The following is a 72,089-nucleotide window of genomic DNA, read 5'->3' as shown; positions in this document are numbered from 1 at the left end:
CCTGTATACGCACTCGTCACCTCACGTACATGGTGCTCATATATCAAACAATATCAAATCTTAAGGGAGTTCCCCCCCACAAGGTTAGACAAGCCACTTACCTCAAAATAAGCTCAAATCAATTTGAAACCACGCTCTTGCCACGATTATCCAACTCCGAGTGCAACAAATCCACTGATTTCCTTTGAAAAACTCTCAAAAAATCGCCTTCCACCGAGCTCCAAATCAAATTTTGTGTTATGAATTTCAAACCCTTAAAAATGCCCTTTTCTGCCCATCGATTTCCCAAGGACTGCATCTGCGGTCCCTCACCTATGGAATTTCCATCACAGATGCAGCTTTTCACTTAATGTATCTCATGCGATCATGAGGTTGCAATTGCGTGTACACACCTGCGAATCCTCATCCGCTTCTGCGGTCCTAGACCGCTCCTTCATTTCCTTCACTCGCAGTTGCGTGCGTCATAGATGTGGAACTTCCCTCGCACCTGCGACCCCAGGCCTTTTTCCTAAAATCTATTTCTATGCTTGGTCTTCTGCATATGCGTCCATGCACCTGCGATTCCCTACCTCAGGTGCGAAAACAACAGAACCAGCACACCAGAAAATCCTCTAACTCCAAGCTTTCACCCGTTGAGCATCCGAAACATACCCGAGGCCCTCGGGACCTCAATTAAACATACCAACCCATCATAAACACCGTACAAACTTATTCGAGCACTCAAATCACATCAAACAATGCTAAAAACACAATTCATCCTTCAATCCAGACCTAATTAACTTGAAACTTCAATATTCTTCAACTAACGTCAAACCAACCAAACCACGTCCGATTGACCCCAAATTTTGCAAACAAGTCATATTCAACACTACGGACCTACTCCATCTTTCAGAATAAGATTCCGACCCCGATACCAAAAATTCCACTACCGGCCCAAAACTTAAAAAGTTTGACTTTCGCCATTTCAAGCCTAAATATGATATGGACCTCCAAAACGTAATCCGGACACACCCCTAAGCCAAAAATATCCAACGGAGCTAATGAAATTGATGGAACTCTATTCTGAATCCGTCTTCACACTAATCAAACTACGGTCCCAATTCTAATACTTAAGCTCTCATTTAGGGGTTAATTGTCCCAACACACTCTAAAACTCAAAACGAATCATCTCGGCAAATCACAATAGCAGAAATAGATAATGGGGAAGTAGTTAATAGGGGATTGGGGCGTTAGTTCTCAAAACGACCGCCCAGGTCATTACATGCATAATCTCTTTTCTTTAAAATTAATTTAACAAAACTATTAACACATCAACCATTTTTCTACAATTTTCATTTTCTCTATTATTTTCTGTTTTCCCATACTAGAGAATCCATCCACCATCTCCCACCATCTTGATTACATAAAACACAAACCATTTGAATAAACAAGATCTTCAAGGAATTTTACTTATTTGCAGCAAGGATACAACTACTTGAACAGAGAACCTCCATGGAAATGATAACCCATTTAACTACTCCTCCTTCCCGTCATTTTTATTTTTGATTTCTTCTCATCATTGTGATAAATCGGATGTGGGTTTGAAATGTTTTCCTTCTTCTCATGTTTCTTTTAATTAATTTTAGGTTAATTTAATTTCTTATAATTTTTTCTTCTTTAGTTTTGATGTAACGACCCAACCGGTCATTTTAAGCATTTGCAATTTGCTTGGTAGTTGAAGGCATGAGTAGCTCTGTATGATGTATTATGACATATGTGAATCATCGGTTTTGGTTTTCAGGTTATTCGGAATCGATTTGGTAGAATGAATTTCATGATTTAAGCTTTAAGTAATAAGAGTTGACCAAGTTTGACTTTTTCGCATTTGACCTCGGATTAGAATTTTGATGGTTTCGTTAGGTCCATAAGGTGATTTTGGACTCGGGCATATGCTTTGATTTGCAATTGGATTTCTAGAAGGATTCAGTGCTAATTGGCCAAAGTTGGAAATTTGAAGGTCTGAAAAATTCATAAATTTTACCAAGAGTTGACTTTGAGGATAAATGATTCGCACTGTGGTTCCGGGGATTAGAATAGCTTTGTTTCGTCATTTGAGACTTGTGTGCAAAATTGGAGTTTATTCCGGGCTGATTTGATATATTTCGGCACGAGTTTTGGAAGTTGAAAAGTTTAAAGTTTATTAAGTTCGATTGGAGGTGCGATTCGTCATTTTGACATTGTTTTATTTGATTTGAGACCCCGAGTAGGCCCGTTTTGTAACAGGACTTATTGGTACATTCGGACGAGGTCCCGAGTGGATCAGATGAGTTTTAGATGGGGTTTCGATCATTTGGAACATTGTTGAAGTTGATGAAATTTTTAGTTATTGATGCCTTCGCACCTGCGCATAAGGGACGGCAGCTGCGTGCTCGCGGAAGCGTGAAACTGGTCATAGAAGCAACGTAGGTAAGACTGGCTGAGGAGGCTTTGCTGAAGCGGTTCTACTTGTGCAGAAGCGCGATCGCAGAAGCGAGCCTGTATATTGCAAAAGTGGGTGGCCAGGGCTGTCTTGCAGGTGCGTGACTTTGTTCGGCATAAGCGAAGGTTGCAGGTGCAACCTACTATCCGCAAATGTGGAAAAAGCTGGGCAAAATGCTTTAAGTTCGAGGGTTGGACATTTTTATCACATATTGAGCTAGAGACTTCAGAATTGAGCAATTTTGGTGGCAAATTTCATCATAAGGATTGGTGTAAGTGTTCTACACTCAGTTTTGATTATATTTTATGAATCGATCCTCATTTTTGGCATGTGGTTGATGATTTTAAAAGAGAAATTAGGAGTTTTTGACTAATATTTCATGGAGAAAATTCTTGAGTTTTGACACAAATTTGGAGTCAGACTTTAATGAAACTAGTATGGTTGGGATTGTAATTGAATGAGTTGTCAGATTTTATGAGTTTTGTCGGGTTCTGAGGTGCAGGCTCGGGTTTGACTTTTGGGTTGATTTTGGTCTTTTGATTAATTCAACCTTTGTCGATTGTGCTTGTTCCCTTTGGTACTATTTGTTGTATTTGAGTTGCTTTTGGGTGGTTTCGAGCCATTCTGGAGTTGGTACGCGCGAGGTGGTATTTTAGAGCATTATTTGGCTTAGTCGGTATTGGATTTGGTTTGTTTGAGGTAAGTAACACTTCTAAACTTGATGCTGAGGGCATGATGTCATGACCCTAGTTCGCCCTCTGTGAACTATGTTGACGAAACCTAGTCTCTACAACTAGGTAAGCCTAACAAATTGTGAAAAAGAATAATTGCGGAAAGAAAATAATTAAAAACCGAGATGACAAAATGAAACGGGTGTTTAAGATGCCGCCTGGCATATAACAGTACAAGAATCTCAACCTACACTCCCAAAATCCGGAACACCATGAATCACAAGCTAAGAGATACATAAAAAAGGCTCTAACTCCAGGAATGTCAATCAAAAGGAAAATACTTTAGGGCTATACTAGTACAGAAAATAGAAAGGGACTCCTCGGTCTGTGGACGTGGCAGATATACCTCGAAGTCTCTACAAAAGCGCCTCGCCTCAAAGATGATAAGACTGAGTGGAAGTACCTGGATCTGCACATGAAAAATATGTGTAGAAAGGGCATGAGTACACCACGGCAGTACTCAGTAAGTGCCAAGCCTAACCTCGGTCGGGTAGTGACGAGGAAGGTCAGGTCCCTACTGAGGTTGAATGAAATACAAGGTATAACAGTGTAGAATAAGATGGCATAATTAAGTACAATAGTAAGAAGCAAGACAAGAGAGAAAGAACAACACTAGCTACCACAGAGACAAAATAATCACAGAAGGTATACAACTCCACATAGAGATAACAATAGGGGATCTCCCAGGATACCGTCCTGTAGTCCCAAATATAAATATCCAGTGGATCTCCCGGAATACCGCCTCATAGTCCAACTCATAAAATGCGGGGATCTTCGTAATACCGATCCGTAGTCCAAAATTAAATACTCAGTACATGGGGAATCTACCGGGTGAAGTCTCATAGTTCCAACATAAAAGTGCAGGGGGATCTCCCGGAATACCGATCCATAGTCCCAAAGTAAACATGCAGGGGTATCTCCCGGGATAATGTCCTGTAGTCCCAAAGTAAACACACAACAACAACACGAAGAATATACAATTCAATTGAAATTCCATACCAAGGTAAAACAGGTATTTCTAGCCTAGCATGCTGCACATAATCCAAATAAGATAGTTTGAGCAAGTAAAACAATTATGTCAATTAGACATGCTTCCCTAAGATAACAACAGGCTTAAATTTGCAAGAAGTATAAACAGGAAAAGAAACACAATTAAAATTACTTAAAGAAAACCGGATTTTTCAACAATTAACACAAGTACGCACTTGTCATTTCACGTACAAGGCATTTCAAATATCAATAATACCAAATGCTAAGGGGGAGTTTCCCCCACACAAGGTTAGGCAAGCCACATACCTCGAACCAGCTCAAAATAAACCCGAGACCACGTTCTTGCCATGACTGCTCGACTCCAAATGGCCCAAATCTATTCAATTTAATTGCATAATGTAAATATAACTTCAAGTAACTGATTCCACAAATAAATTCTAAGCTAATACGCGAAATTTGGTAAAATGACCAAAATGCCTCCCCGGGCCGACGTCTTTAAATCGTGTAAAAGTTACGGATTATGAACCCTCATTCACTTACGAGTCAAACCATACCAAAATTATCCAAATCCAATGTCAAAACCCCAATCACAACTCGAAAATTAGGTCTATGAACTTTTCCAAAATTTTCCCAAATTTCTCACCCCAAATCCGAAATTAGATGATGAATTCATGTTTAGATTAATGGGTTATAGGAAAAAAGGAGTTAAGAATCATTACCCGCAAACTCCCTCCGTAAATCTCTCAAAACTTTGTCTCCTACCGAGCTCCCAATTCAATTTTGTGATATGAACTCAAAACACTTGATTTTGAAATTTATGTTCTGCCTAGACGCGTTCTTCTTCGCGAACGATAGACACCAGTCGTGAACGCGATGCACAAAAATCCACTGGCCAGTCTTCCTCTTTGGCGAACGCGATGTCCAAGCCCTGAACGAGATGACCATCTTCCCTCCTCCTAGGCGAATGCGGGACCATCTTCGCGAACGCGTAGGTACAAGACCCTATAGTCGAACACGAAAATACCTTCTCGAATGCGAAGCATTAAACCTTCACCAGCCCCAGCTCCTCTTCGCGAACGCGAGACCCCACTCGTGAACGAAAAGAAGGAAACCAGAACTGATTACTGCAATTTTTTCTACAATTCTCTAAGTTCTAAAAATGACCCGTTGAGAATCCGAAACACCCGAGACCTCAACAAAACATGCCAACCAATCCTAAAACATCATTCAAACTTGTTCCAATCTTTGGAACGATCAAAACTGTATCAAAACACCAATTAAACAGCAGATTCAAGCTTAAGAACTCCAAAAACCCTCAAATTATGGTTCGATCAAAAAGTCTATCAAACCTCGCCCGAATGACCTGAAATTTTGTAAGCACGTCACATTCAACACTACAGAGCTACTCCAACTTTCGAAATTGCATTCCGACCCTGATATCAAAATCTCACTATCGAACCGGAAACTTCAAAAAGTCAACTTTCGGCATTTAAAGCCTAAATAAGCTACGGACCTCCAAACACAATACGAACATGCCTCTAAGCCCGAAATCACCCAACTGAGCTAACAGAACCGACAAAATTCCATTTTGAGGCCGTCTTCACACTTCTCTGATTACGGTCCAAATTCTTAAGCTTAAGCTCTATTTCAGGGACTAAGTGCCGCAAAACACTCCGAAACTTAAAACCAAACATCTCGGCAAAACAAAATACCAGAAACAAATACGTGGAAAGCAATTAATAGGGGATCAGGGCATAAATTCTTAAAAGGATTGGCTGGATCATTACATAGTCCTACTCTTAAACATGCGTTCGTCCTCGAACGAGCATAAAGACATACCTGAAGTAGTGAAAAGATGAGGGTAACGACTGCACATATCCTGCTCGGTCTCCCAGGTTGTCTCCTCGACCGCCTGACCCCGCTACTGAACCTTTACTGATGCAATGTTCTTTGACCTCAACTTTCGAATCTGCCTGTCCAATATTGCCACTGGCTCCTCAACGTAAGATATATCCTTGTCCAACTGAACTAAAATGAAATCCAACATGTGTGACGGATCACCGTGATACCTCTAGAACATCGAAACATGAAATACTGGATAAACTCCTGCCAAGCTGGGAGGTAAGGCAATATTATAAGCAACCCCCCAACACACTGCAATATCTCAAAAGGACCAACAAACCTTAGACTCAACTTCCCTTTCTTCCCAAATAACATAATGCCCTTCATAGGCAAAACCCAAAGCAGAACTCCGCTCTCTAACTATATAGGAAACATCACGAACCTTACAGTCCGCGTAAATCTTCTGTCTGGACTGGGCTGTACGGAGTCTATCCTGGATCACCTTAACCTTCTCAAAAGAATCCTAAACTAAGTATGTACCCAGTAGACTAGCCTCACCCAGCTCAAACCAACCCACTGGGAATCCACACCGCCAACAATATAAAGCCTCGTACAGTGCCATCTGAATGCTGGACTGATTGCTGTTGTTGTAGGCCAACTCTGCCAATGGCAAGAACTGATCCCAAGATCCTCCAAACTCAATCACACACGCATGAAGCATAACCTCAAGAATCTGAATAGTACACTCAGATCCGTCCATCTAAGGGTGAAATGTTGTACTCAACTCCACCCGAGTACGCAACTCATGTTGTACGGCCCTCTAGAAACGTGATGTGAACTGAGTACCTCTATCTGAAATGATGGAAACTAGAATACCATGCAGACGAACAATCTCCTAGATATAAATCTCCGTCAGACGCTCCGAAAAATAGGTAGTACATACATGAATGAAATGCACGGACTTGGTCAGCCGATCCACAATCACCCAAATGGCATCGAACTTCCTCGAAGTCCGTGGGAGACCAACTACAAAGTCCATGGTAATCCACTCCCACTTCCACTCCGGAATCTCTATCTACTGAAGCAACCCACTCGGTCTCTAGTGCTCATACTTCACCTGCTGACAATTGAGGCACCGAGCGACAAACCTATCTATATCTTTCTTCATCCGCCTCCACCAATAGTGCTGACTCAAATACTAGTACATCTTCGTGGCACCCAGATGAATGGAATACCGCAAACTGTGGGCCTCCTGTAAAATCAACTCCTGAAACCAATCAACATTAGGTACACATATCCAACCATGCATCCTCAATACCCCGTTATCACCAATAGTCATATCTCTAGCATCACTGTGCGAAACCTTGTCCTTGAGGACAAGCAAATAAGGGTCATCAAATTGACGCTCCCTGATATGATCAAATAAGGAAGACCGAGAAACTACGCAGCTAGAACCCGACTAGGTTTCGAAAGATTCAATCTCATAAACTAGCTGGCTAAGGCTAGAACATCCATTGCCATGGGCCTCTCCGCTGTTGGTAAATAAGCCAAACTCCCCAAACTCTCTACCTGGCGACTCAAAGCATCGACCACCACATTGGCCTTGCTCGGGTGACACAAAATAGTGATGTCATAGTCCTCCAGCAGCTCTAACCACCTCCTCTAGTGCAAATTAAGACCCTTCTGCTTGAACAGATGCTGCAAACTCTAGTGATCAGTAAGAATCTCACAAGGCACACCGTACAAATAATGACGCCAGATCATCAAGGCGTTAACAATAGCAGCTAAAGTAATAACTACTTCCATGAGCCGCAGATCGCAAGATAGCTTAATCCTACATAAAGGTTGATCAAAGGGAAAAGGAAACAAAAGAGTTACACCAACTAAGTAAATAAGGAATCTGATTGTTGGACCTAGAAAATTATAGACCTCATGATTGAGAACATTGCAGGATCACTCTTAAATATCAGAGGTACAAGAGAGATAGTACAATAGCCATATACTATAAGGGCATCAGAAGTATATCAGCCTCATAAAAAGTCAATATGAAACTCCTACCGATTGTCTATGCAGTAGAGGTGCAAGCATTGCAATAGAGCTTTAAGTCGTGGATGTGAATTATACATGTGTGGAAGAAGGGTCATGCAAGAGATAGGAGATGTGATGCGAGACTTTAAGGTAAGTAAGGTAAAAGTGGACAATGTATGAGATACTCAAATGCAAAATGTTGTGAATAGTTCATACTTCATATAGAAAGCTATAAGAGTTGGGTTCAATATTTAGGAGTGATAGCGACGTCATCAGTTACATATTTCAAGCCCATGGTTTCTAGGTACTGAGAGGTCTAGTTAAGAAAGTAAAGAAGAGTTAAAGACGATGTGATGTCTCGCGTGGCGTTCCAAAATAACACAAGGAAATCTATGGTGCAAGCAAGCTGAAGGAAGGTTGTTAGTAATATAACTAGATATGTGTAGGCCGCAAGCTAAAGTATGGTAAAGCGACAAGGTTTTAGGAAGACAAAGTGAGGATAAGAAAGGGCGAGTAAGAAGGTGATGAGAATGGATAAGTACTTGGGATTAATCCTACAAAAACGAGAGAGATGATGGTTTCTCTAAATTACAGAAAGCACAGTATAGCCTGAATGAACTCAAATGAGTGTAATACTAGTAACATTTAGAAGAGATGGAATGTTGTCCTGGTAATAGAATAAAGGGCTAATTGTGATAGATGAGGGATGACGTTTTGGCTTGTGATTGAGCAATGATTTCATGAATTTACAGGAATAAGATACCCATGTAAGGTAAATCACAACCTAATTCTATGAAATACGATTATGGAAGTATAGTATCTCCCCAGGTGGATCTATCTAATCATTTTAGATGTTCCTCGATGAGATGTGAGCCCTAGCAGTAGTGTTACATAAGAGGTCAAGTTATCGATATTAAGATGAATCAACAATGGATGGACAAAAGACACAAAGTATGAGATGAGATTAGGCCGTCATTATTAAGATGAACAGTAATGAGGGAAATTAAATGACTTAGCTTTATGCATATAGGCAACGAGAGTAACCTGGAGTTTGGTAGCAGACCTCGACTTGACGTAATTTTGTGTATGTTCACAAAGTGAAACCTAGAGATTGGCTAAAACTGGAGGAAAAGAAGAAAAGAGTCGTATAGGTGCACATACAAAGTTAGAGTCGTACATGCTGCATGATACAAGGTAGTAACAGTTACGAGATTAGAAGGATTCTGACCACAAGTCGCGGTGTGAGAAAGAAGCTTAAAGGGGGGGATGCCATGACCCTTAGAATTATTCACAAAACAGTTGCCTAGATGGCAAGGAAAGTACTAAAGTATTCAGAGGACATAAGTTATGAAAATAATAAGTACATCAGTCAACATTTGAGGACGAACATTCCACAGGGGGGAATGACGTTACATCCCGCATTTTCTTACGATAAAGTTTCGTCCTAAGTTAATCGACGTAAGTTCAGGAACAAGATTACTGAGAGATTATAATTATTATACTATTTCAAATAAGTGATAAGTAAATTCGTGAAGGTGAGAGGATGAGCGAATCAAAGAAAATGAATTTCGTCAGAATTTTACATTGTGCGGTAAAATACAGTCTAAGCTATAATACCCCGTATTTATGGACTTGTGCTATATAAGGTACCACATAGACATAATAGTAAGGTGTACAAAGTGTATTAAAAGTAAGTAGTATTTTAAGTAATTTGAGATAAATCCAAATTATGTGGATAATTAAGTAATTATTGGTTAATAGGAGATTAATAAATTAATTAAGGAATTAAGTGGGTAAATTTGGATAAGACTAACCATTCTCAACGTGGCAGAAAACCCACCCCTAATAAATGACTCATAATGTCATTTGGTAAATTGACAAAGTTTGAGAATTCTTTGGTTAAAGTATTAGAAATCATCTATATAATGTACTATAACTTAAAAGATATGTTTGATCTTAAAAATGGATAACTCTTTTACAAATTATAATCTTGATTCATAGACTTGGTTAAGCTCACGAGTGAAGCTCAAGAATTTTAAGAATCACCTTATTCACTACAAGACTTCTAATTCACAAAGGAACGTGAATTAGCATTTAGCAAAGTAGCGGATTTTGAGCAAAAAATTTCATACAAAGTTACACTGTAAAATAGCAACGGGATTTGAAATTCTAAGAGAGCACTGTACAATCTTTCTCACAAGCATCATTCGGATTTTCTCCTACTTCAATCTGTCGTTGCGTGTTATCGCAATTGACGTATGTTGGAAGGATTATCAAGAGAATCGGCTCAGATATGTTAAAGCTAAGTCCTTATTTCATTTTTTGCATGATCTTGTAATTACTCGAGTATGATAACGAGGAATAAAGAGAAATTCATATTCCTTAATTTATATACATTTCCTAGTCTTATAATTTACAGTATTTTCCCATATCATGACTTCATATTCAATTGAGTATTGTCTTATTCCAGTCAAGAGAGGAGAGATACTATATATACAGTATTATAGTTTTTTCATTACCATCGATCTATAATCGACGGGTAGGCCCCTATTGGGAAACCTCTGATTAGATGGTAAGTTATATACCGAGCCTACTGTTGCCGAGCATCTATGCACGAGCCCAGTTGGCTGAGATACAGAGCCTAGTATGGCCGAGCGCCTATGAGTGAGCCTACTACGGCAAAGCAACTATATATATATCGAGCCTTATAAGGCCAGACAACTATTTTACTTACTATATTGAGAGAGTTGAGTCATTACATGCAAGCATATCTTCAGATTATCATTGACTTCCAGTTTCTTTCAGTTATTATATTATCAGTTCAGTTTCAACTTTTAGTATATTGCCTTACATACTGGGTATAATATTTCGTATTGACATCCCTTTTCTGGGGGCGCTGCATTTCATGTGTGCATGTTCAGACAGACAGACGGGTAGACCTCCTTATTAGGTATTGCCCAAGTCCAGCTTGATCTGTAAGCTCCATACCATTCGGAGTTGCCGGGTCTAGAGCTTTACATACATCTTTGTATATATGTATATATGTTATGAGTAGGTCGGAGACTTGTTCCGATAATAGTATATCCATCAGTAGAGGCTTGTAGATATATCCTGTCAGTTAATGCAGTATTTGGGCTTGTAGGCCTTTTATGTACATTTTGTTGGTTTGTCAGCTGTAGCAGTTATGACGGCCTTGTCGGCCCATCTTTATCTTGATATTTAGTCAGTATTTGGAATTTTCTTGCAAAGTGGCCCATGGCCAGAGTATGACATTATATGTTCAGAGTCCCTTAGTTGCAAGTTATTGTGCGAGAATAGGTGAGGCACCGAGTGTCGGTCTCGCCCCTAGGTTTGGGGCGTGATAGGTTACCCTTATATCAAATCTAAATCATGCAATAGAACTAAGTTATAGACATGACGGTGACTAGGAACACTGCAGCTAGTCAAAGGAGAGATACAAAAGTGGGTAAGGGGACCAACAGGGTACCTAAAATAGATGGGGGCCAGTCTGAGGCCTAGGATGAGACCCCTGCTTAGCCATTACCGACTCCTTAACCACCTGAGGAGATTCTTATGGTTACCACTCATATAGTTCCCCTAAACTTCCATCAGATCAGGGCTTGAGGAATACAATGCATTTGTTGACACAGTTGGTAGCTACCCCACAACAAGTTAGGGCATCAGCTAGTACAGGGTCTTCTAAGGGATCTGAGAGTTTATTGCCTTGAGTCCCCCAGAGTTTATGGGGACAGATCAGAGAGAGGACCCACATTATTTCATAGATGAACTTTTCTGGATCTTTCAGGTTATGCATGCCATGGAGAAAAAAGTAGTTGTGCTGGCAGCTTTTCAGATCCGAAATATACCCCTCCTTTGGTACGAGGGATGGGAGAGGTCCGGGTGACGTGATGCACCTCCAGCTATTTGATAGAATTTTTCAGATGCCTTCCTTGAACAGTAGTTACTGCGGGAGATCCGACAGGCTCAAGTCGATCAGTGTCTAGCCATGAATCAGGGAAATATTAGCATTCAAGAGTATAGTCTCTATTTTGACTCATTGGCCAGATATACTCCATCCATAATTTTTACTATGTGGGACACCTCAACAAGTTTATAGTAAGGTTAGTCCCAAAGTTGACTAAGGCATATGCCACCACTGCAATGCAGTATAGTATGGATATCTCCCAGATTCAAGCATTCGCATAGAATATTGAAAAGAGCAGGCGTCGACAGCACGATACAAAGAAGAGTGAGCAAGGGCAGCGTAAAAGGATGAGATTTTATAGTTATTAGGAGCAGTCTCAGGGTAGTTATAGGCCCTAGTACTTCGGATTGCCACCTAGGCCTCCACCATCTCAATTACAGGGTTACAGGTTTGACTGATATGCTCATCCAGGACATGATGAGAGCGTACAGGCGTCGGGTTTACAGCGACAATGAGATTTAGGGCAGACATGGTCATTTTCACCACGGTGTAACATATGTAGTGTAGGACATCTGGGCTAGTGCCGAGTAGGTTTCGAAGCTGTTATACATCTAGGCATCCTGGAATATGATGCAAGATTTCCCAAGTAGATATTCTAGGGGTATGGCACAACCAGTGAGTTCAACAACAGGTTCATCTATGTTCGTGCATACTTCAGGGCGCGAGTCTCAGTCTTCGGCAGATAGAAGTCGATATAGAGGTAGAGGTTCCAGTTCAGGCAGTAATTAGAATTGTATCTATGCTTTAACGAGTTGATGAGACCAAGAGTCTTCACCATATGTTGTGATAGGTATATTGACCATTTTCTATTATGATAGATATATACCTCGTTTGTCGTAGGGAAGTTTGGTATAGTGCCTGAAATACTACGTGATCCTTTTGCGGTATCTACACCTATCAGAGAACCGATTATTGCTAGACGGGTTTACCGAGGTTGAACGGTGATAGTTTGTAGTCATTAGACCTCAGCCAATCTAGTTGAGAAATGCAACCCTCCAGATTTATGGACTTGATGAATATCGTATTCCGGCTAATTTTAGATCTGTTCGTGATAGTATTTATTTATAATATTCTGGTTTATTCACGTTCAGAAAAGGAGCTTCCGGACCACCTGTGAGCAATGCTCCAAACCCACAGTGATCGTAAGTTGTATGCTAAGTTTTCTAAATGTGAGTTCTCCTTGACGTCCTCCTGCCCAATACACCACGTGAACATTACACATTGATCGCGAACACAATTAGCAAAATCTCACATACCAGCCTCTCTTCTCTATGATCATGAAACTTAGGTCCGCTACGCGAAGTGCTTCTTCACACCATAAAACTAGCAGTGGACAAGCAAAGGGAAATGGTCTGAAACCACCCTAAAACACACCTAACCTCTCCGGAACCCATCCAAACATACAAACAAGTCTATATAACTAATCCAAGCTTATCCAAATTCTCAAAATACCACAACTAACATCAAAACCAAGAAACGACTTTAAAAAATCCAACCCTTAACTTCCAAACTTTCTAACTTCGCCAAACTCGACCGAATCATGCCTAAACATTTTGGATTCTAACAAAATTTGCACACGAGTTCTAAATAACAAAAGGAACCTATTTTAAGTTCTGGAAAAACAATCTAAATCCATATCGTCAATGATAACTATCCGTCAAACTTAGGAATTCTCCAAACCTTCAAATTACCTTCTTTTGGCAAATAGAGTCAAAACATCCTAAGAACCTCCAAATCCACATCCCAGCATAAATCTAAGTCCAAAATCACTATACGAACATATTGGAACTAACAAATCATCGTTTCGAGGTCGTTTACATAAAAACAGACTTTGGCCAATTCTTACAACTTAAGCTTTCAAAATAAAATTAAATGTCGCAATTCACTCACAAACCTTCCTGAACTCAAACCAACCCCCCCTTCAAGTCACAAAACAATCGGCTAATTACCGAAAATATCAAATAGGAGAACGGGGCTCAAATATACAAAACGAGTAAATACACATAACAGACAAAAGTATGAAATAAGTAAAGACATAAATAGACTAGTACCACCCTCATGCTTTAACCCATGAAAATGCATATGTGCTTCACTTTGCATATACATGGCCCCCAACATATAAAACTGTCACGACCCGGATTTCCCACCATCAGGTGTCGTGATAGCGCCTACTATCGGAGCTAGACAAGCCAAATATATAAAATATTTTTCCTGTTTTCTTCCAAACAATATAATAAACGAGACAAAATTTAAGCGGAAGACTTTAAATCTAAAGCAACTGAGAGCCAAAAATGCGGAAGTTTGAACCAAAATGCTACCCAGAGTCTTGTGTCACTAGCTCACGGACTACTACAGAATACTACAATCAATGTCTGAAAGGAAAATACATCATGTTTGTCTGATACAAGATAAACAAACGAAGAACATGGAAAGGGACTTCGGCCTGCGAACGCCAGCTAGGCTACCTCGAGAGTCCCTGGACTGAAGATAGTTCCCTGAAGTCCTTATACTGCGGTCCATAAGATGCTCCCTGATCTGTGCACAAAAATGCACAGAGTGTAGCATCAGCACAACCGACCCCATGTGTTGGTAAGTGCCCGACCTAACCCCGACGAAGTAGTGACAAGGCTAGACAATACCTACCATAATTAACCTGTACAGATATATACAACAAGTGCAAGAAAAAAAACAATAACAAGATAATACAAAGTAAAGCTAGGAGGGGACATGCTATCGGGGAGTAACAGGTAAAAAAGAAAAAAAAAAGAAAAAAATGAAATATCGGAAATAAACAGAAGAAACTCCGGTTTCCATGATATATATATATATATATATATATAGTGGACGGCATTCCACACGATCCCACAATATCATATATAAGTGGACGACGTGCCACACGATCCCATAATATAGTATATAATTGGACGGTGTGCCACACGATCCCTTTTTAACAATATATAGGTGGACGACGTGCCACACGATCCCATATTATCATATATAAGTGGACGGTGTACCACACGATCCCTTTTTAACAATATATAGGTGGACGACGTGACACACGATCCCTTTTAACAATATATAGGTGGACGGCGTGCCACACGATCCCATATTATCATATATAAGTGGACGGCATGCCACACGATCCCTCTTTAACAATATATAGGTGGATGGCGTGCCACACGATCCCTTTTAACAATATATAGGTGGACGGCGTGCCACACGATCCCATATTATCATATATAAGTGGACGGCGTGCCACACGATCCCTTTTTAACAATATATAGGTAGACGACGTGCCACACGATCCCTTTTAACAAAATATAGGTGGACGGCGTGCCACATGATCCCTTTTAACAATATATAGGTGGACGGCATGCCACACGATCCCATATTATCATATATAAGTGGACGGCGTGCCACACGATCCCTTTTTAACAATATATAGGTGGACGACGTGCCACACGAACCCTTTTAACAATATATAGGTGGACGGCGTGCCACACGATCCCATATTATCATATATAATATCTGACTTCATATAGTAGACCCATTCAGGGGAGAATAACAACTCAATACCTTTAACATGACAAGGGTACAACTAACAACCCAAAATATCCCGACAAGGGAGAATATATATATCAGTTTACACATCCCGGCAAGGGAGTATTCACAACATAGTCTCCTTTTAAATCATTCTTCCTCAACCGTTCCCATTATATGAAACTTATCAAATAAACAAGGAGATTGTGTCACATTATTCGAATTAAAAGCAGTCAAGACTCACGGTCATGCTAGACTCCGGTGCATAGATAACCGTCACCATGCCTATACACCGTACTCCACATTAGCAAGTAGCAAATATCATTCTAATCCTATTCCCTCAAGCCAAAGTTAGAACAAACCCTTACCTCGAATGCTCCAAACTCAACTCACGCTTCTAGTATAGCTTTACCTCTTGATTCTACCACCAATACGCTCGAATCTAGTCATAAGTTACTTAATCACATTAATAATTACTAAATGAATCATCCCCAATGCATGAAAATAGATTTTTCAAGGTCTTTCCCAAAAAGGTCAAAAATACCCCCGGACCCACGTGGTCGAAACTCGAGGTTCGGACCAAAACCCGGTTACCCATTCCCCCATGAATCCAAATATATGAGTTTTTTTTAAATCGGACCCCAAATTGAGGTCCAACTTCTCAATTTGTAGAAAACCTAGGTTCTACCAAAACACCCAATTTCCCCCATGAAAATCTTTGTTTTGAAGTTGAAATTATGTTAAAAGATGTTAAGGAATAAAGAAATTAAGTTAGAAATCACTTACCAATCGTTTTGGAGAAGAGACATTGTTTGGAAAATCGCCTCTTAGGTTTTGGGTTTTTGAAAAGTGAAAAATGACTGAGATTTTCCGAACTTGTATACCTTTCTGAGGACCTGGCGCTGACCGCACAAAAATGTGTTGCGGCCGCGCCGAGTGGGAGAAACATTGGGGCTTCTCTGAACCCTTCCAGCGCAAACCGCACTGTTTTGGCGCGCGGCCACGCGGGAAAACCTGAAACCCTAGCCCTCAGACTCAGCCATGCAGACCGCACAGAAAGGCATCGCGGCCGCGCGGCTCCAGCGCGGACCGCGGGGAAATGACCGCGGCCGCGCTGGTGTCTGCAACACCTGAACCTGCATTTTCTTAAGTCCAAGACCTTCCGGGACCCATTCAAAACTCACCCGAGCCCTCGGGGCTCCAAACCAAACATTCATATGATCTCGAAAACACCTTACGGACTTACTCGTGCGATCAAATCGCCAAAATAACATCATATACATAGGATCAAGCCTCATAATACATGATTTTCTTTCAACTTTCATAAAAACTCAAATTCCCCATTTTAAGTCCGAAACACGTCATATGACGTCCGTTTTTAGCAAAACTTTACAGATAGTGCTTAAAACATATTTAAAACTCGTACCGGGCGTCGGAACCAAAATACGAGCCCGATACCACAGTTTTCTGATCAATTTTCTTCTTTATTTTCCTTAATTAATTTCAGAAAACAATTTCACACAAAAATTCATTTCTCGGGCTTGGGACCTCGGAATTTAATTCCGGGCAAACGCCCAAGTCCCATATTTTTCTATGGACCCTCCGGGATCGTCGAATCACAGGTTCGGGTCCGTTTACCCAAAATGTTGACCGAAGTCAATATTATGCATATTAATATCAAAATCCATCAAATGTTTCACATAATTCACATATTCTAACATAAAAACTTTCCGGCTACACCCCCGAACTGCACACGCCAATCGAGGCAACTAAAAGCGAGGTTTTCAAGGCCTCAGGAGCACATAACAAGGAAGAATTACAGTGATGACCCCTTGAATCGTCACATTCTCCACCTCTAAAACAACCGTTTGTCCTCGAACGGACAAAAGAAAGAAGTACCTGAGTCGGGAAATAAATGAGGATAACGGCTCCGCATATCGGACTCGGACTCCCAGGTCGATGCCTCAGGGGGCTGACCTCTCCACTGAACACGCACCGAAGGAAAACTCTTCGACCTCAACTGTCTAACCTGCCGGTCTAGAATAGCCACCGGCTCCTCCTCATATGACAGATCCTTGTCCAATTGGACAGTGCTGAAATCTAACACGTGCGATGGATCTTCGAGATACTTCTGGAGATAGATACATGAAACACAGGATGCACAGCTGACAAACTAGGTGGCAAGGCAAGTCTATAAGCCACATCTCCCACACGATCAAGAATCTCAAATAGACCGATGAACCTAGGGCTGAGCTTGCCCTTCTTCCCAAATCTCATCACGCCCTTCATAGGCGATACACGGAGTAATAACCGCTCCCAAACCATGAAAGCAACATCTCTGACCTTGCGGTCTGCATAACTCTTTTGTCTGGACTGAGCTGTCCGAAGTCTATCCTGAATAATCCTGACCTTGTCCAAGGCCTCCTGAACAAGATCTGTACCCAATAATCGAGCCTCTCCCGGCTCAAACCATCCAACTAGAGACCGACATTGCCTACCATTCAACGCCTCATACGGAGCCATCTGAATGCTTGACTAGTAGCTGTTGTTGTAGGCGAACTCTGCTAAAGGCATAAACTAGTCCCACGAGCCTCCAAAATCAATGACACAGGCTCGGAGCATGTCCTCAAGAATCTGAATAGTCCTCTCGGACTGACCGTCTGTCTGGGGATGAAATGTTGTACTCAACTCAACCTGGGTTCCCAACTCTCACTGAACCGCTCTCCAGAAATGCGAGGTAAACTGCGTACCCTGATCCGAAATGATAGATAGCGGCACCCCATGAAGGCGAACAATCTCCTTGATATAAATCTCGGCTAACCTTTCGGACGAATAGGTGGCTGCAACAGGAACAAAATGCGCTGACTTGGTCAGCCTATCAATAATGACCCAAACTGCATCAAACTTTTTCCGAGTCATCGGAAGTCCAGTAACGAAATCCATCGTAATCCTCTCCCACTTCCACTCGGGAAGTGCAATCCTCTGAAATAGACCTCCAGGTCATTGATGCTCGTACTTAACCTGCTGACAATTCAAACACCGAGCCACATGCACAACAATGTCTTTCTTCATCTTACACCACCAATAGTGCTGCCTCAGATCCTGATACATCTTTACGGCACCCGGGTGAATAGAATACTGAGAACTGTGGGCCTTCGCTAAGATCAACTCTCGAATCCCATCAACATTGGGCACACAAACTTGCCCCTGCAATCTCAATACACCATCATCATCTAAGGTTACTTTCTTGGCACCTCCACGCTGCACCGTGTCTCTCAAGACACACAAATGGGGATCCTCAAACTGCCGCTCGCGGATACGCTCTAATAGTGAGGAACGAGCAACCGTGCAAGCTAACACTCTGCTAGGCTCAGAAATATCCAACCTCACAAGACGATTGGCCAAGGCCTGAACATCCAAAGCAAGCGATCTCTGGCTGACTGGAATATAAGCAAGACTACCCATGCTGGCGGACTTCCTGCTCAATGCATCGGCCACCACATTGGCCTTCCCCGGGTGGTATAAGATAGTAACATCATAATCCTTTAGCAACTCTAACCACCTCCTCTGCCTCAAATTCAACTCTTTCTGCTTGAACAGATACTGAAGACTCTTGTGATCAGTGTAAACCTCACACGTCACGCCATATAAGTATTGCCTCCAGATCTTCAAGGCATAAACAATGGCTTCCAACTCGAGATCATGAACCGGATAATTCTTCTCGTGGATCTTCAACTGCTTTGAAGCATAGGCAATGACTTTGCCTTCCTGCATCAACACTGCACCAAGCCCAATACGAGACGCATCACAATAGACCGTATATGGCCCTGAATCTGTGGGCAAAACCAATACCGGTGCCATAGTTAGAGCCGTCTTGAGCTTCTAAAAGCTCACCTCACACTCGTCCGATCACCTGAATTAGGCACCCTTCTGGGTCAATCTGGTCATAGGGGCTGCAATGGATGAAAACCCCTCCACGAACCGACGATAGTAACCTGCTAACCCCAGGAAACTCCGAATATCCGTAGCTGAAGCTGGTCGAGGCCAGTTCTTGACTGCCTCTATTTTCTTCGGGTCTACCTAAATACCTGCTGCTGATACGACATGACCCAGGAATGCGACCGAACTCAACCAAAACTCGCACTTTGAGAACTTAGCATACAACTGACTATCCTTTAGGGTCTGAAGGACCACTCTGAGGTGTTGCTCATGCTCCTCCTGACTGCGGGAGTATATAAGAATATCGTCAATGAAGACTATCACGAACAAGTCCAAATAGGGCCTGAACACTCGGTTCATCAATCCCATAAATGCTGCTGGGGCATTGGTCAACCCAAATGACATGACCAAAAACTCATAATGCCCATACCGAGTACGAAATGCTGTCTTAGGGACATCAGACGCCCTAATCCTCAGCTGATGATAACCAGATCTCAAATCTATCTTCGAGAACACCCTCGCACCCTGAAGCTGGTCGAATAAATCATCAATCCTCGGCAGTGGATACTTATTCTTAATTGTAACCTTGTTCAATTGCCGGTAATCGATGCACATTCTCATCGAACCATCCTTTTTCTTAACAAACAACACTGGCGCACCCCAAGGCGAAACCCTGGGTCGGATGAAACCTTTCTCAAGCAAATCCTGCAGCTGTTCCTTTAACTCTTTCAACTCCGGCGGGGCCATACGATATGGCGGGATAGAAATGGGCTGAGTGCCCGGGGCCAGATCAATACAAAAGTCGATATCCCTGTTGGGCGGCATACCCGGCAAGTCTGAAGGGAAAACCTTAGGAAACTCCCGAACAACTGACACATAATCAATAGAAGGGGCCTCCGCGCTAGAATCATGAACATACGCCAAGTAGGCCAAACATCCCTTCTCGACCATATGCCGAGCTTTCACATACGAGATAACACTGCGGGTATAATGACCAGAAGTCCCCCTCCACTCTAAACGGGGTAAATCCGGTAAGGCTAAGGTCACAATCTTGGCATGGCAATCCAAGATAGCATGGTACGGGGATAACCAATCCATCCCCAATATAACATCGAAGTCGACCATGTCCAATAGCAACAAATCAACACGGGTCTCAAGACCCCCAAACACTACGATACAAGAACGATGAACTTGGTCGACCATAATAGAATCGCCCACCGGTGTTGACACATAAGCAGGAATACTCAACAAGTCACTAGGCATAACCAAATAGGGTGCAAAATAGGACGACACATATGAATACGTAGATCCGGGATCAAATAGCACAGAAGCATCCCTATCACAGACCGAAATAGTACCTGTAATCACAACATCTGATGACTCAGCCTCTGGCCTGGCTGGCAAAGCATAACAACGGGGCTGGGCCCCACCTCCCTGAATCATATCCCTGGGACGATCTGCTACTGGCTGACCCCTACCTCTAGCGGTCTGAGCTCCACCTCTAAGACCTCTACCTCCACCTCTATGTCCTCTACCCCCACCTCTAGCTGGCTGGGCAGGCTGTGGGGCAACTGGTGCCTGGATCATCGGGCGAGGACCCTGCTGCTGCGAGCTGCTAGAAGCTCGAGGGAAATATCTGGCAATGTGACTCACATCGCCGCAAGTATAAAAAGCCCTCGGCTGCTGAGAATAACGAAGTGGTGATGCACTGATAGGTGCTGACGGTGAACTGAAGAGCTGCTGGTCAGAATACTGCGGCTGAGAACCACGACCATCTGGTGTACCATGAGAAGCCTGGAGAGCTGACTGAAAGGGCCTCGAAGGATGGCCTCTACCATAAGAATCCCTACCTCCAGACGAGGTACCACCAAATCTACCAAAATGACGGGGCCTCTTATCAGACCCATGACCACCTCCCTGAGCAAGTGCCATCTCTATCCGGCAGGCACCATCTGCCGCCTCCTAAAATGAAATCTCACTACCGGCACTCATGGCCATCTGAACACAGATCGGCTGGGCCAGCCCATCAATAAACCTTCGCACCCTCTCTCTATCGGTGGGGAGTATCACAATGGCATGACGAGCAAGATCAATGAACCGGGTCTCATACTGGGTGACCGTCATAGGACCCTGCTGGAGACGCTCAAACTGCCTACGAAGAGATTCTTGCTGAGTATCTGGAAGAAACTTCCCCAGAAATAACTCTGAAAACTGATCCCAGGTCAACGATGGCGACCCTACTGGCCTGGCTAAATAGAAATCCCTCCACCAAGTCTTGGCGGATCCTGCCAGGCGAAAAGTGGCAAAGTCAACCCCATTGGTCTCTACAATTCCCATAGTCCGTAGAACCTCATGACAGCTGAATATGAAATCTTGAGCATCCTCTGATGGAGTGCCATTATATGTAGTAGTGAAAGCCTCCACAAAGCATCCGCGAACATAGCCGCACCATCTTTGGACTGAGCCGCAATACCTGGCTAGGCTTCCACAGCTGGCTGAACTGCCACGGTTGGCTGAACTACTGGAATCTGAGCCTGAGGAGCTACCGGCTCTGGAGTACGAGTATCGAGAGTCTGAAGTCCTCCCCCAGCCTGAGATGTGGCTGGAGCTACGGGAAGCAAACCCGCTCTAGAAATTCCCTCCATAAAGCATACCAGTCGGACCAAAGCGTCCTGAAGCACTGGAGTGGCTATGAAACCCTCTAGGAGCAGAGCTGGGCCCACTGGAACAGCTGGGGACGGAACCTCCTCCTCAAAATCAACCTGAGGCTCTGTCGCTGGAAATGTTGCTCGGGGCTGAGCTCTGCCCCGGCCTCGGCCTCGCTCTCTACCCCTAATAGGGGCTGCTGCTGGGGGCTCAGGATGTTGCGCGGTAGAAGAGGAAGCACGTGTCCTCGCCATCTGCGAAAAAATAGAGTGGAAAGACAATCAGTATTTGAGAAACAGCATCACACGACAAGAATGAGCAAGGTGAAGTTTTCCTAACTCAGTAACCTCTGCAGGATAAATACAGACGTCTCCGTACCGATCCCTCAGACTCTACTAAGCTTGTCCGTGAGTTGTGAGACCTAAGTAACCTAGTGCTCTGATACCAACTTGTCACGACCCGGATTTCCCACCATTGGGTGTCGTGATGGCGCCTACTATCGGAGCTAGGCAAGCCAAATATATAAAACATTTTTCCTGCTTTCTTCTAAAAAATATAATAAACGAGACAAAATTTAAGCGGAAGACTTTAAATCTAAAGCAACTGAGAGCCAAAAATGCGGAAGTTTGAATCAAAATGCTACCCAGAGTCTGGTGTCACTAGCTCACAGACTACTACAGAATACTACAATCAATGTCTGAAAGGAAAATACATCATGTTTGTCTGATACAAGATAAACAAACGAAGAACATGGAAAGGGACTTCGTCCTGCGAACGTCAACTAGGCTACCTCGAGAGTGCCTAACCCCGGCGAAGTAGTGACGAGGCTAGACAGTACCTACCATAATTAACCTGTACAGATATATACAATAAGTGCAAGAAAACAAACAATAACAAGATAATACAAAGTAAAGCTAGGAGGGGAAATGCTATCGGGGAGTAACAGGTAAAAAAGAAAAAAAATGAAAAAAAAATGAAAAATCGTAAATAAACAGAAGAAACTCCGGTTTCCATGATATATATATATATATAGTGGACGGCGTGCCACACGATCCCATAATATCATATATAAGTGGACGGCGTGCCACACGATCCCATAATATAGTATATAAGTGGACGGCGTGCCACACGATCCCTTTTTAACAATATATAGGTGGACGACGTGCCACACGATCCCATATTATCATATATAAGTGGACGGCGTGCCACACGATCCCTTTTAACCATATATTGTTGGACGACGTGCCACACGATCCCTTTTTAACAATATATAGGTGGATGGCATGCCACACGATCCCTTTTAACAATATATAGGTGGGCGACGTGCCACACGATCCCTTTTAACAATATATAGGTGGACGGCGTGCCACACGATCACATATTATCATATATAAGTGGACGGCGTGCCACACGATCACTTTTTAACAATATATAGGTGGACATCATGCCACACGATCCCTTTTAACAATATATAGGTGGATGACGTGCCACACGATCCCATATTATCATATATAAGTGGACGGCGTGCCACACGATCCCTTTTAACAATATATAGGTGGATAGCGTGCCACACGATCCCTTTTAACAATGTATAGGTGGACGGCGTGCCACACGATCCCATATTATCATATATAATATCTGACTTCATATAGTAGACTCTTCAGGGGAGAATAACAACTCAATACCTTTAACCCGACAAGGGTACATCTAACAGCGCAAAATATCCCGATAAGGGAGAATAAATATATCAGTCTACACATCCCGGCAAGGGAGTATTCACAACACAGTCTCCTTTTAAATCATTCTTCCTCAACCGTTCCCATTAGATGAAACTTATCAAATAAACAAGGAGCTTGTGTCACATTATTCGAATTAAAAGCAATCAAGACTCACGGTCATGCTAGACTCCGGTGCATAGATAACCGTCACCATGCCTATACACCGTACTCCACATTAGCAAGTAGCAAATATCATCCTAATCCTATTCCCTCAAGCCAAAGTTAGAACAAACACTTACCTCGAATGCTCCAAACTCAACTCACGCTTCTAGTATAGCTTTACCTCTTGATTCCACCACCAATCCGCTCGAATCTAGTCATAAGTTACTTAATCACATTAATAATTACTAAATGAATCATCCCCAATGCATGAAAATAGATTTTTCAAGGTTTTTCCCAAAAAGGTCAAAAATACCCCCGGACCCACGTGGTCGAAACTCGAGGTTCGGACCAAAACCCGGTTACCCATTCCCCCATGAATCCAAATATATGATTTGTTTTTAAATCGGACCCCAAATTGAGGTCCAACTTCTCAATTTGTAGAAAACCTAGGTTCTACCCAAAACACCCAATTTTCCCCATGAAAATCTTTGATTTGAAGTTGAAATTATGTTAAAAGATGTTAAGGAATAAAGAAATTAAGTTAGAAATCACTTACCAATCGTTTTGGAGAAGAAACGTTGTTTGGAAAATCGCCTCTTAGGTTTTGGGTTTTTGAAAAGTGAAAAATGACTGAGATTTTCCGAACTTGTATACCTTTCTGAGGACCTGGCGCGGACCGCACAAAAATGTGTTGCGGCCGCGCCGAGTGGGAGAAAAATTGGGGCTTCTCTGAACCCTTCCAGCGCGGACCACACTGTTTTGGTACGCGGCCGCGCGGGTTAACCTAAAACCCTAGCCCTCAGACTCAGCCACGCAGACCACGCGGAAATGACCACGGCCGCGCTAGTGTCTCCAACACTTGAACCTGCATTTTCTTAAGTCTAAGACCTCCCGGGCCCCATTCAAAACTCACCCGAGCCCTCGGGGCTCCAAACCAAACATTCATATGATCTCGGAAATACCTTACGGACTTACTCGTGCGAACAAATCACCGAAATAACATCATATACTTAGGATCAAGCCTCATAATACATGATTTTCTTTCAACTTTCATAAAACTCAAATTCCCCATTTTAAGTCCGAAACACATCATATGACGTCCGTTTTTAGCCAAACTTTACAGATAGTGCTTAAAACATATTTAAGACTCGTACCGAGCGTCGGAACCAAAATACGAGCACGATACCACAGTTTTCTAATCAATTTTCTTCTTCATTTTCCTTAATTAATTTCAGAAAACAATTTCACGCAAAAATTCATTTCTAGGGCTTGGGACCTCGGAATTTAATTCCGGGCACACGCCCAAGTCCCATATTTTTCTACGGACCCTCCGAAACCATCGAATCATAGGTCCGGGTCCGTTTACCCAAACTATTGACCGAAGTCAATATTATGCATATTAATATCAAAATCCATCAAAATTTTCACATAATTCACATATTCTAACATAAAAACTTTCTGGCTACGCGCCCGAACTGTGCACGCCAATCGAGGCAACTAAAAGCGAGGTTTTCAAGGCCTCGGGAGCACGGAACAAGGAAGAATTACGGTGATGACCCCTTGAGTCGTCACAAAAACACGTGTCAAAAAGACCAATCATTTATAATTTCCTCAAAACCAAGATTAACCACAATACTTACCTCTTTCTAGTACAATGCCAACAATCCAACATTGGTTTCTCATTAGAACAAGCCTCCAAATAACTCGAATCTAGTTAATCGAATCTAGTCAACTAATGCCTAAATAAGTTAAAGTAACCTTCAAAAACTATCCTAGTATCAAAAAGGTTCGATCTTTACATAATTATCCCTTGCAGGTCTCTCATTTTACTAGTTGCACCCTTATACTTTATGGGGAGGGAGGGGGTCCTATGACTCCCTCTTGTATTTGTTTGAACTATAATAAATATCATCGTTTGTAACTAGCATATGTCTCAACTAAGGTAATATATGATACGCACCAACCATATTTTGACGCGTGTATTTTTTATTTTACACAATATAATTTCTCTTTCATTCATTATTTATTTTATTTTTCTTTCTTTCCATTCTCTTTCTCTTTCTGTTTTTATTTTTCTTTTTCCTTTATCTTCTCCCCAACCTCCCTGCTTTTGTTTCATTTTTTTCCAACTCGAACCCATCCCCCTGTCTAATCCCTCTAGCTTTTTCTTCTTCGTGAGGTTAAAACATATGCAACAAATATTCCAACCTCAAATTTATCAAAACTAAACAAGAAAAAATTCTAAGAAATTAAATTCACCTTAAATTAACATAAAAATATATATGTACCCCTCAGAGTTGTCTCGCTTTATCTGTTGCACCCTTTTACTTTGTGAGGATGATATGACCCCTTTGTCTTTCTTTAATCTATAACAAATAACACCCACTTTGCCTATGTGGCATAAAGAGTGTATCTCACTCTCCTCCAAGGCGTAAGAGGCGGAAAAAAAAGTAATATTTTACCTTTGAAATATTCTTTTGGTTAACTATATTTTCCTTATCTCTTTTTCTTATCGTTATTTTTTTTCTTTTCTTTATTCAACCTTTTGCCAAGGAAGCCATTAACGAAGAAAAGAAGCTCGACAAGAGAGATTTGAATTGCTTTTGTAAAAATACTTTAGAGGATTGTCACGACCCAAGTTTTCCCTTCGTGAACCGTCGTGACGGCAACTAGTCTCTACAACTAGGTAAGCCTGACACTTTGTAGAAATGAGAGGAAAACGTAAAAAAATAACAATTTAACAAGTAAATTTATTTAAGAAATTTAGATGTCACTCGGCATATATAATAATCACTCTTGAACATAACATAATTGCTCCCAAAATCCAAAATATCATGAGTCACAAGCTATAGAAAGATAACAGTGCTTCTAAACTCCAGAATCTATCAACGAAGAAAAATAAAATAAAGTCTTTAACTTAAGGAAGAGTAGATAAGGACTCCTAGGTATGCGGACTCGACAGATACACCTCAAAGTCTCAACAGTCATCTCGCCTCACTAGTAATGTGGCTGGTAAGAAGTACCTGGATCTGCACACGAAAAACATATGCAGGAAAGGGCATGAGTACACCACAGCAGTATCTAGTATGTGCCAAGCCTAACCTCGATCGAGTAGTGACGAGATCAGGTTAGGGCGCAACTAGTATATATATAACACAAAATAATTCATAATGAAAATAGCAGTAAAGATTAATACTAAAACGCAATGAGAATGAAATCATAGAAAAACAAAAACTCAGTACACAAAGATAATAATAGGAGATCTCCCGGGATACCGTCCCGTAGTCACAAATGTAAATGTGCAGGGGATCTCCCGAGATACTGTCCCGTAGTCCCAAACATAAATAACCAGGGGGATCTCCCGGAATACCATTTCGTAGTCCCAAAGTAAATATACAGTACAAGGGGATCTTCGGGGATACCCTTCGGTAGTCCCAAACATAAACGTGCAGGGGGATCTCCCGGAATACCGTTCCATAGTCCCAAAGTAAATAGGCAACTCAATCAACATAAATAATAGTTTTGACAAGGAGTTCTATAGTTTAGACTAGGTTCATATCAAAGAAGACAGATAGTTTTCACTAAACATGTTGCAAAGAGTTCAGATAGGCAGTTAAGGAAGTTAAGATAGTTTAGGCACATAGGCATGCTTCCCTAAGCTAAATAGGATAGTTACGTATACTAGTGTTGCTCAATTAAAGAAAAACATATATTTGCTTAATGAAAACGGGGGTTTTCAACAAATAGCCTGTGTACGCACTCATTACCTCACGTACACCGCACTCATATATCAAACAATACCAAATCTTAAGGGGAGTTCACCCTCAAAAGGTTAGGCAAGCCACTTACGTCGAACCAAGCTCAAATCAATCCGAAACCACGCTCTTGCCACAAGTATCTAACTCCGAGTAGCCCAAATCCAATGATTTCCTCTGAAAAACATTTCGAAAAATTGCCTTCCACGGAGCTCCAAATCAAATTTTGTGTTATGAATTTCAAATCCTCGAAAATGCCTTTTTCTGCCCAGCGATTTCCGCTTCTGCGATCCGAGGACCACATCTGCGGTCCCGCACCTGCGGAATTTCCATTGCAGATGCGGCTTTTCATTTAATGCACCTCGTCCGCTTCTGCGATCATGAGGTCGCACTTGCGTGTGTGCACCTGTGGATGCTCATTCACAATTGCGGTCACAGACCGCTCCTGCATTTCCTTCACTCGCACCTGTGTGCTTCGTAGATACAGGACTCCTTTCTCACCTGCAACCCCAGACCTTTTCCCAAAATCCTCTTTTGCGCTTGATCGTCCGCATATGCGGCCTCACACCTGTGGTTCCCTACCGCAGGTGCGAAAACACCAGAATGAGCACACCAGAAAATTCTCTAAGTCCAAGTTTCACCCGTTGAGCATCCGAAACACACCCGAGGTCCTCGGGACCTCAACCAAACATACCAAACCATCCTAATAGACCATATGACCTTATTCGAGCCCTCAAATCACATCAAACAATGCTAAAAACACAATTCATCCTCCAATCGAAACCTAATGAACTAGAAAAATCAAAATTTTACAACCGATGCCAAAACCAACCAAACCACATCCGATTGATCCCAATTTTTGCACACAAGTCATATCCAACACTACTAACCTATTCCAACTTCTGGAATCGGACTCCGACCCCAATATCAAAAATTCCACTATTGGCCCAAAACTCCAAAAATTCAACTTTCGCCATTTCAAGCCTAAATAAGCTACGGACCTCTAAAACACAATTCGGACACGCCCCTAAGCCCAAAATCATTCAACGGAGCTAATTAAATTGACGGAACTCCATTTTGAAGTTATCTACATACTGAACTATCTATGGTCTCAATTATAAGACTTAAAATATCATTAGGGACTAATTGTCGCAAAATACTCTGAAACTCAAAACGAATAATATTGGAAAGTCATAATTGCAGAAATAGATAATGGGGAAGTTGTTAATAGGGGATTAGGGCGTTAATTCTCAAAACGATCGGCTGGGTCGTTACATCATCCCCTTTGTTACATTCTCACTGGTAATGTGGTGGTAAGAAGTACCTGGATCTGCACACGAAAAACATGTGCAGGAAAGGGCATGAGTACACCACAACGGTACCTAGTATGTGTAAGCCTAACCTCGATCGTGTAGTGACAAGATCAGGTCAGGGACCTACTAAAATGTATATAACAAAATAATTCACAATGAAATGTTACAGTAAAGATAAATACTAAAACTCAATGAAAATGAAATCAAAGAAAAACAACAGCTCAGTACACATAGATAACAATAGGGGAAATCCCGAAATACCGTCCCGTAGTCCCAAACGTAAATGTGTAGGGGATCTCCCGGGAACCGTCATGTAGTCCCAAACATAAATGTGCAGGGGGATATCCTAGAATACGTACGTAGTACCAAAGTAAATATACAGTACATGGGGATCTCCCGGGATACCGTCCCGTAGTCCCAAACATAAACGTGCAGGGGCATCTCCCGGAATATCGTTTTGAAGTCCCAAAGTAAATAGGCAACTCAGTCAGCATAAACAAACAATTTCAAAAAGGAATTCTATAGTTTAGACTAAGTTAATATCAAAGAAGACAGGTAATTCTCACTAAACATGCTGCACAGAGTTCAGATAGGTAGTTAAGGGTGTTAAGATAGTTAAGGCACATAGACATGCTTCCCTAAGCTAAACAGGATACTTGCATATACTTGTGTTGCTCAATAAAAGGTAAACAAATATCTGCTTAATGAAAATGGGGTTTTTCAACAAATAGCCTATATATGCACTCGTCACCTCATGTACACGACGCTCATATATCAAACGGTACCAAATCCAAAGGGGAGTTCCCCCCCCCCCCAAGGTTAGGCAAGCCACTTACCTCAAAATAAGCTCAAATCAATTTGAAACCACGTTCTTGCCACGAGTATCCAACTCCAAGTGGCCCAAATCCACTGATTTCCTTTGAAAAACTCTCAAAAAATTGCCTTCCACCGAGCTCCAAATCAAAATTTCTTTTATGAATTTCAAACCCTCGAAAATGCCCTTTTCTGCCCAGCGATTTCAGCTTCAGTGATCCAAGGACTGCATCTGAGGCCCCTCACCTACGAAATTTCCATCGCAAATGCGGCTTTTCACTTAATGTACCTCGTCCACTTATGCAATCATTAGGTTTCACCTGCGTGTGCGCACCTGCGGATCCTCATCCACTTCTGCGGTCCCAGACTGCTCCTTCATTTCCTTCACTCGCACTTGCGGGCATCATAGATGCGGAACTCCCCTCGCACCTGCGACCCCAGACCTTTCTCCCAAATTCCACTTCTATGCTTGGTCTTCCGCTTATGCGGCCCTGCGCCTGCGGTTCCCTACCTCAGGTGCGAAAATAATAGAACCAGCACACCAGAAAATCCTCTAACTCCAAGTTTTCACCCGTTGAGAATCCGAAACATACCCGAGGCCCTCGGGACCTCAAACAAACATGCCAACCCATCATAAAACACCATACAAACTTATTCGAGCACTCAAATCACATCAAACAATGCTAAAAACACAATTCATCCTTCAATCCAAACCTAATTAACTTGAAACTTCAAAATTCTTCAACCAACGTCAAACCAACCAAACCACGTCCAATTGACCAAATTTTGCAAACAAGTCATATTCAACAGTACGGACCAATTCCATTTTTTGGAATCAGATTCCGACCCCGATATAATAAATTCCAGTACAAGCCCAAAACTTTATAAATTCGACTTTCGCCATTTCAAGCCTAAATAAGCTATGGACCTCTGAAACGCAATCTGGACACGCCCCTAAGCCAAAAATCACCCAACGGAGCTAACGAAATTGATGGAACTCTATTCCGAAGCCGTCTTCACACTGATCCAACTACGGTCCCAATTTTAAGACTTAAGCTCTCATTTAGGGACTAAGTGTCCCAACACACTCTAAAACTCAAAACAAATCATCCCGGCAAGTCACACTAGCAGAAATAGATAATGGGGAAGTAGTTAATAGGGGATTAGGGCGTTAGTTCTCAAAACGACTGTCCGGGTCATTACAAGCATAATCTCTTTTCTTTAACATTAATTTAACAAAACTATTAACACATCAACCATTTTTCTACAATTTTTATTTTCTCTATTATTTTATTTTTTTCCATACCAGAGAATCCATCTTCCATCTCTCACCATCTTGATTATAGAAAATACAAACCATTTGATTAACCAAGATTTTCAAACAATTTTATTTACTTGTTGCAAGGATACAACTACTTGAACATAGAACCTCCTTGGAAATGATAACCCATTTAACTACTCCTCCTTCCCGTCATTTTTATTTTTGATTTCTTCTCATCATTGTGATAAATCGGATGTGGGTTTGAAATGTTTTCCTTCTTTTCATGTTTCTTTTGATTAATTTTATGTTAATTTAATTTCTTATAATTTTTTCTTCTTTAGTTTTAATGTAACGACCCAACCAGTCATTTTAAGTATTTGCACTTCGCTTGGTAGTTGAAGGCATGAGTAGCTCTGTATGATGTATTATGACATATGTGCATCGTCAGTTTTGGTTTTCAGGGTATTCAGAATTGATTTGGAAGAATGAATTTCATGATTTAAGCTTTAAGTAAGAAGAGTTGACCAAGTTTGACTTTTTCGCATTTGACCTCGGATTAGAATTTTAATGGTTCCATTAGGTCCGTAATGTGATTTTGGACTCGAGTGTATGCCTGGATTTGCAATTGGATTTCTAGAAGGATTCAGTCCTAATTGGCGAAAGTTGGAAATTTGAAGGTCTGAAAAGTTCATATATTTTACCGAGAGTTGACTTTGAGGATATATGATTTAGACCGCGTTTCCGGGGATTAGAATAGATTTGTTTCATCATTTGAGACTTGTGTGCAAAATTGGAGTTTATTCCGGGCTGATTTGATATATTTTGACACGAGTTTTGGAAGTTGAAAATTTTAAAGTTCATTAAGTTCGATTGCAGGTGCGATTCATTGTTTTGACATTGTTTTATTTGATTTGAGACCCCGAGTAGGCCCGTGTTGTGTTATGGACTAATTGGTATATTCGGACGAGGTCCCGAGTGGCTCAGATGAGTTTTAGATAGGGTTTCGATCATTTGGAACATTGTTGAAGTTGCTGAAATTTTTAGTTATTGAGCCTTTGCACCTGCGCATAAGAGACCGCAGTTGCGTGCTCGCGGAAGCGACATGGGGAAGGCTGGTTGGGGAGGCTTCGCAGAAGTGGTTCTACTTGTGCAGAAGCGCGATCGCAGAAGTGAGCATGTGCATCGCAGAAGTGGGTGGCCAAGGCTGTCTCGCAGGTGCGTGACTTTGTTCCGCATAAGAAAAGGTAGTAGGTGCGACCTACTATCCGCAAATGTTGAAAAACTGGGCAGAATGCTTTAAGTTAGAGGGTTGGCCATTTTTTATCACATATTGAGCTAGAGACTTTGGAATTGAGCTATTTTGGTGGCAAATTTCATCACAAGGATTGGTGTAAGTGTTCTACACTCAGTTTTGATTATATTTCATGAATCTATCTTCAATTTTGGCATGTGGTTGATGATTTTAAAAGAGAAATTAGGAGTTTTTGACTAATATTTCATGGAGCAAATTCTTGAGTTTTGACACCGATTTGTAGTCAGATTTTAATGAAACTAGTATGGTTGGACTTGTAATTGAAAGGGTTGTCGGATTTTGAGAGTTTTGTCGGGTTCCGAGGTGCAGGCTCGGGTTTGTATTTTGATTAAATATTTTACCTTTATCGATTGTGTTTGTTCCCTTTGGTGATATTTGTTGTATTTGAGTTGCTTTTGGGTGGTTTCGAGCCATTCTTGAGTCGGTACGCACGGGATGGAATTTTAGAGCATCATTTGGCTTAGTTGGTTTTTGATTTGGCTTTTTGAGGTAAGTAACACTTCTAAACTTGATGTTGAGGGTATGATGTCACGACCCCAGTTCACCCTCCGTGAACTATGGTGACGAAACCTAGTCTCTATGACTAGGTAAGCCTAACAAATGTGGAAAAAGAATAATTGCGGAAAGAAAATAATTAAAAACTGAGATAACAAAATGAAATAGTATTTAAGATGCCGCCTGGCATATAACAGTACAAGAATCTCAACCTACACTCCCAAAATTCAGAACCCCATGAATCACAAGCTAAGAGATACATAAAAAGGCTCTAACTCCAAGAATATCAATCAAAAGGAAAATACTTTTGGGTTATACTAGTAAAGAAAATAGAAAGGGACTCCTCGGTCTGTGGACGCGGCAGATATATCTCGAAGTCTCTACAAAAGCTCCTCGCCTCAAGGATGATAAGACTGAGTGGAAGTACCTGGATCTGCACTTGAAAAACATGCGCAGAAAGGGCATCAGTACACCACAGCGTTACTCAATAAGTGCCAAGCCTAGCCTCGGTCGGGTAGTGACGAGGAAGGTTAGGGCCCTACTGAGGTTTAATTAAATACAATGTATATTAGTGTAGAATAAGATGGCATAATTAAGTAGAATGTTAAGAAGTAACACAAGAGAGAAAGAACAACAACAGCTACCACTGAGACAAAATAATCACAGAAGGTATACAGCTCAACATAGATATAATAACTGGGGATCTCCCAAGATAACGTCCTATAGTCCCAAATATAAATATCCGGTGGATCTCCCGGAATACTGCCTCGTAGTCCAACTAATAATGCACGGGGATCTCCCTGAATATCGATCCGTAGTCCCAAATGTAAATACTTAGTATAAGGGGAATCTACCGGGTGTAGTCCCGTAGTTCCAATATAAATGTGCAGGGGGATCTTCCGGAATACCGATCCATAGTCCCAAATTAAACATCCATGGGGATCTCCCGGGATACCGTCCCGCAGTCCCAAACTAAACTCACAGCAACAACACGAAGAATATACAATTCAATTCAAATTTCATAACAAGGTAAAACAGGTATTTCTAGCCTAGCATGCTACACATAATCCAAATAAGGCAGTTTGAGCAAGTAAAGCAATTAAGTCAAGTATACATGCTTTCCTAAGCTAACAACATGCTTAAATTTACAAGTAGTATAAACAGGAAAAGAAACACAATTAAAATTACTTAAAGAAATCGGATTTTTAAACAATTAACACAAGTACGCACTCGTCACTTCACGTACAAGACATTTCAAATATCAATAACACCAAATGCTAAGGGGAATTTCCCCCACACAAGGTTAGGCAAGGCACTTACCTCGAACCGGCTCAAAATCAACCCGAGACCACGTTCTTGCCACGAGTACTCAACTCCAAATGGCCCAAATCTATTCAACTCAATTGCATAATATAAATATAACTTAAAGTAACTGATTCCACAAATAAATTCTAAGCTAATACGCGAAATTAGGTAAAATGACCAAAATGCCTCCTTGGGCCCACGTCTCGGAATCGGGTAAAAGTTACGGATTATGAAACCTCGTTTAGTCACGACTCCAACCATACCAAAACTATCCAAATCCAATGTCAAACCCCCAATCAAAACTCGAAAATTAGGTCTATGAACTTTTCAAAAAATTTCCCAAATTTCTCACCCCAAATCCGAAATTAGATGATGAATTCATGTTTAGGTTAATGGGTTATAGGAAAAAAGGAGCTAAGAATCATTACTCGCAAACTCCCACTGCAAATCTCTCCAAAATTCGTCTCCTACGGAGCTCCCAATTCAATTTTGTGATATGAATTCAAAACCCTTGATTTTGAAATTTATGTTCTTCCCAGACGCGTTCTTCTTCGCGAATGCGAGACACCAGTCGCGAACGCGATGCAAAAAAATTCACTGGCCAATCTTCCTCTTTTGCGAACGCGATGTCCAAGCCGTGAACGCGATGACCATCTTCCCTCCTCCTACGCGAATGCGTGACCATCTTCGCTAATGCGTAGGTACAAGACCCCACAGCCTCGCGAATGCGGGAATACCTTCTCGAACGTGAAGCATTAAACTTTCACCAGCCCCAGCACCTCTTCACGAACACAAGACCCCACTCGTGAATGCAAAGAAGGAAACTAGAATTGATTGATGCAATTTTTTCTACAATTCTCTATGTTCCAAAAATGACCCGTTGAGCATCCGAAACACACCTGAGACCCCCAGGACCTTAACCAAACATGCCAACCAATCCTAAAACATCATTCAAACTTGTTCCAATCTTTGGAACACTCAAAACAATATCAAAACATCAATTTAACATCGGATTCAAGCCTAAGAACTCCAAAAACTCTCAAATTACGCTTTGATCAAAAAGTCTATCAAACCTCGCCCGAATGACCTAAAATTTTGCAAGCACGTCACATTCAACACTATGGAGCTACTCCAACTTTCGGAATTCCATTCCGATCCCGATATCAAAATCTCACTATCAAAAAACTTCAAAAATTCAACTTTCAGCATTTCAAGCATAAATAAGAAACAGACCTCCAAAATACAATCCGAACACGCCCCTAAGCCCGAATCACCCAACGGAGCTAACGGTACTGACGAAATTCCATTCTGAGGCTGTCTTCCCACTGCTCCGACTACAGTCCAAATTCTAAAGCTTAAGCTCTCTTTTAGGGACTAAGTGTCGCAAAACGCTCTGAAACTTAAAACCAAATATCCTGGAAAAAAAATACGAGAAACAAATATGGGGAAAGTAGTTAATAGGGGATTGGGGCGTAAATTCTTAAAACGACCGGCCGAATCGTTACATCCTCCTACGCTTAGACATTCGTTCGTCCTCGAACGAGCATAGAGACATACCTGAAGTAGTGAAGAGATGAGGGTAACGACTGCACATATCCTGCTCGGTCTCCCAGGTCGCCTCCTCGACCACTTGACCCCGCCACTGAACCTTTACTAATGTAATGTTCTTTGACCTCAGCTTTTGAACCTTCCTGGCCAATATTGCCACTATCTCCTTAACATAAGATAGATCCTTGTCCAAATGAACTGAACTGAAATCCAACACGTGCGACGCATCACCGTGATACCTCCGGAGCGTCGAAACATGAAATAATGGATAAACTCATGCCAAGCTCGGAGGTAAGGCAAGCTCATAAGCAACCTCCCCAACACACCACAATATCTCAAAAGGACCAATAAACCTCGGACTCAACTTCCCTTTCTTCCCAAATCGCATAACACCCTCTATAGGAAAAACCTGAAGCAGAACCCACTCTCCAACCATATAGGAAACATCACGAACCTTACGGTCCATGTAACTCTTTTGTCTGGACTAGGCTGTTCGGAGCCTATCCTGGATCACCTTAACATTCTCCAAAGCATCCGGAACCAAGTTTGTACCCAGTAATCTAGCCTCACCCGGCTCAAACCAACCCACCGGGGATTTATACTGCCTACAATATAAAGCCTCATACGGTGCCATCTGAATGTTGAACTAATAGCTGTTGTTGTAGGTAAACTCCGCCAATGGCAAGAACTGATCCCAAGACCCTCCAAACTCAATCACACACGCACGGAGCATATCCTCAAGAATCTGAATAGTATGCCCGAACTGTCTGTCCGTCTGAGGGTGAAATTTTGTACTCAACTCCACCCGAGTACCTAACTCATGTTGTACGACCCTCTAGAACTTGGATGTGAACTGAGTACCTCTATCTGAAATGATGGAAACTGGAATACCAAGCAGACGAACAATCTCTCGGATATAAATCTCCGCCAAACGCTCCAAAGAATATGTAGTACACACAAGAATGAAATGCGCGAACTTGGTCTGCCTACAATCACCCAAATGGCATCAAACTTCCTCGAAGTCCGTGGGAGCCCAACTACAATGTCCATGGTGATACGCTCCCACTTCCACTCTGGAATCTCTATCTGCTGAAGCAACCCACCCGGTCTCTAGTGCTCTTACTTCACTTGCTGACAATTGAGGCACCGAGCGACAAACCCAACTATATCTTTCTTCATCCGCCTCCACCAATAGTACTGCCTCAAATCCTGGTACATCTTTGCGGCACCCGGATGAATGGAATACCACGAACTGTGGGCCTCCTCTAAAATCAACTCCCGAAGCCCATCAACATTGGGTACACATATCCGGCCATGCATCCTCAATACCCCGTCATCACAAATAGTCACATATCTGGCATCACTGTGCTGAACCTTGTCCTTGAGGACAAGCAAATGAGGGTCATCAAACAGACGCTCCCTGATACAATCAAATAAGGAAGACCGAGAAACCATGCAAGCTAGAACCCGAATGGGCTCCGAAAGATCCAATCTCATAAACTGGTTGGCTAAGGCCTGAACATCCATCGCCGTGGGCCTCTCCACTGCGGGTAAATAATCCAAACTCTCCAACCTCTCTGTCTGGCGACTCAAAGCATTAGCCACCACATTGGCCTTGCCCAGGTGACACAAAATACTGATGTCATAGTCCTTCAACAACTCTAACCACCTCATCTGGTGCAAATTAAGATCCTTCTGCTTGAACAGATGCTGCAAACTCTGGTGATCAGTAAAAATATCACAAGGCACACCATACAAATAGTGACGCCAAATCTTCAAGGCGTGAACAATAGTAGCTAACTCGAAATCATGGACATGATAATTATTCTCAAGTACGTTCAATTGTCTAGACGCATAGCCAATCACCCTACTATCCTGCATCAATACCGCTCCAAGGACAATCCTCGAGGCATCACAATAGACAGTGTAAGACCTCGAACCTGTAGGCTATATCAAAACTAGGGTTGTAGTCAAAGCTATCTTGAGCTTCTGAAAGCTCGCCTCACACTCTTCCGTCTACTTTGATAGAGCATCCTTCTGGGTCAGCCTAGTCATAGGGGCTACAATCTATGAAAACCCCTCAACAAAACAGCGGTAGTAACTCACAAAGCTAAGAAAACTGTGGATCTCTGTAGTTGAGAATTGTCTGGGCCAACTCCGCACTGCTTCCACTTTCTTCGAATCCACTTGAATACCCTCACTCGATACCACGTGGCCTAAGAATGCCATGGAATCCAAACAAAACTCACATTTTGAGAACTTTGCATATAACTTCTTTTCTCTCAAAGTCTGAAGCACTATCCTCAGGTGCTGTTCACGATCTTCCCGACTTCGGGAATACACCAGAATATCATTAATAAAGACAATGACGAATGAATTAAGATATGGACAGAACAAACTATACATCAAATGCATAAAGGCTGTTGGGGCATTGGTCAGCCCAAAGGACATAACAAGGAACTCGTAATGACCATATCGAGTTCTAAAAGCAGTCTTCGAGATATCTGGCTCTCGAATCTTCAACTGATGGTAACCTGAACACAAGTCAATCATAGAAAACACTCGAGCACCTGAAGATGGTCAAACAAGTCATTAATACGAGGGAAAGGATAACGATTCTTCACTGTAACTTTGTTCAACTGGCGATAATCAATGCACATACGCATAGAACAATCCTTTTTCTTTACACACAAGACAGAAGCACCCAAATGTGATACACTGGGCCGAATAAAACCCTTATCAAGAAAATCATGTAACTGATCCTTTAACTTAGGAGGACCCATACAATACGGAGGAATAGAAATAGGCTGAGTACCCGGTAATAGATCAATGCCAAAATCAATATCTCTATCGGGCGGCATGCCCGAAAGATCAGCGGGAAACACATCAGAAAAATCCTGTACTACTGGGCCTTAAGCTAGATACGCATCACACCCCTTCTCAATCATACGCTGAGCCTTAAAGAATGCAATAACTCTAATAGAAGTATGATCTATGGCACCTCTCCACTCTACTCGCGGTACACCTGGCATAGCCAGCGTCACAGTTTTGGCGTGGCAATCAAGAATAGCATACTGGGGTGACAACCAGTCCATGCACAAGATAACATCAATATCTACCATGCTGAGCAATAATAAATCAGCTCTGGTCTCAAAACCACTAAGAGCAACCACGTACAATTGATAAATGCGGTCCATAACAAGAGAATCTCCCACAGGAGTAAAATAATAAATAGGGGAACTCAAAGAATCCCGAGATATAACCAAATGCGGAGAAAAATAAGAAGACACATACGAATAGGTGGAGCTTGGATCGAATAAAACTGATGCATCTCTATGAAAAACTAGGAAAATACCTGTGATAACAGAATCGAAGGTGATAACCTCGGTACGGTTAGGAAATGCATAATATGTGGCCTGGTCTCCCCCTCTAGCGTGACCTCTACCTCAAGCTGGCTGAGCAGGTGGGGTAGTAACTGGAGCTATAACCGTAGCCTGAGAATTCTACGGGGTATGATGTGGCTGAGAAGTTTGTGGAGGTGCACCACTCCTAAGTCTGGGGTAATGTCTCACCACATGGCGTGTGTCGCCACACTCAAAAAAAATTTGCTATCGACGTAGCTGTGGGAACTGTGGGGTACGGTTCTTTGAGACCCTTGAACACCTGAAACACTGTGCGAAGCTTGGAACACAAACTGAACTGGCTGACCCACAAAACCTCTACCATACTGCACCCTTCTTCCAAAATAAGGACCAATGGATCTCTCTGGTGTACGAGGTCTCTTCGCCTCCCTGTCCTCTCTCTCTTGACCTCGGCTGTCCTCTCTCTCCTGAGCCCACCTATCCTATACCCGGCGAGCGACCCTTTCCACCTGCTGAAATGGGACCATAGGTTGTATCTCTATGACACCTGGAACCCGACCAATGCAAACTTACTACTCTGGAGTGGGGGCGGCGGGAGTCTGGGTCCCTCCTCCGATATGTAGGGTAGTTGGTACAACCTAAATCATCCTTGCCTGAACCAATGTACCAAACATGCTGAGGAACTGTGCTAATGTCTCCTAAAGTGCTGGAGTAGTAGTAGTAGGCGTATCAGGTTGCTGGGCTCCGGCTGGAGCTGTTGGTGGCTCCTCGATGGCAGTTTGTGCGGGTGCCTGGTCATCTCCAGCAGTAAGTGGCCTCACCATCTGTGAGCGAATGCAAGATAGAGGTTTAGATTTGGTGATGTCAAGAATCACACACGACAGGGAAGTCAAATAAAGTGGAATTTTCCTAACAGTCACATAGCCTCTCGTAGATAAGTACAGATGTCTTTGTACCGATCTGCGAGACTCTAATAAACCGGCTTGTGATTCATGACTCCTATGAACCTACAGCTTTGATACCAACTTTTCATGACCCCGGTTTGCCCTCCGTGAACTATCGTGATGGCACCTTGTCTCTACGACTAGGTAAGCCTAACAAATGTGGAAAAAGAACAATTGCAGAAAGAAAATAATTAAAAATCGAGATAAAAAAATGAAATAGTGTTTAAGATGCCGCCTGGTATATAACAGTACAAGATTCCCAACCTACACACCAAAAATCCAGAACCCCATGAATCACGAGCTAAAAGATACATAAAAAAAGCTCTAACTCCAGAAATGTCTTTCAAAAGGAAAATACACAAGGGCTATACTAGTATAGAAAATAGAAAGGGACTCATCGGTCTACGGACGCGACAGATATACCTCGAAGTGTCTAAAAAAGTGCCTCGCCTCAAGGATGATAAGACTGAGTGGAAGTACCTGGATCTGCACATGAAAAACCTGCGCAGAAATGGCATGAGTACACTACAGCGGTACTAAATAAGTGCCAAGCCTAACCTCGTCGGGTAGTGACGAGGAAGGTTAGGACCCTACTGAGGTTGAATGAAATACAAGGTATAATAGTATAGAATAAGATGACATAATTAATTACAATAGTAAGAAGTAACACAGGAGAGAAAAAACAACATCAACTACCATTAAGACAAAATAATCACAGAAGGTATGCATCTCAACATAGAGATAACAACCAGGGATGTCCTAGGATACCATCCTATAGTACCAAATATAAATATCTGGTGGATCTCCCATGATACCGTCCCGTAGTCCAACTTATAATGCGCGGGGATCTCCTAAAATACTGATCCGTAGTCCCAAATGTAAATACTCAGTACACGGGGAATCTACCGGGTGCAGTACCGTAGTTCCAATATAAAAGTGCATAGGGATCTCCCGGAGTACCGATTCGTAGTCCCAAAGTAAACATGCAGGGGGATCTCCCGGGATACCGTCTCATAGTCCTAAAGTAAACACACAGCAACAGCACAAAGAATATATAATTCAATTCAATTCCATACCAAGGTAAAACAGGTATTTTTAGCCTAGCATGCTGCACATAATCCAAATAAGATAGTTTGAGCAAGTAAATCAATCAAGTCAAGTAGACATGCTTCCCTAATCTAACAACAGGCTTAAATTTGCAAGTAGTATAAACAGGAAAAGAAACATAATTAAAATTACTTAAAGAAAAGCGAATTTTTCAACAATTAGCACAAGTACGCACTCGCCATTTCACGTACAAGGCATTTCAAATATCAATAATACCAAATCCTAAGGGGAGTGTAAGGAATAACGTTTTTCAGAAGAGCGCATTTCTGCGGTCCATTATGCGGTCACATAATAGCTATGCGGACCGCATAGTTGCCGCAGAGTGAAGTAGTTTGATAGTTAATCTTGAGGTCAACTATGCGGCCAGTTATGCGATAGCATAATCAATATGCAGGCTGCATAGTCTTCCCATAATCTCCTTGGAATTTTGCCAGGGGCAGTTATGCTGTGCATTATTCGACCGTAGAACAAGTATGTGGACCGCATTCTTATCGCATACCCGGGTAGTTTGTTCATGTTTTCGGGGCCATTTTGCGGTCCCTTTTGCAGGTCACATGTCAATTATGCGATCGCAGATTGTGTCAGAGCTCCTATTTTCTAACTTTTAAAATCCGACCCCATCCCATTAAAAACACCCCATTATACCCCTTTTATGCTATTTTACAGCAAATAGAGTGATTATCTTGCATGCATGAATGATAATAGGGTATGGGGAGATAGTGAGTTAAAAGAAAGCAATTGGGGTGTAAGATGATAAAAATCTCTCACAAAAGGGTCCTAAAATCACAATGCACACTTAGTGCTTGATAATATACTCAAATGAGCTAGAATCTTAATCATGTCTCTAATTTTTGGCTCAACTTGTAATTCTCATAAAATAGATTGAAGTTGCTAAGAGATCCGGAATTTTGTAAGAATTTAAGGAAAGCTCTATTGAGGCATGTATGGCTAAAAATCCCATTTTTTAAAAAATTGAGCTCCGTTGGTGTATATGTAAATGTTGTAAGACTGAAATTGGATTGATGAATTGATTGTTATTTCACATGAATTGGTTTTACAATTATATATATACATGAAAGGTGTGCCTCAATGTGTTCAATATATAATTCTTAATAATTTAATGATGTGCGAGGAATATGAACCATGTGTTGAAATGCCTAGACTTCAAGTCAAGATTAAAACTTAGATTGTCATGCCAACTATGTGAAATCTTATCTATGCTTACAACTTGAATTGCTCTTGTATGTGCCTATTATCCTATATCGCAAGGTTAACATTGAAAGTGGAAATGATGTGAAATGTGACCTAGTGCCAAGTATGATGTGATAATTGTGGCCCCAAGTTCCCACAAATTGATATATGTGTAATAAAGATTGAGGTGAGATGATTAATCAAAAAGGAACAACATATTGGGAAGACGGCCTAGCCGATCGGGCCGTGATTGGACGCTATGCCGCACATATGGTGGAATTGTGCTCATATTGAATCTGGAAAATGAGAATGAGATAGTGATTGAGATACATGTTTCAAATGAGGCAACCTAGGCAATCGGGTCGTGATCGGACTCCGCACAAGAAAGCGGTGGTATTATGAATGATGATGAATAGTATTAAACGCCCCAACCTAAAGATAAGAAAATTATGTGAAAGTTATATGATTCTTTTATTTGATGATGTGGTGATCGTTTAAAGCTTTTGATATATACTTGTGAATTCCTTGTTCTTGTATGATAGTTCTTTCTAATGAGATGGTGTTTAGTTATACATACTAGTACTATTCCATAGTTGTTGATACACAATTTTTCCCTATGTATTTTTATATACAAAATACTTTCAAAATAGCAGGTACATACATATATAAGCATGCCCAAAAGTTTTGGTATTTTGTTTTTCTAATTTTTATGATTTTAAAATCAATTTATTGTCTATTTTTAGCAGTACAAAATCCAATAATTATTCTCAAGATTATCATTTTGGTAAATAACTTATTTTATTCTCGTATTTATACCAAAATATAATTAAGTGATTTTTGTGTATTTTTTACAAATCTATTTGGTATTTTAAGCTAAATTGTATGTAATTGCAATTATAGCCTATTTCACGATTAGTAGCATTTTATAATTATAAAATTATTTCCAGTATTTTTAAATTAATATTTATATAGTATTTGTTGGCTCAATGTTTTAATTTACTTTTAAAATTGTTATTACTATTTTTATAAAATAAAAAGGGAAGATATGCTATTTAACACTTAGCCCATTTCTATTTCAATTACAGCCCTTTCACCTTTCAATTTTGGCCCTCAATTTGACCCAATTCCGCTCTCAAATTAAACCAGCCCAATCCCCAAATTACCCGACCCCTGACCCGATTTAAAAACCCACCCGGCTCCCTTTTGATCCAGACCGTTGATCATTTTCATCAACGGCCATAAACTCCCCTTTCCTTTTTTAATTCCCAAACCACCCTTAACCTAATTCATTTCACCGAGACGCCGTCTTTGAACCCTCTTCGTCTCTCAAACACTCTCGAACCTCTCCGATACCCTAATCGTTTTTCACCTTATCTCACCATGTTTCCACAGGAATCCATGGCATCTCTGACCATGGACGGTATGTACTCATCCTTTCTCACCATCAGACCTAAGCTATTCAAGGTTTGAAGCCCGACTTCAATGGCCTTCTTCAGATCCTTCTCAGATCTGTAGATCTATGGCTTCTCCGGCCATTATTCCGACATGTTCAAGCAATATGAGTCTTTTCGACTCAGTATTTGACTTTCCTCAAGACCTTTCTCATTAATAGGGTTTTCTCTGCAACTCTAAGCCGTCTGAGGTTCTGTACCTGCCTATTTTATTAGATATATGATATGTCTAGGATTTATTTGACATTTTAAAGGTTTTCCCCAAAACTCCTTTTTAAAATCGTTCAATTTTGATTTTAGGGTTTCTGAAAAAGTTTCTTGAAATATCTTTCTAATTCTTTCCGTTCTTTCTTTATGTGTGTTTATCTATGTTAGGCTCGTATGCTTTCTTTTCTCCTACGCATGAGTTTGCTCTCTTATTTCTTTTCTATTATGCGAGACTCTTCTATTTTTTTGCTGTCACACTCTTATGCTCTCATTTTAATCCGTGTTGTTAAACCTTATTTTTTGCTATATGTGTTTATGGTTGAGTTATTTGATTTTGTTCACTTTACTGAGTTTTGTTTGTGTTCCTGCTAAGCATATTTCATATACTTTTGTTTAAAGCTCGTATCATCTCTTTCTTTTGAACTTGTTTAAACTCCAAGTTTTCTCGAGCATGTTCTCATGACTTTGAATCAGTGTTCTCTCTATCGTGTGTGTTTCTCTCTCATAAGTCATTGGAAAAGACTTCTGAGCCCCTCTCTAGTGGCCTGCCTTCTGATCTCTATTGTCTGACTCAATTTGAAACCCTTGGATTTGGGGGTTCCTTTGGCAAGTGGTATTAGAGACCCTAGGCTTTCAGGCTCACTATGAGTCTGTAACTTAACTCGAATCCCTTTTGCTTGTGGTTCTAAGACTTTCAATGTTAGACTATTTTTCTAAGAAACCTGACGATTCCTTTTGCTTGATCTGTGTGCTTTATATATGAGAAATTCCTCTTTCAAAAGTTTTCACCAATTAAGTAATTGATTATGAAATCCCTTTAATAAGGCTGATGAATTGTCACTGATTTTTCTTTGATTGAACCTCTTTTACCTTTCTTGACTTGGTTCATTCGAATTGAACTTGTAATTTTTGTTTCTTGGCTGTTTGATTGATTCCCTTGCCATATTTGGCACAAACCATATGCCATTGATTGTTTTCCTTAAATAACTTTCTATGTACTTACCCCTTTTGTGCTACTTTGAAAAGGTTTTAATTAAAACTTCTTTCCTTAACTAATTTTTACCCGTTGAAATCAGAATCCCTTAACCAGAGGGAGGTTGATTTCAATGATATTTCCTTGCATTTCTTACTTGCTTTATGCACTATAAAAGGTACTGTCGTCCTACACTTTTAAGACACCATACACCTTCAGTTCACGCGATCTACACACTACCAGTCCTTAACTCCAATTCAATACTTGCACACTTGCAATATTGCTTTGAATTCAATACTTTTTCAACACTCTACTTTTGGTTGAGATATTTTGGAATTGCTTGGCTTGCAACTTGCCTTTTCTAAGGCTAATGTTTTTACTTATTTTCCCTTGAAACTAGTATGTTCTGATTTATCATTTCTGCCTCACCCTTATGTGCTTATTTATAGTCTTCTGCAATCCTGTTTACTTTACTGCTCGTGTTCAATGATTTATGCTAAGTATGTTCTTTCTCTGCACCTGTTTCTATTGTGAATCCCTACCCCTATTCCCTTCTATGTGTTTGAGTTAAGGCTCATGGCATAAAAGTATTCAAATTGCTACTGAGGTCATAACCTGATCCACAATGGATCCTAACTCTTAAGATTTGGCTAACAGGCTGGTCGGGGGTTTGCCAGCATTCCCAATTGCTAAGCATGACCACCAGCCTGCCATGGCTTTCCCCTAATTCCCCTATGCACTTACACTTATTCTTAGACTCTTAAGTCCTACCCCCCTCTTATGAGCCTTGCTTTGGGACCTTGAGTTCCCTCTGAACTTGGACATCTGAGGATTGGCCCTTCCATACTACACTATGATCTCAATTCTGCAATGTGTTTGGGGTGTAAACACTGCCCGGGGCCCTTTGCGACTCTTGGGAACTTTGACACATCCCAAACATGAGAAAGGTTTTTGGAAATCTGATCGTGGAAGTTGGTTTATCTCATATTGTTGGACTTTGAGTCTGAATTAGGCTGTTTGATTGTAGCTGGAATTTCTAATGTAATTTTTACTTTCTTTCTGATTCATTCGGGTCTGTAATAATTTGTAATAACTATTGGGGTTAGCTAGTGAAAAGGGATGGGGATGAATATATGCAAAGGGTAGAAAACTTGCCTATAGGATTTTTTGATTTCTGCATTCTCATCTTAGAACTCATGCCTATAAGATTTTCTGATTTCTGCATTCTCATCATAGTACTCATGCCTATAAGATTTTCTGATTTCTGCATTCCCATCTTAGAAACCATGCCTATAAGATTTACTGATTTCTGCATTCTCATCTTAGAAACCATGCTCATAAGACTCTTGCATCTATGTAATCGTTTAAAACCAATAAGGCTTAGATAACTTGGCTATAAGAGTAATCAATTGAATCAGTTTCGTCTATAAGTCTAAAATCAGTCATAAGGTCGTTTAAAATCTATAGATCTTTTGTTTATAGAACTAGTAATCCTCTCTTTAAAATCTGTATGCTCCATTAGATATCATTCGTATAGGTCTCACTTAGGCAAACCATTAGTTCGTTAATTAACTGTGTCAGTTTTTGATAACTACAACCAGACAAGACTAATTTGGACTCCTCATCTAAGAAATATGTGATAAATCAGCCTGTCCTAACGCTTTTAAATTTAATTTAGACTATAACCAGTATTTGAAGTCATGCTAAATAATTTGCTCCTTTAAGTGAGGAGGCATGTTTGAGCCCTTAAACTGCTATTTGTTTCTCCCTACTTGTTTATGTGTTTTGTTTGTCGCATTAGAATTTTGTCCTTTTAAAACTCTGGAAAAAAAACCAACCTCCCTCCCTTTAGGACTAGTAGTCCCAAATGCCTTCGGCACTGATAGGATCGGGACGGGTAATAGCATGCAGTAAGCAACGACACTATTCCGCGTTTAATACCTTAACAGGGTGGGAAAGGGTAGATATGGACATGATGACCGGTACGCTAATACCACGTTCGACCCCTCTTCTGAGGAGTGATTGTCGGGTATTGCATTGATGTGATCCATATTGTTTGTAAACCTAGGACCCCTTCCCTTTTACTTGTTATCCCTTTTTTTTAACTGTCCAGACTATTTGCTTAAGATTTATGTTTTCTTTATCTTTCTTCAAACTTTTAATTCACTTGCAACATTATGTGTAAATCCCCTTCTATTTGAGACCTTTATTTGCTTACTTGTTAGTTAAAGTCACAATCGTAACATGGCCGGGAACCACAGATCTTGGGGGGTGCATAACACCTTCCCCTCGAGATAATTTCTAGCCCTTACCCGAACTCTAGTTTTCCAACTCGAACTCTTCTTTAGTGTCCTAATGTACTTTAATCATTAGGTGGCGACTCTTCAACCCCAAAAAACCAATTCCCAAGAGGGAACGAGTTGTCCTCCCAAATGTCATGAACCCGATTTTGCCTTTAGAAAAGGGGGCGCGATAGCATGGCGACTTTGCTGGGGAATTCTTTAGGCTTTTACCATCTCATGTTACTTGTGACTTCACCGCTTCTTTATTACCTTTATTTAATTTCTTTACCTCTTTTCTGCTATGAAACTATTTTGGCTCTTTGTTTCTTTTCTTTAATACTTTCTTTTACCGTTTTCCTTCAATACCGTTGTAATTATGAGCAATTATTGTAGTCATTACTTTATGAACGTGCAAATACGTGATAACTTGTTTCATTCTTGTAATTGCATATTCAACATCATATTCCACTCGTGCCAAACAAAATACCATAGCAACGCTTATTATGAGTGGTTGCTCCCTTCCAATATTATCACCCCATAAATTTGGCAAAGGCGTATTTGCGGTAAAACCAGTCGATCAGCGGTGCAGTCGACGGTTCCATGCTTTTCCCTCTTGAGTTGTCTGCTCAAGGGTACCGGTCTAATACCCATAGAAACCTTACTCTGTTCAGTTGTGCATGCATCACTGTCAAACCTAGCCGACTTAGTTATGTTGTCCGCATAATGACTCTTTAAGATAGACTTGTCCAAAGTTCACTAGGTTCCCTTGAAACCCAAACGGACATTACCACGTCTGTGCATTTATTTGGAGAACTAATTCCTGCTCATGATAATTGTTGATTTTTAATAGCCGAATCTGTCAGAAGTATGGCCTCACCCTTTTGTTTTGCAGAAATGAATGACAAAGTTCCCAACTTTGGTATGGCCAACATACCCTCACTCTTGCTGACCTGGTGGAGGAACCTCCCATCAAGTAACCAAATCAACGAATGGAAAGAGAGAGTCACCAAGGCTAGTGAGAATTTGGAATATCTGGAATATAGTCTGCTGGAGTTGGAAGGGAAAGTGAGGAAAAGAGTCATTGACTGTCAAAACGCCGAGGAAGGCAAAGGAGAGCGCATGGCAAAGACATTTTTACTAGAAAATCTGCGCGAGCTGGAGGATCTGATCAACGAAAACATTCAACCTGAAGAATGTCCTTCTGGGACCAAGTAGCTAGGAATATTTTCTTTTGCTTTAAGAATGTAATAAGGCCAATGGCCATTAGTAACATTTTATTTTCTGCTATTTTTAGTGTCATTTTGGGATTCGTTTTATTTTTATCAATAAAATGAGGCATTTATCATTATAAGTTCTCCAAATCAACTTGTCGCTAGGCCTACCTTAGGCACACCGAGGCTCCCAAATTAGGACACGAATTATATTCTCGCACTATGTGTTTAAATATCGCAACTTCTTTTTCATACAACCTACACTAACTTGCTACCTTTTCATTTTTACTTTTGTTTTATTCCCCTCCCCAAGGGTTAGTTCGTGCACTCTCGCATCGTCATTTTACTTCACAAGGCCCTTCCATACAGGCTGTAAGCCGAGGAGCACGCCTCAACAATTGGTCCATCATAACCACCAAGGCCCAGAAAGCTTCGGGGTAGCAAAGATTAACAAAGCACCATGCATTATCTTTATTTTTTGCTAGTTGACTTTCTTTCCGCATTTTTAATATTTAAACAAGAGCTCCAATGTTCAAAACAATTATGAAATTTATTAGAGCATTTCAGTTTCTTATAAATCTTGATCTTATTACTTTTTATCATTTACTTTATTTACACAGCATTACTATTACTTTATTTACACAGCATTACACAACAATTATGACGATTGTGACATGTAATGAGGCAACACAACAAACGGATACAGATTCAGAAGAAGATGATATACCAGAAGAGGTCATTAAAGAGGTTGAGGATTTTGAGAACAGACCTAAGTCTAACCTAGATGAAAATGAGATTGTCAACCTAGGAGATGCAGAAAATATCAAACAAACGTGCATCAGTGTTCATCTGCCACCATTAGAAAAGAAAGAGTACACGAAATTTCTAAGGGAATATGAGGACATATTCGCCTGGTCTTATGATGACATGACTGGTCTCAGTACATCTATTGTAGCTCACAAACTGCAAACCGATCTAACATGTCCACCAGTAAAACAGAAGCTCAGGAAGTTCAAACCCGACATGAGTTTGAAAATCAAGGAAGAAGTCACCAAGCAAGTCAAAGCCAAGGTTCTCAGGGTAGTAGAGTATCCAACATGGTTATCCAATATTGTGCCAATGCCGAAGAAGGACGAGAAGGTTAGAGTCTGTGTCGACTACCGGGATCTCAACCAGGCCAATCCGAAAGATGACTTCCCATTGCCGAACATACACATTCTAATTGACAACTGCGCCAAGGTTGAACTGCAGTCGTTCATTTACTATTTTGTTGGGTATCATTAGATATGGATGGATGAAGAAGATGCGTAGAAAACGGCTTTCATTACGCCGTGGGGGATATATTGTTACAAGATGATGTCGTTTGGGTTAAAGAATGCTGGGGCAACCTACATGAGGGCCATGGCTACTATTTTCCATGGCATGATACACAAAGAGATCGGGGTGTATGCAGATGACATCATCATCAATTCCAAGAGAGCCACTGACCACATGGAAGATCTGAGGAAGTTCTTCAACAGACTAAGAAGGTACAACTTGAAGCTGAATCCCGCCAAGTGTGCATTCGGGGTTCTTGTCGGAAAACTACTTGGGTTCATTGTGAGTCGCTGAGGAATAGAACTGGATCCGTCAAAGGTCAAAGCCATCCAAGAATTGCCACCACCGAAGAACAAGAAAAAGGTTATGAGTTTGTTGGGAAGACTCAACTACATCATCCCGTTCATAGCTCAATCCACTGTCATTTGTGAGTCAATCTTTAAGATGTTGAAGAAGGACACCGCTACCAAATGGACTGATGATTGTCAAAAAGCCTTTGACAGAATCAAGGAATACTTTTTAACGCCGCAAGTTTTGGTCCCGTCCGAGCCGGGTAGACCTCTATTACTCTACCTTGCAGTATTGGATGGAGCTTTTGGTTGTGTTCTGGGGCAGCATGATGAAACGGGAAGAAAGGAGCAGGCCATCTATTATCTCAGCAAGAAGTCCACCTCGTACGAGGCCCGGTATTCTCTATTGGAACGCACCTGTTGTGCTCTGACTTGGGTAGCTCAGAAGTTGAGGCACTATTTCTGTGCCTATACTACTTATCTAATATCAAGAATGGATCCTTTGAAGTATATCTTTCACAAGCCCATGACCACTGGCAAGCTATCCAAGTGGCAAATCCTACTGAGTGAATTTGACATTGTTTATGTGACTTAGAAGGCAATCAAATGACAAGCACTGGCAGATCATCTTGCTAAAAATCCCGTGGAGGGATAATACGAGCCTCTAAAGATGTATTTTCCTGATGAAGAGGTATCTTTCATAGGGGAAGATATTGTAGAATCCTATGATGGTTGGAGAATGTTTTTCGACGGAGCAACAAATTTCAAAGGGGTTGGCATAGGAGCAGTCCTACTATCAGAAATAGGTCAGCATTATCCGGTATTTGCCAAGATCAGGTTCCCGTGCACCAACAACATGGCCGAGTACGAAGCCTGCATCTTAGGGCTCAAGCTGTCCATTGACATGAACATTCAGGAATTACTAGTGATCGGAGATTTAGACCTGCTCGTACATCAGGTCCGAGAAGAATGGGAAACCAAGAACTCCAAGATACTCACTTATCTGCATCATGTACAGGAGTTAAGGAAGAGGTTCACAAAGACATAGTTCCAACATGTTCCCAGAGTTCAGAATGAGTTTGCCGATGCATTGGCTACCCTATTGTCCATGATATAACACCCAGACAAGAACATCATTGATCCTATTCCGGTAAAGATCTATGATCAGCCAGCTTACTGTGCTCATGTAGAAGAACAAGCAGACGGAAAACCTTGGTTTCATGATATCAAGGAATATTTGACAAAGTGAGAATATCTGGAACTCACAAATCCTACTTAGAAGCGCACACTTCGGAGACTATCTAACAACTTCTTTCATAGCGGAGGAATCCTGTATAGGAGGACTCCTGATTTGGGATTACTAAGGTGTGTCAACGCAAAGGAAGCATCCAGGCTATTGGAGGAAATTCATGTAGGGATCTGCGGACCACATATGAACGGCTTTGTCTTAGCTAAGAAAATACTCCGAGCTGGTTATTTTTGGATGACTATGGAAACGGACTACATCCAGTATGTCCTAAAATGCCATTGCTATCAGATACATTCAGACGTGATAAAGGTGCCTCCAAACGAGCTTACTACAAAAAGCTCGCCATGGCCGTTCACTGCTTGGGGAATGGATGTTATCGGACCCATCGAGCCTGTCGCATAAAACGGGCATAGGTTCATTCTAGTGGCAATTGATTATTTCACCAAATGGGTTGAAGCAACATCGTACAAAGCAGTGACTAAGAAAGTGGTAGCAGATTTTGTCCGTGACCGAATTGTTCGTCGGTTTGGAATTCTGAAGTCAATCATCACAGATAATGGTTCCAATTTGAACGGTGACCTGATGAGAGCCCTGTGTGAAACCTTCAAGATCAAACACAAGAATTATACAGCTTACAGACCTCATATGAACGGAGCTGTAGAAGCTGCCAGTAAGAATATCAAGAAGATATTAAGGAAGATGATAGAGAAACATAAGCAGTGGCATGAGAAGTTATCATTTGCTATATTGGGATACCACACCATAGTTCGCACATAAACTAGGGCAACTCCCTATATGTTGGTTTATGGTACAGAAGCAGTCATTCCCGACGAGGCAGAAATTCCCTCTTTGAGAATCATACAGGAAGCAGAACTTGACGATGCAGAATGGGTAAGGAGTCGCTACGAGTAGTTAGCTCTTATAGATGGGAAAAGAATGAATGCAGTTTGCCATGGTTAACTTTATCAAAACATAATGTCTAGAGCTTTCAACAAAAGAGTCAAGCCGAGACAGTTTACACCGGGGCATCTGATGTTAAATAAGATTTTCCCATATCAAGATGAAGCCAAAGGGAAGTTCTCTCCTAACTGGTAGGGTCCATACATGGTTCACTGGGTTCTAACCGGAGGAGCACTCATACTTGCAGAAATGGATGGTGAAGTTTGGCCGAAGCCGATTAATTTATATGCAGTGAAGCGATACTATGTGTAACTCTTACAATTTCCTATATAATGTATTTGAACTAGACCTGACATGATTCCCGTTAGAGAGGGGATACGTAGGCAGCCCTATGGGTTCGGTCAAAATTAAATAAAATTTTTATTTTCCCCCGCTATTGGAAACTAGGGTAGAATTTTGAGGAGGACCCTCAAAATTCCGAAGTTGATTTCAGCCATTTATCGCACGCAACCGTCAAAAGCACCAGCCCAATAAACTGGGGCAAAATTTTAAGGAGGACCCTCAAAATTCCGGAGCGAGAGAGGTTGCAATGTCTTGAACCGCGTCGCATTCGTCGGTTCATCTAAAGAAAACTATTTTAAATTATGTATTTATGTTACATTTTTTCTAAATCATGTATGTCTGGTATCAAAATTGCTTTGTTTAGCAACACTACCTCAATAATACACAACACCAAGTAGGACAAGTGAAGCTCATGGGGAAACGAACTAACTTCCCCCCCTTTACAAACTCACGATCTTTCTTTGGATGCAGGCACTTGAGTTGCGAAATCATCAAATGTACTATATGCTCACTCACAAAGTTCAGGAATACAACTCTCCAAACCATTGCACTTGCTTGCAACTGCTATCCACACAACAGTGTCCCCAGCAGGCACAATATCCCCAGCAATCACGATACCGCAATCCGCTATCAGCTAAGAAAACTCTATTGCCATTTGCCATTTTTACTTCCTGCATAAGGCTACCTTTCTGCCTTCTGAGACTAAGCTCTGTCTCTATCTGCATTTTCTACATTGCATAGGGCTACCTTTCTGCCTTCTGAGACTAAGCTCTGTCTCCATCTGCATTTTCTACATTGCATAAGGCTACCTTTCTGCCTTCCGAGACTAAGCTCTATCTCCATCTGCAATTTCTACATTGAATAAGACTACCTTTCTGCCTTTTGAGACTAAGCTCTGTCTCCATCTGCATTTTCTGCATTGCATATGGCTACCTTTATGCCTTCCGAGACTAAGCTCTGTCTCCACCTGCATTTTCTGCATTGCATAAGGCTACCTTTCTGCCTTCCGAGGTTAAGCTCTACCTCCATCTGCATCTTCTGCATTGCATAAGGCTACCTTTCTGCCTTCTGAGACTAAGCTCTGTCCCCATTTGCATTTTCTGCATTAGATAAGGCTACCTTTCTACCTTCTGAGGTTAAGCTCTACCTCCATGTTCATCTCTTGCATTGAATAAGGCTACCATTCTCCCTTCCGAGGTTAATCTCTACCTCCATCTGCATGGCTAAAATACTGCCACCTTATTTCTCTTGCATGGCTGAAATATCGCCACTCTTATTTCTCTTGCCTTGCTGAAATACCGCCACCCTTTATTTATGTCTTGCATCGGCTGAAAGATCGCCACGTTCTGCATTTTCATGGGCTGAAAGATCGCTAAATTGTCCAAAGGCGTCATTGTTCAGAGGCACCATTTTCATAGCCCGAGAACGCCATGCCATGGCCTGAGGACCCCATTTTATCTTTTGCATATCATTATTCAAAGGCATCATGGTTCGGAGGCATCATCCTCATAGCCCAAGAATATCATTTCATAGCCTGTGAATCCTTTATCATACGCTTCATGGCCTAGGTCATCATGGTCCGAGGACATCATCCTAACTGTCCAAAGATAGCATTCACGGTCCAACGGGAACTTGCATCACGTTTAAATTTATGCACAATATATATATGCTGGTATTGTTCATTTGTAGGTACACTGGCTAGCAACGGCCGTCTCAGCAGGAGCGATCCCGCTCCAGTTCCCGCAGCCTATCAGACTCTGACCATCCTTTCTCAACCTGAACATTGCGTACGCTTTTTGAAAATCTCCATCGGCATACTCCGCCGATGGATCCCGAACTACATATGGCCTGATTCCTGTAATGTCAGGGATATGTAAGAAGCTCAGAAACCAGATCTTGGTCAAAACTCTTCAAAATCGTTTCATTCGGTCAAAATTGGCCATCATATCTTACCCGACAAATCTTTCATCCTTCCCGGGTAAAGAGCGGCATCTATTGATACCCAATTTTTTCCTATGTATTTTTATATACAAAATAATTTCAAAATAGCAGGTACACACATATATAAGCATGCCCAAGAGTTTTGGTATTTTTTTTCTCTAATATTTAAGATTTTAAAATCAATTTATTGTCTATTTTTAGCAGTACAAAATCCAATAATTATTCCAAAGATTATGATTTTGGTGAATAACTTATTTGATTCGCATATTTACACCAAAATATAATTAAGGTGATTTTTGTATATTTTTTACAAATCTATTTGGTATTTTTAAGCTAAATTGCATGTAATTGCAATTATAGCCTCTTTTACGATTAGTAGCATTTTATCATTATAAAATTATTTCAAGTATTTTTAAATTAATATTTATATAGTATTTGTTGGCTCAATGTTTTAATTTACTTTTAAAATTATTATTACTACTTTTATAAAATAAAAGGGAAGATAGGCTATTTAACACTTAGCCCATTTCTATTTCAATTACAGCCCTTTCACCTTTCAATTTTGGCCCTCAATTTGACCCAATTCCTCCCCCAAATTAAACCAGCCCAATCCCCAAATTACCCTACCCCTGACTCGATTTAAAAACCCACCCGGCTCCCTTTTGATCCAGGCTGTTGATCATTTTGATCAACGGTCATAAACTCCCCTTTCCTTTTTTAATTCCCAAACCACCCTTAACCTAATTCATTTCACCGAGAAGCCACCTTTGAACCCTCTTCATCTCTCAAACTCTCTCTAACCTCTCCAACACCCTAATCGTTTCCCACCTTATCTCACCATGTTTCCACCAGAATCCATGGCGTCTCCGGCCATGGACGGTCTGTACTGATCCTTTCTCACCATCAGACCTAAGCTATTTAAGGTTTGAAGCCCGACTTCAATGGCCTTCTTTAGATCCTTCTCAGATCTGTAGATCTATGGCTTCTCTTCTGGCATGTTTAAGCAATATGAGTCTTTTCGACTCAGGATCTGACTTACCTCAAGACCTTTCTCATTGCTAGGGTTTTCTCTGCAACTCTAAGCCGTTTGAGGTTCTGTACCCGCCTATTTTCTTAGATCTGTAATATGTCTGGGCTTTATTTGACATTTTAAAGGTTTTCCCCAAACTTCCTTTTTAAAATCGTTGAATTTCGATTTCAGGGTTTCTGAAAAAGTTTCTTCAAATATCTTTCTAATTCTTTCCGTTCTTTCTTTATGTGTGTTTATCTATGTTAGGCTCGTATGCTTTCTTTTCTCCTACGCATGAGTTTGCTCTCTTATTTCTTTTCTATTATGCGAGACTCTTCTATTTTTTTGCTGTCACACTCTTATGCTCTCATTTTAATCCGTGTTGTTAAACCTTATTTTTTGCTATATGTGTTTATGGTTGAGTTATTTGATTTTGTTCACTTTACTGAGTTTTGTTTGTGTTCCTGCTAAACATATTTCATATACTTTTGTTTAAAGCTCGTATCATCTCTTTCTTCTGAACTTGTTTAAACTCCAAGTTTTCTCGAGCATGTTCTCATGACTTTGAATCAGTGTTCTCTCTATCGTGTGTGTTTCTCTCTCATAAGTCATTGGAAAAGACTTCTGAGCCCCTCTCAAGTGTCCTACCTTCTCATATCCATTGTCTAAGTCAATTTGAAACCCTAGTATTGGGGGGTTTCTTTGGCAAGTGGTATTAGGGACCCTAGTCTTTCAGGCTCACTATGAGTCTGTAACTGAACTCGAATCCCTTTTGCTTGTGGCTCTAAGACTTTCAATGTTAGACTCTTTTTCTAAGAAACCTGACGATTCCTTTTGCTTGATCTGTGTGCTTTATATATGAGAAATTCCTCTTTCAAAAGTTTTCACCAATTAAGTGATTGATTCTGAAATCCCTTTAATAAGGCTGATGAATTGTCACTGATTTTTCTTCGATTGAACCTCTTTTACCTTTCTTGAATTGGTTCATTCGAATTGAACTTGTAATTTTGGTTTCCTGGCTGTTTGATTAATTCCCTTGACATATTTGGCACAAACCGTATTCCGTTGATTGTTTTCCTTAAATAACTTCTATGTACTTACCCCTTTTGTGCTACTTTGAAAAAGTTTTAATTAAAACTTCTTTCCTTAACTAATTTTTCCATTGAAATCATAATCCCTTCACTAGAGGGAGGTTCATTTCAATGATATTTCCTTGCCTTTCTTACTTTCTACACTATAAAAGGGACTTCCCTTCTTCACTTTTAAGACACCTTACACCTTCAGTTGACACGATCTACACACTACCAGTCCTTAACTCCAATTCAATACTTGCACACTTGCAATATTGCTTTGAATTCAATACTTTTTCAACACTCTGTTTTTGCTTGAGATCTTTTGGAATTGCTTGGCTTGCAACTTGGAGTTTTCTAAGGCTACTATTTTTACTTGTTTTCCCCTGAAACTGGAATGTTCTTATTTAACGTTTCTGCCTCACCCCTATGTGCTTATTAACAGTCTTCTGCAATCCTATTTACTTTGCTGCTCATGTTCAATGATTTATGCTATGTATGTTCTTTCCCTGCACTTGTTTCCATTATTAATCCCTACACCCTATTGCCTTCTATGTATTTGAGTTAAGGCTCATGTCCTGGCAGTATTCAAATTACTGCTCGGGTCATAACCTGATCCACAATGGATCCTAACTCTTAAGATTTGGCTAACAGGCTGGTCGGGGGTGTGCCAGCATTCCCAATTGCTTAGCATGACCACTAGCCTGCCATGGCTTTCCCCTAATTCCCTTATGCACTTACACTTATTCTTAGTCTCTTAAGTTCTGCCCCCCTCTTATGAGCCTTGCTTTGGGACCTTGAGTTCCCTCTAAACTTGGACATCTGAGAGTTGGCACTTCCATACTGCACTATGATCTTAATTCTACAATGTGTTTGGGGTGTAAGCAATGCCGCGGGCCCTTTGAGACTCTTGGGAACTTTGACATATCCCAAACATGTGAAAGGCTTTTGGAAATCTGATCGTGGAAGTTGGTTTATCTCATATTGTTGGACTTTGAGTCTGAATTAGGCTAATTGGTTGTAGCTGGAATTTCTGATGTAATGTTTACTTTATTTTTGATTCATTCGGGTATGTAATAATTTGTAATAACTATTGGGGTTGGCTAGTGAAAAGGGATGGGGGTGAATGTATGCAAAGGGTAGAAAACTTGCTTATAGGATTTTTTAATTTCTTCATTCCCATCTTAGAACTCATTCCTATAAGATTTTCTGATTTCTGCATTCTCATCTTAGAAACCATGCCTATAAGTTTTTCTACATTCGCATCTGATTTCTGCATTCTCATCTTAGAAACCAACCTCCCTCCCTTTAGGACTAGTAGTCCCAAATGCCTATGGGACTGATAGGATTGGGACGGGTAATAGCATGCAGTAAGCAACGATACTATTCCGTGTTTAATACCTTAATAGGGTGGGAAAGGGTAGATATGGATATGATGACCGGTGCGCTAATACCACGTGCGACCCCTCTTCTGAGGAGTGATTGCCGGGAATTACATTGATGTGATCCACATTGTTTGTAAACCTAGGACCCCTTCCCCTTTACTTGTTATCCCTTTTTTTAGCTGTCAAGACTATTTGCTTAAGATTTTTGTTTTCTTTATCTTTCTTCAAACTTTTAATTCACTTGCAACATTATGTGTAAATCCCCTTCTATTTAAGACCTTTATTTGCTTACTTGTTAGTTAAAGTCACAATTATAACATGGCCGGGAACCACACTACTGGATCTTTGGGGGTGTCTAACACCTTACCCTCGAGATAATTTCTAGCCCTTACCCGAACTCTTGTTTTCCAACTCGAACTCTTCTTTAGTGCCCTAATGCACTTTAATCATTAGGTGGCGACTCTTCAACCCAAAAAAAAAACAATTCCCAATAGGGAACGATTTGTCTTCCCAAATGTCATGAACCCGATTTTGCCTTTAGAAAAAGGGGGCGCGACAATAGTACTAACGTCCCTTTTACCGGGGGTGCTGCATCTTTCAATGGATGTAGGTGGCTCCGTAGCAGACACTGCCGATTGTAGATAGCGTAGCATCATCCACTCAGCAACCTTGATGAGCCTCTTTTCTTCCAAGGGTGATGTAGTATGTATTTTGTTATAGATTACTACTTTTGAGGTATAGTCGGGGACTTGTTACCGGCATCATCATAACTATCTTTTGTATCTTTACTGGCTCCGCAGACATTTGTATGGGTTATTTACGGGTGTTGGATGGGTCAATGAACTACGTTGTAATTCTAAACCCTAGTTCTTCTAAGCTGTAACTGTATGAAATCTTGGAAACTTAGCCATGGTTTAAGGTTTGTGTTATAAAATGAACTAATTATGTTGAATGTATGATCTTTCCTATTGTCTTAATAAACGAAAGCATGGTTTCCTTAATCATATTGAGTTGGGTAGAAAGTGTTCAAAAATGCTTCCTTTGTCGAGTTCACTCGATTTAGTGTCGGTCGAGCCTCCCGAGGTTGGGGCATGACAAACTTAGTATTAGAGCCTAAGGTTTTAAAGCGTCCTAGAATGTCTCAGAGTCGTGTCTAGTAGAGCCCTTCTTATAGGTGTGTTGTCGACCACATCTATAAGTAGGGGGCTACATGGAAATTTAGGAAAATTATCTTTCATTGTTGTTCTATATCGTGCGTTATAACGGGATGTGAGAATTGGACAAGATGCCAATGCCACCTAAGAAGTTGCTGATGATTCACTACTTGATACTGCGGGTGAGGATAATTGCCCTGCTATCAACCTGCCTGATTCTTCTACTCCATAGCAGACTACCTCAGTTCTACCTATATGGAGGGTAACACCATCTCTCCTACCGATATGCATGTTCTGCCTCTAGCCCCAATTTCCGGTTTCGCTATTTCTGATGGGGATCTTAAGGGAGCTATCCAGATGATAACTCAGTTAGTGGCCTCTCAGGCCTAGAGGTCAAATGCTGCACCCAGTTCATCTAGCCATCAAGGGGATTCCACCAATTCCAAGGTGAACAGATTCCTTCAGTTAGACCCTCCAGTGTTTACGAGTGCAAATCAAGAAGAGAACCCCCAGGATTTTATTGATAAAATGCACAAGACCCTCAGGGTTATGCGTGCAACTAAAATAAAGGGAGTAGAGTTGGCTGCCTACCACCTGAAAGGTGTGGCCTATTCATGGTTTGAGTTGTGGGAAGATTCCTGCAAGTAAGGGAGCCCTCCGGCGAGGTGGAGCGAGTTTGCCGATGCCTTTGTAGATCATTTACTGCCTGCTAAGACAAGGGCAGCCCGCGTAGCAAAATTTGAGAATCTAAAGCAAGGTAGAAGGAGTGAGTGGGAGTACCACATGGAGTTTGCCCGCCTGTCCAAGTATGCTATTCACATGTTTCCCACAATGGAGGCCAAGATACGCCGGTTTGTTCAGGGCCTTAGTCCTTTGACTATTAATGAGGCTTCTGCAACTGCATTGAATTTTGACATGAATTATGGGAAGATGGTGGCATTTTCTCAGGCCACAGAGAACCGTAAAGTAAAAAACAGGATGGAGAGAGAGGGTAACAACAAGGCCTGGTCTACGGGCAATATGTGGGGGAAAATCAGCTTTCAGGGGAGGATCATTAGGGTCGTCCTAGTCTGTTGCATAGTCTTCAGCCAATGCACCGCCATCAGGGCCCAACCAGCAGTAGCAGTGGAGTCGTTTCAGGCCCAATCAGGGCAGTACGGGCTCCCACCAGTGGGGTCGGTCAGGACAGAGATCCCAACAGCAGTAGAGGTTCCTGTGCCCCAAGTGCGTGAAGATGCACTCAGGGATTTGCGATAGGGAGTTACCCGTATGTTATGGATGTGGGATAAGGGGCCATATTCAGAGGCATTGTCGTGTATCCCGCTAGGGAGCGGGTAGGGGAACAACACGGCCATCCATCCTAGTAGCTGCTACATCTTCAACCCTCTCTCCAGCTCAAGGTACCCAAGCACCCACGGGGCATGGTGCAACTAGGGGTGGTGCGTAGAGTTTGGGAGGACCCAGCCGGTTTTATGCTATAAGTGGTCGCCATACTGCTGAGGCTTCTCCAGATGTTGTTACAGGTATTTTGACTGTCCAATCTCATGATGTGTATGCACTTACTAACCTTGGTTCCACCTTGTCCTATGTTACCCCGTTATGTTTCTATGAAATTTGGGATAGAACCAGAACAGCTTCACGAAGCATTCTCGGTATCTACTCCTGTGGTTGAGCCTTTTACGGCTGCACGAGTTTATAGAGGTTGTGTTGTTACGGCACATGGTAGGGAAACCATGGCCGATCTTATTGAATTGGCGACGGTCGATTTTGATGTAATAATGGGATGAATTGGCTTTATTCATGTTTTGCCAAACTTGATTGTTGGATTAGAACTATAAGGCTTGAATTTCCTAATGAGCCCATTGTGGAATGGAAGGGAGATAATGTAGTTCCAAAAGGTCGGTTTATTTCTTACCTTAAGGCCGCAAAGATGATCAAGAAGGGGCGTATTTATCATTTAGTCCCAGTTACGGACACCGATACCGAGGCGCGTAGCCTTGAGTCTGTGCCAGTCGTGAATGAATTTTTGGATGTCTTTCTATATGAGCTCCCTAGGATCCCACTAGACAGGAAGATTGATTTTGGGATCGACTTGATGCCAGGCACATAGCCTATATCAATTCCACCTTACAGAATGGCACCGGTAGAATTTAAAGAGCTAAAGGAACAATTGAAGGATTTGCTAGAGAAGGGTTTTATCTGGCGAAGTGTGTCACCATGGGGCGTACCGGTTTTGTTTGTACGGAGGAAAAATGGGTCTCTATGGATGTGTATTGACTACCGGCAACTCAACAAAGTCACAATCAAAATAAATACCCTCTACCAAGGATAGATGACTTATTTGACCAATTGCAAAGTGCTACGTGTTTCTCAAAAATTGACTTGCAATCCGGATATAATCAATTGAAGGTAAGGGAGCAAGATATTCCAAAAATAGCTTTCAGGACCCAATATGGGCACTTTGAATTTCTGGTGATGTCCTTCGGGCTAACAAATGCCCCTGCAACTTTCATGGATCTTATGAATCGAGTCTTCAAGCCTTTTCTAGACTCTTTTGTGATAGTGTTCATCGACAATATTCTTGTGTATTCTCGAAGTCAGGAGGACCATGCTGACCATCTCAGGGTAGTTTTGCAGACTCTTCAGCAACATCAACTGTATGCAAAATTTTCGAAATGTGATTTTTGGCTTGAATCTCTCACGTTCTTGGGTCATGTCGTCTCCAAGGAAGGGATTATGGTTGATCCTCAAAATATTGCAGTAGTAAGGAATTGGCCTAGACCTACCACTCCAACAGAGATTCGTAGTTTCTTGGGTTTGTCCAGGTACTACAGAAGATTTGTGGAGGGATTTTCTACTCTTGCCTCTCCATTGACTAAATTAACGTAGAAGGCAGTTAAGTTCCAGTGGTCTAATGCTTGTGAAAGGAGTTTCCAGGAATTGAAATCAAGATTGACAACAACACCGATATTAACCCTGCCAGAGGGTACAAAGGTATTTGTGGTGTATTGCAATGCTTCCAGGATCGGGCTTGGGTGTGTGCTAATGCAACACGGCAAGGTTATAGCCTACACTTCTAGGCAACTCAAGAATCATGAAAAGAACTATCCAACCCATTACTTAGAGCTTGTGGCAGTGGTGTTTGCACTAAAGATTTGGCGACATTATTTGTATCGGGTCCATGTGGATGTGTTTATGGACCACAAGAGCCTTCAATATATTTTCAAGAAAAAGGAGTTGAATCTGAGACAGATGAGATGGCTCGAGTTGCTCAAGGACTATGACATTGATATTCTCTATCACCCGGGAAAGGCTAATGTTGTGGTGGATGCTCTTAGTCGAAAATCTATGGGAAGTTTGGCTCATTTGAAGGCGTATCAGAGGCCATTGGCCAGGGAGGTTCACCAGTTGGCTAGTTTAGGAGTTTTTCTTGCAGACTCTAGCGAATGGGGAGTGATCGTGCAAAATAGGGTTAAATCATCGCGGGCAGAAGTGAAAGAGAAGCAATTCAACGATCCATTGTTAGCACAACTGAAATAGAGGATTCATAAACACAAGACCACAACTTTTTCCTTTGGCATGGATGATGGTACCCTACAGTACTATGACCGCCTATGTGTTCCGGATATTGACGGACTTTGGGAAAAGATCATGGCAGAAGCTCACACTTCTAGGTATTCCGTGCACCCAGGTTCTACAAAAATGTATCATGATCTCAAGGAAGATTATTGGTGGAACAACATGAAGAGGGATGTGGTGGACTTTGTGGCAAAATGTCCGAAATGTCAGCAAGTGAAAGCTGAACATTAAAGGCCGTGTGGATTGGTTTAAAACATATAAATTCCACTGTGGAAATGGGAAATGATCAACATAGATTTTGTGGTAGGGTTACCGCGCACTCCGCACAAGTTCGACTCAACTTGGGTAATCGTGGATCGACTCACGAAATTAGTGCACTTCTTGCCAGTCAAATCTACCGACACAACAGAATAGTATGCTCAATTGTATATCAACGAAATAGTTAGGTTGCATGGCACTCCAGTTTCAATCATTTCAGATCGAGGGGCTCACTTCACGACCAACTTTTGGAAGAAATTTCAGCAAGGCTTGGGTATGCAGGTAATCTTAGCACGGCTTTTCACCCTCAGACCGACGGGCAAGCGGAGTGGACTATTCAGACGCTTGAGGACATGTTACGTGCTTGTGTTCTTGAGTTCAAAGGTTGCTGGGATGATCATTTGCCTCTTATAGAGTTTGCTTATAATAATAGCTTTCATGCTAGTATCCAGATGGCACCATTTGAGGTATTGTATGGTAGAAGATGTAGGTCTCCCATTGGGTGGTTCGAGGTTGGAGAAGCTGAATTGATAGGGCCTGACCTTGTGCATTAGGCCATGGAGAAAGTCAAAATTATTAAAGAAAGGATGAAAACTGCTCAGAGTCGCCAAAAGTTTTATTCGGACATTCACCGCAGAGATTTAGAGTTCAAAGAAGATGAGTGGGTATTTTTGAAGGTTTCCCCCATGAAGTGTATCATGCAGTTTGGAAAGAAAGGAAAATCGAGTCCGAGGTGTGTCGGACCGTATATAACCATTCAGATTGGTCAGGTGGCATACAAGCTCGAGGTGCCATCTGAGATGTCATTGGTACACCCAGTCTTCCATGTGTCTATATTGAAGAAGGTAGTGGGAGATCCATCCACTATTGTGCTAGTTGAAACTATTGAGGTTAATTAAGAACTATCATATGAAGAAGTTCAAGTTACCATTCTTGACAGGCAAGTACGAAAATTGAGAAATAAGGAAATATCCTCTGTGAAAGTGTTATGGCAGAACCAGCAGGTTGAGGAAGCCACTTGGGAAGACGAGGAAGAAATGAAAGGGAAGTACCCGCATTTGTTTGTATAGCCATGTAATATCTTATATGAATTTGGTTACTAAGAACTTTGTATCCTTTGATTTGGTCTATGTAAAACTGTTCTGTTTTGGTTATATATTGCTTGTGCGGCCATGGTTAGTGTCATTACAAGTTATGTCATGTCTATAGATTGTGTATATGCTGTTAGGATATGTTTCTGGGGCTTTCTAACAGGTGGATAGGCCTAGTTACAAAGGAAACTCTGGCAAAATTTTGGAAATTTAGGGAGTTAGCCAAATTTGGTACTGTGAATATGTTTCATGATGTGAAAAGCTAAGGTGGCATAAGGATTACTAATGAGTGAACCTTGATCCTCATTCAAGGACGAATGATCTTAAGTAGGGAAGGATGTAAGGCCCCGTGAAAATTTTCGCTTAAACACCCGAGATCTCATAGTGCCAAGTTAGAAATATGTGTTAGATTGATCTGTGCATTAAAAAGTTAAGGAATAATGTTTATTAGAATAGTGCATTTCTACGTTCCATTATGTGGTCGCATAATAGCTATGCGGACCGCATAGTCGCCACAGAGTAAGGCAGTTTGATGGTTAATCTTGAGGTCAACTATGAGGCCAATTATGCGATCGCATAGTCAATATACGGGTTACGTAGTAATCTCATAATCTCCTTGGAATTTTGCGAGAGGCAGTTTTGCGGTGTATTATGCGACCGTAGAAACAGGTATCTAGACCGCATTCTTATCGCATACTTGGGCAGTTTGTTCATGTTTTGGGGGCCATTTTGCGGTCCCTTTTGCGGAACGCATGTCCATTGTGCGATCACAGATTTTGCCGGGGCTCCTATTTCCTAGCTTTTAAAACCTGACCTCATCCCATTAAAAACACCCCATTATACCTCTTTTATGCTATTTTACTGCAAAAAGAGTGAGAGAGGGAGTTCTAGAGGGAGAAACTAACTCTCACCAAGTCACTACAATCCTTGCCCAATCCTTTGAAGATTATCAAGTAAAATTTCTAGGCTTTCACCCTAAGAGGTAAGAACTTGTGCCCTAATCTATGATTTCGAAATTTCTATTAAAATATGTGATTAACAAGTGGGTTCATGGGTATAAGGATTGATTATCTGGCATGCATAAATGATAATAGGGTATGGGGAGATTGTGAGTTAAAAGATAGCAACTAGGGTGTAAGATGATAAAAATCTCTCACAAAAGGGTCCTAAAATCACAATGCACACTTAGTGCTCGATAATATAATCAAATGAGCTAGAATCTTAATCATGTCTGTAATTTTTAGGTCAACTTGTAATTCTCATAAAATAGATTGAAGTTGATAAGAGTTCCGGAATTTTATAAGAATTTAAGGAAAGCTCAATTGAGGTATGTATGGCTAAAACCCCCTCTTTTTAGAAATTGAGCTCTGTTGGTGTATATGCAAATGTTGTAAGATTGAAATTGGATTGATGAATTAATTGTTATTTCACATGAATTGGTTTTGCAATTATATATATACGTGAAAGGTGTGCCTCAATGTGTTCAATATACTATTCTTGATAATTTAAAGATGTGTGAGGAATATGAGCCATGTGTTGAAATGCCTAGACGTCAAGTCAAGATTAAAAGTTAGATTGTCATGCCAACTATGTGAAATCTTATATATGCTTACAACTTGAATTGCTCTTGTACGTGCCTATTATCCTAAATTGCAAGGTTAACATTGAAAGTGGAAATAATGTGAAATGTGGCCTAGTTCCAAGTATGATGTGATAATTGTGCCCCATGTGCCCACAAATTGATATATGTGTAATAAAGATTGAGGTGAGATGATTAATGAAAAAGGAACAACGTCATGGGAAGACGGCCTAGCCGATCGGGCCATGATCGGACGCCATGTCACACACATGGTGGTATTGTGCTGATATTGAATTTGGAAAATGAGAATGAGATGGTGATTGAGATACATGTCTCAAATGAGGCAACCTAGCTGATCGGATCGTGATCGGAGACCGCACAAGAAAGGGGTGGTATTATGAATGATGATAAATAGTATTAAATGCCCCAACCTAAAGCTATGGAGATTATGTGATAGTTATATGGTTCTTTTATTTGATAATGTGGTGATCGTTTAAAGTTTTTGATTGATACTTGTGAATTCCTTATTCTTGTATGATAGTTCTTTCTAATGAGGTGATGTTTAGTTATACATACTAGTACTATTCCATGGTACTAACGTACCTTTTGCTGGGGGCGCTACATCTTTTAATGGATGTAGGTGGCTCCATAGCAGACAGTGTCGATCGTAGATGGCGGAGCATCCTCCACTCAGCAACCTTGGTGAGCCCCTTTTCTTCCAGGGGTGATACAATATGTATTTTGTTATAGATTACTCCTTTTGAGGTATAACAGGGGCCTTTTTGTCGGCTTCATCATAATTGTCTTTTGTATCTTTAGAGGCTCCCAGACATTTGTATGGGTTATGTACGAGTGTTGGATGGGTCAATGAACTACGTTGTAATTCTATACGTGAGTTCTTCTAAGTTGTAACTGTATGAAATCTTGGAAACTTATCTATGGTTTAAGGTTTGTGTTATAAAATGAACTAACAATGTTGAATGTACGATCTTTCCTATTGTCTAAATAAACGAGAGCATGGTTTTCTTAATCATAATGAGTTGGGTAGAAAGTGTTTAAAAAGGCTTGCTCAGTCGGGTTCACTCGATTGAGCGCCGGTCGCGCCTCCCGAGGTTGGGGCATGACAGGGAATTTCCCCCACACAAGGTTAGGCAAGTCATTTACCTTGAAATGGCTCAAAATCAACTCGAGACCACGTTCTTGCCAGAGTACTCGACTCCAAATGGACTAAATCTATTCAATTCAATTGCATTATGTAAATATAACTTTAAGTAACTGATTCCACAAATAAATTCTAAGCTAATACGTGAAATTAGGTAAAATGACCAAAATGTCCTTAGCCCACGTCTCGGAATCGGGTAATAGTTATGGATTATGAACTCTCATTCACTCATGAGTCCAATCATACCCAAAATTATCCAAATCCAATGTCAAATCTCCAATCAAAACTCGAAAATTAGGTCTATGAACTTTTCCAAATTTTTCCCAAATTTCTCACCCCAAATCCGAAATTAGATGATGAATTGATATTTAGTTTAATGGGTTATAGGCAAAAAGTAGTTAAGAATCATTACCCGCAAACTCCTTACACAAATATCTCTAAAATTTGTCTCCTACCGAGCTCCCAATTCAATTTTGTGATATGAACTCAAAACCCTTGATTTTGAAATTTATGTTGTATTCTTCTTCGCGAACGCGAGACACCAGTCACAAACGCGATGCACAAAAATCCACTGGCCAGTCTTCGTCTTTTGCAAACGTGATGTTCAAGCCGTGAACGTCATGACCATCTTCCCTCCTCCTATGCGAATGCGGGACTATCTTCGTGAACGCGTAGGTACAAGACCCCACAGTCTCGCGAGCGCCATAATACCATCTCGAACGCGAAACATTAAACCTTCACCAGCCCCAGCTCTCATCACTAACGCGAGACTCAACTCGTGAATGCGAAGAAAGAAACCAGAACTGATTGCTGCAATTTTTTCTGTAATTCTCTAACTTCCAAAAATGACCCGTTGAGCATCCAAAACACACTCGAGGCCCCCGGGACCTCAACCAAACATGCCAACCAATCCTAAAACATCCTTCAAACTTGTTCCAATCTTTGGAATGCTGAAAACAATATCAAAACACCAATTTAACATCGGATTCAAGCCTAAGAACTCCAAAAACTCTCAAATTACGCTTTCGATGAAAATGTCTATCAAACCTTGCCCGAATGACCTGAAATTTTTCAAGCACGTCACATTAAACACCACAGAGCTACTCCAAACTGGAAACTTCAAAAATTCAACTTTCGGCATTTCAAGCCTAAATAAGCTATGGACCTCCAAAACACAATCCGAACACGCTCCTAAGCCCGAAATCACCCAACGAAGCTAACGGAACCAGTGGAATTCCATTCCGAGGCCGTCTTCACACCGATCCGACTACGGTCCAAATTCTAAAGCTTAAGCTCTCTTTTAGGGACTTAGTGTCCCAAAACACTGTGAAACTCAAAACAAAATATCCTGGCAAATCAAAATAGCAGAAACAAATACAGAAAAAGTAGTTAATAGGGGATCAGGACATAAATTCACAAACACAGGGAAAGTAGCTAAATATTAGAAGTTGAGAGAATATATATATATACTTTGATGTTTTAATGACATAATAGTGTATGTATTTATTTTGTATGGTATCACATGACCATTATGGTAAGTTATATAAATTGTATTAAAAGTCAGTAGTATTTTAATTAAGTTGAGATAAGTTTTAATTATGTGGATAATTAATTATTTGTGGAGATAATTATGATACTAAATAAGATTAAGTGGATAAAGATTTTTTTCTATAAGGTCCACATGGCACTAAGCTAGGACAGGGTGGCTCCAATGTGCATGATGAGTCATAACACATATGGCGCCTTGATTACACGTGAAACATGCTTTGGTTGAATAAATTCCACAATTGTTGCTATTGATTGCATTTTAGGATGTTTGTTAGTTGAATATAGAATAAGTTCCGTGGAGAACCCTTTATGGGCGTTCTATCTTCTTTTCAAAGTACAAAAATACAGAAAGTGCTTCAACAATTCATACAATTAATTGGAATGGTAGTAACTTGATTTTTCTCGAAACAAAATTCATATGAGACTTCTTAGCATAATAGCAATAGGATTTTACGATTCTAAGGGAGTACGTTGCAATCTTTCCCAAGAATATCATACGTATTTTTCCCTACTCCAGGTATATTAAGGCTAATTCTTCTTTCCTTTGGAATGATCCATGTAATGATATGTAAACGTAATGTTATTCCATAAAAGTTTCTACGTTATGCATTCCTATGAAATGTAATTCAATGCATGTCTAAGTATGTATTTAGTTCCGTATTGAGGTATTTGATAGAGATATTAATGTTCATAATATAGTGTAACGACTCGGCTGGTTATTTTAAGAATTAACGCCCCGATCCCTATTAACTACATTCTCCATATTTGTTTCTGCTATTGTGAGTTGCCGGGAGGATTTATTTGGAGTTTCGGAGAGTTTTGGGAAACATAGTCCCAAAATGAGAGTTTAAGTTTTAGAATTTGGACCGTAGTCGGAGTAGTGTAAAGACGGCCTCGGACTGGAATTTCGTTGGTTCCGTTAGCTCCGTTGAATGATTTCAGGCTTAGGGGCGTGCTCGGATTGTGTTTTGGAGGTCCGTAGCTTATTTAGGCTTGAAATGCTGAAAGTGGAATTTTCGAAGTTTCCGGTTCGATACTGAAATTTTAATCTAAGGGTCGGAATGAAATTCTGGAAGTTGGAATAGATCTGTAGTATCGAATGTGATGTGTGGGTAACATTTCAGGTCATTCGGACGAGGTTTGATAGACTTTTTGATCGAAAACGTAATTTGAGAGTTTTGGAGTTCTTATGCTGGAATACATGATTAATTTGATGTTGTTTTAGGTGTTTTGAGTATTGGTGTAAGTTTGGACAGTGGTATATAACTCTTTCATGCTTTTGGTTGAGGTACCGGGGGCCTCGGGGTGATTTCGGATGGTTAACGGGAAGTTTGGAGTTGAGAGTTTGCAGCTGAAGCTGCCGAGTCTGCTGTAATAACCGCACTTGCGGCTTGGGAAGTGCAGGTGCGAGCCCGCAGAGCGGGTAAAGTACCGCATATGCGGTTTGAGGCGAAATAGGATTTGACCGCAGATGCGGCCAAGGCACCGCAGAAGCGGTACCGCATCTGCAGAAAGGAAGTCGCTGGTGTAGAAAGTCCCCATTTAATGAAATGTCGCAGATGTGACTAGGTCTTTGTAGGAGCGGGACCACAGGTGCGGTCCCAGGGCCGCAGATGCGGTTTCACTGGTCAGAAAAAGGGGCAGAATCGAGTATTTAGTTTCAAAACCTTAGAAATTGATTTGGGAGCTCGGGATAGGCGATTTTAAGAGAGATTTTCACCTAGGTGTTTTGGGTAAGTTATTCTTACTCGGTTTTGATTAGTTCCCATGAATCTATGCTTAAATTCATCCTTTAAATTCGAATTTGGGATGGAAAAATTAGAAAAGTTCTTACGCTTAATTTTGGGGCTTTGATATAGAATTTAATATTGGATTGGGATAATTTTTGTATAAATGAACTCGCGAGAGTATGGGAATTCTGAATTTGTAAATTTACCTGATTTTGAGACGTGGGCCCGAGGGGGCATTCTGGTCATTTTACCTAATTTTGCGTATTAGCTTAGAATTTATTTGTGGAATCAGTTATTTGATGTTATATTTACATTATGCAATTGAATTAAATAGATTTGGGCCATTTGGAGTCGAGTACTTGTGGCAAGAACGTGGTCTCGGGTTGATTTTGAGTCGGTTCGAGGTAAGTGGCTTGCCTAACCTTGTGTGGGAGAAACTCCTCTTAGGATTTGGTATTGTTGATATTTGAAATGTCTTGTACGTGAGGTGACGAGTGCATACTTGTGGTAATTGTTGAAAATCTTGTTTTCATTAATTAACTATAATTGTGCTTCTTTCCCTGTCTATACTACTTGCAATTTAAGCTTACTGTTAGCTTAGGGAAGCATGCCTAATTGACTTAATAGCTTTATTTTCTCAAACTGCCTTATTTGGATTCTGTGCAGCATGCTAGGTTAGAAATACCTGTTTTACCTTGGTATGAAATTTGAATTGAATTGAGTGTTATTCGTGTTACTGATGTGTGTGTTACTTTGGGACTACGGGACGGTATCCCGGGAGATCCCGCTGCATGTTTACTTTGGGACTACAGAATTGTATTCTGAGAGATCCCCCTGTACTTTTACACTGGAACTATGGGACTGCACCCGGTAGATTCCCCTAGCACTGGATAATTACATTTTGGACAACGAATCGGTATTCCGGAAGATCCCCGCGCATTATGAGTTGGACTACGGGATGGTATCCCGGTAGAGCCACTGGATATTTATATTTGGGACTACAGGACGGTATCCTGGGATATACTCGGTTGTTATCTCTGTGTTGAGCTATATTCCTTTCTGTGATTATTTTGTCTCTGGTGTAGTTGTTGTTTTTCTCTCTATCTTGTGTTATTTCTTACTGTTGCACTTAATTATACTGTCTTATTCCATACTGTTATGCCTTGTTTTTCATTTAAACTCAGTAGGGCCCTGACCTTCTTCGTCACTACTCGATCGAGGTTAGGCTTGGCAATTACTGAGTACCGTTGTGGTGTACTCATGCCCTTTCTGCGCATGCTTTTCATGTGCAGATCCAGGTACTTCGACTCAGCCCTACTACCCTTGACGCAAGGCGATCTTATAGAGACTTCGAGGTATATGTGCCATGTCCGCAGACCGAGGATTCCCTTTCTATTCTCTCTTAAAGTAATATCCCTTCTGTACTTACTTCTGTTTAAACATTCTGGAGTTAGATATCAGTAGACATTCAAAAGCTTGTGATTTTATGAGATTCCAGGTTTTGGGAAATATAGTTCCAGTTTGACAGTTGTATTGTATATGCCGAGCGGCATCTTAAATGTTTCATTTAGATATTTTTCTACAATTTTGGCTAGTTTTATTCTGTTGATTTCGTTTCCGAAATTTGTTAGGCTTACCTAGTCGTAGAGATAAGGTGCCATCATGACAGTTCATAGAGGGAGAACTTGGGTCGTGACATATAGTAATACATGCATCTTCATGCATATGCATTTACCACCGAGCTATGACCGATTGGGAAATTATCCATTTAATATCGTGCTACGGTCGGTTGGGTAGTCATGCATCTTCATTTACCACTATGCTATGACCGGTTGGGCAGACATGCATTTACCACCGGACTATGGCCGATCGGGAAGTTACCACCTGTTGGGCAGTTATGTATCATTATTTACCAC

The sequence above is a fragment of the Nicotiana sylvestris genome, chromosome 1 (assembly GCF_000393655.2).
Source record: "Nicotiana sylvestris chromosome 1, ASM39365v2, whole genome shotgun sequence".
NCBI lineage: Eukaryota > Viridiplantae > Streptophyta > Magnoliopsida > Solanales > Solanaceae > Nicotiana > Nicotiana sylvestris.
This window is presented reverse-complemented; position numbering follows the sequence as displayed.